This window comes from Ranitomeya variabilis, chromosome 4, assembly GCF_051348905.1.
Source record: "Ranitomeya variabilis isolate aRanVar5 chromosome 4, aRanVar5.hap1, whole genome shotgun sequence".
Taxonomy (NCBI): Eukaryota; Metazoa; Chordata; class Amphibia; order Anura; family Dendrobatidae; genus Ranitomeya; species Ranitomeya variabilis.
The window spans coordinates 317763656-317835744 of record NC_135235.1 but is presented as its reverse complement, the minus strand read 5'-3'; the positions used below and the strand labels follow the sequence as shown (position 1 = coordinate 317835744).

The window sequence follows — 72089 nt, the reverse complement described above, 5'->3', positions numbered from 1 at the left end:
ACTCCCATTTAGCACTGACGTGAAGTACAATATGTCACGAGAAAACAATCTCAGAATGGCTTGGATAGGTGAAAGCGTTCCAAAGTTATTAGCCCATGAAGTGGCACAGGTCAGATTGGCTTAGGCACTTGGGTACAAATAGGCCTAGGGCTGAAGGGGTTAATAAGCTACGTATATGTAAGGGCTATCATATCAAAAAATAAACTACAGACATGCATCTACCTAAAAATACCAAAGAGAATTAGTCACTCCGCTTGGTACCGATATCGTCAAATTTGGTTCTTGGCTCATGGACTATCAGCAGTTCCCGCAAGATGAAGGCATTGAAGCTATGGACTGACCCGCCCGTTCCCCAGACCTGAATCCGATTGAACACATCTGGAACATCATGTCTTTCACCATCCACCAACGTCACGTTGCACCACAGACTGTCCAGGAGTTGGCGGATGCTTTAGTCCAGGTCTAAGAGGAGATCCCACAGGAGACCATCCGCCGCCTCATCAGGAACATGCCCAGGCATTGTAGGGAGGTCATACAAGCACATGGAGGCAACACACACACAACTGAACATCATTTCCTTGTCTTGAGGCATTTCCACTGAAGTTGGATCCAAAAAGAAGATGGACTCCAAAAGCTAAAAAATTACAATTTTATTAAAGAACCATAAAAACAATACATACAAATAAAGTATATCAATAAAGACAAGATTTGTAATAGAGAAGAAGCGACACTAGTGCCGCATACACATATATCCTGCTAGAGTATGTGAGACCCAATTATCACATTTGTATACAACTATCCTGGCAACAGTAGCGTGACAGTTCACATAAGGGGAGCAGGTACAGGGGGACAATAGGTGTGCACATAAGTCACACAGGACAATAGAGTGCCTCTTGCATATAATGAAGGTAAATTCTAGTACCAATGTGTGAGTATAATAAGAAGAATTCCAAGCATAATGTACTTACAAATGAAGAAAAATATGCACACGTAGAGTCACCCTGCAGTAGTATGCGGAAGAGAGGAGCCTCTACGTGTGCATATTTTTCTTCATTTGTAACTCACACATTGGTACTAGAATTTACCTTCATTATATGCAAGAGGCACAAGCACAAGAGGAAGTAGAGGTGACTCTACGTGTGCATATTTTTCTTCATTTGTAAGTACATTATGCTTGGAATTCTTCTTATTATACTCACACATTGGTACTAGAATTGACCTTCATTATATGCAAGAGGCACTCTATTGTCCTGTGTGACTTATGTGCACACCTATTGTCCCCCTGAACCTGCTCCCCTTATGTGAACTGTCACGCTACTGTTGCCAGGATAGTTGTATACAAATGTGATAATTGGGTCTCACATACTCTAGCAGGATATATGTGTATGCGGCACTAGTGTCGCTTCTTCTCTATCTATTACAAATCTTGTCTTTATTGATATACTTTATTTGTATGTATTGTTTTTATGGTTCTTTAATAAAATTGTAATTTTTTAGCTTTTGGAGTCCATCTTCTTTTTGGTTTATTAGATATTTTGATGGCTGAGCATTTATCTGTAATGCCCTCTTTATAGGTTTATCTGAAGTTGGATCCGCCTGTAATTTGATTTTTCACTTTGATTTTGAGTATCACTCCAAATCCAGACCTCCATGGGATATTCATTTTGATTTACATTGATAGTTTTTATGTTTTATTGTTCTCAACACATTCCACTATGTAATGAATAAAGATTTGCAACTGAAATATTTCATTCAGTGATATCTAGGATGTGGGATTTCAGTGTTCCCTTTATTTTTTTGAGTAGTGTATATACATTAATTAGCACCTGTACTCTTTCCCCCAATTCATTACCAGTCACTGCATCCTCAAAGCCCCCCCGCTCCCCCCGATTCATTATATTTACATTCCCCTTCCACCCCAATTCATTGTCATGTCTTCTCTCTCTCCCATCCCCACCCTCTATTCATTATCAACTGCTCTCCCCCCACATTCAATACATCATTTACTCCTACCACCCTCAAAAGTCATCATTATTTGCTCTCCCCAGGTCCTCATTTGCTCTCCTCATTCCCCACCTTCAATTCAATTGCTGTCCCTCACTTTATCATTTGCAGTCCCCCTCACTTCATCATTTGCTGTCCTCCTCCTCCCTCACTTCATCATTTGCAGTCCCCCTCCCCCTAACTTCATAATTCGCAGTCCCCCTCCCTTCATCATTTGCAGTCCCCCATTCTCCCCTCACTTCATGTGCAGCAGTCCCCTTCTGTTCATGTGCAGTCCCGCTCCCCCACTTCATCATGTGCAGTCCCCTTCTGTTCATGTGTAGTCCCCTGTCCCCTCCCATCATCCTTTGCAGCCCCCTCCATCATTTGCAGCCCCCCTTTCATCATGTGCAGACCCCCTTTCATCATGTGCAGATCCCCCTTTCATCATGTGCAGATCCCTCCTTTCATCATGTGCAGCCCCCTTTCATCATGTGCAGACTCTCCCTTTCATCATGTCCAGACCCCTCCTTTCATCATGTGCAAACCCTCCCTTTCATCATGTGCAGATCCCCCTTTCATCATGTGCAGACCCCACCCTTTCATCATGTGCAGATCCCTCCTTTCATCATGTGCAGATCCCTCCTTTCATCATGTGCAGACTCCCCCTTTCATCATGTGCAGACCCACCTTCATCATGTGCAGACCCCGCTTTCATCATGTGTAGAACCCCCTTTTAATCATGTTCAGACCCCTCTTTATCATGTGCAGACCCCTCTTTATCATGTGCAGAACCCCTTTCATCATGTGCAGACTCCCCTTTCATCATGTGCAGACCCCCCTTTCATCATGTGGAGACCTCCCTTTCATCATCATTTTATAGAGAAAAAACATTTTACATACCTACCTCACAAGTGATCCCCAGCAGGCGCAGCTCCTCTTCTGGTCACAGTGTCCTCGTACATGCCGATACCTGAAGGGGGTTTCATCATGAGCAGACCTCCCTTTCATCATGAGCAGACCTCCCTTTCATCATGTGCAGACCCCCTTTCATCATGTGCAGACCCCCTTTCATCATGTGGAGACTCCCCTTTCATCATGTGCAGACCCCCTTTCATCATGTGGAGACCTCCCTTTCATCATCATTTTATAGAGAAAAAAAACATTTTACATACCTACCTCACACAAGCGATCCCCAGCAGGCGCAGCTCCTCTTCTGGTCACAGTGTCCTCGTACATGCCGATACCTGAAGGGGGTTTCATCACGAGAAGACCTCCCTTTCATCATCTGCAGACCCTCCCTTTCATCATGTGCAGACCTCCCTTTCATCATGTGCAGACCCCCTTTCATCATGTGCAGACCCCCTTTTCATCATGTGCAGACCCCCCTTTCTTCATGTGCAGGCCCCCCTTTCATCATGTGCAGACCCCCCTTTCATCATGTGCAGACCCCCATTTCTTCATGTGCAGACCCTCCTTTCATCATGTGCAGACCCCCTTTCATCATGTGCAGACCCCCCCTTTCATCATATGCAGACCCCCTCCTCATCCGTTTAATTCATTTTATAGAGAAAAAAAACATTTTACATACCTACCTCACAAGCGATCCCCAGCAGGCGCAGCTCCTCTTCTGGTCACAGTGTCCTCGTACATGCTGGCACCTGACCAGAAGTTCAGGGAGGGTGGAGGTAATCGGAGCTGCACAGCTGTCAAGGTAAATGGCCGTGCACAGCTCTGAGAAAGCTTCGGGGCCCACTGCCGACGTGTGCGCCGCAGGCCTGCAGCACACAACACATTAGTGCAGGATGGGGCCCGATGAGCAGTAGCACAAGAGGGGGACCCTGTGGGCCACTGTGTGCCATACTGCAGTAAGGGCAGTAATGCCCTGATGACAGCCCTGGCAGTGGTCCCAGGGTTCCTTCTGATGAATGACAATGCTAGGCCTCATGTGACTGAAGTATGTCAGAGGTCGTGCATGATGAAGGCATTGATGCTATGGACTGGCCTGCCCATTCCCCAGACCTGAATCCAACCAAGCACATCTCGTACATCAGAAAGCCCAGGAGCCTAATTTGTAGTCCATCTTCAGACAACCAGCCTGTCCGACAGCTTAAGCTTGCATTGAGCAGTGAGGCTTTTGATCAGTAGGGAGGACGCACATAGAGGAGTCGTCAATGAGACTAGATGGGTGAAGATTGAGTATAAACTTTAAAAAGGATTTACAGCCATTCTGACCTGGATTATTAAATTAACTTCAGAAATCTCATTAGAGCTAGAAGAGCTAATAAATATAGTTTCTATTCTGAAACCTAGTGACAGATCTGCATTAAATGCATCAGCCGCACACACCTTCCTGCTATTTTGTTACAACTAGAGATGATCAAATATATCCATGAAGAATCAACTCCAAAATTGGCAAATACCTGTGAGTTTGAACAGTTTGTGATTCGATTTGCATGGATCAGACAAAATCACGTGGTCCATGAACCATCACATGGTCTAGACCATCCAAATCAAGGGGAATTATCACAGCCACTAAAAAAGATGGCCAAGCAGCACACATCTGCTTTTATAGCGTTGCGATGGGAGTTATGAGTGTTTAAGGGGTTGCAGTGTACAGTATCTCGTCCAACCCCTTTTAACTGTGTCTCGTTGTGATACAAATGTAATTAGTATTGTACATATGTAAAATACTTTTTGCTGCTATTGTACAGTTTATACTGTAATATTATAGGGAAAAAGCAGTACCCCTTTCTTACCACTAGATGGGGGCATCATAGTTGTAAATGAGGGCTTGATCTAGTAGATGGTTAACATAGGAGGGGTCATGGTGGATAAGGCAAGAAGGACTTCCTGATAGAGTTGGGGCCAGGGCGCCCATTCAGCTCAGTTCAGCTAGCTAGCCCAGGGCAACACTGCTATGCAACGTTAACAAGAGCAAGGCTCAGCCATCTAGTATTGGTGGTCAGGACACAATCAGAGGAAGCAGCGGCAACATTGTTAGCAGTGCAGCTTTAGTTGGAACTGCAGTTGCTAGGGAAGACTAAGCAGTACGGGCAGGTCACTCACTATGTGGCAGTTTATTGCATGGGCTGATGCCCTCAGGACCGGTGCGAAATGGCTGAGGGAGACTCAAACGGGGTAAGCCTGTACAAGGAGGACGCTGAAGAATGGAAAGGTACTGTCCTTCCCGGAAGCGAGCTTCGTGATAGAGAGAGGAGGACAGGGACAGAAGAAGAGATGCATGATGTGTGTAATAGTTATAGGGGATAACTCAGGAGACTCTTTGCGTGGAACAAGACAACTACAGGACACAGTTTTATAAGTGGTAAAGTCTATATTATCACACGGTGATTCAAACAGGTGCAGAGAGAAACTCAAGTCCACAACACTTGGTGCAAATAATAAATGCAGCTTAGCAGTCTATAGGAAACTTCAGAGCAAAATGCAATCAAGCAGAAAGTCTATGAAGCAGTTATTCTTGTGGATATTTGACACAAATAAATCCTTGTCTTAGTCCAGACACAGATGGATATGCTTATAGGCAGTTCAAATCATATCTTAGCTCAACCAGGGAGGCCTGGTTAATAGTCTCAGGTTAATGCAAAGCAGCAGTAGCTTACATGTCCAGCAAATGCAGGTGGAAGTAAACACGAGCAGCAGATGAAGGAGGATTACTGGAAACTTGCGTATGCAGCAGGAACTCAGAGCAGAGTAGCAGGATCACCACACAGGTTCACAGGAGCACGTGTATAGCCAGGGAGTAATCAGAGATCAGGAGCTGGATGCAAGGCAGAATACTCTAGCACAGACTGAAGGCTGGGGTGGAGTTTTATAGCAGGAAGACACAGTGCACATGAGACCAAAGATGCCATCTTGGAAAAGGGCAGTAATGCACAAAAGGTAAAAAATGTTCAGAGTCCTGACATTACTCCCTCCTTAGAAGTGGCCTCAGGACGATCCTGGACCTGGTTTCTCAGGGAATCTCTGATGAAAACAAGAAATCTTCTGTTGGGCATTGATGTTTTCCACTGGTTCCCAAGAGTCTTCCTCAGGGGATATCCCTGCCATCTTATCAGATATTGGAGCCGATTCCTGTGAATCCTGGAATCAATAATTTCCTCCACCACAAATTGTTCTTGCCCATCAATCACCACAGGCTGCGGAGGTGGCACAACACGTCCCTGGAAGGTATTAGGAGATACAGGCTTTAGTAAAGATACATGAAAAACTGGGTGTACCTTCATTGTCCTAGGCAGCTTCAGCCGGCAGGCCACAGAGCTCACAATACCGTTGATCTTGAAAGGGCCAATGAATTTCTGTCCAAGTTTTTGTGAAGGAACGTTTAACTTCAGATTCTTAGTTGCTAACCACACGGAATCTCCTACCTTGATCATGGGTGCAGGTTTACGGAATCTATCAGCCGATCTCTTATAACGTTCTTGAGCTGTGGTCAGGGATTCCTTCAGAACCTCCAGATTTTGTCTCATCGCAGTCAGCCTTTCCTCCACTGCCGGAGCCTGAGAATTAGTTGGAGACCTAGGTAAAATACACGGATGATAACCCAGATTGGCAAAGAAAGGTGTAAATTTAGTGGAGGCGCTCTGAGAATTATTATATGAAAATTCGGCTAACGGCAACAACTCCAACCAATCATCCTGGAGATTTCTGACATAGCATCTTAGATATTGTTCCAGCGTCTGGTTGGTACGCTCAGTCTGACCATTTGTCTGGGGATGGTAAGCAGAAGAGATACAGACATTAATATTGAGTGCAGAGCAAAACCCCTACCAGAATCTTGAAGTGAACTGTACTCCACGGTCAGAGATGATCTCATCCAGAACCCCGTGCAACCAAAAGACATTCTGTATAACCAAGTTCACTGTATCTTTAGCTGAGGGGAGGCCGGTGCACGGAACAAAATGAGCAGCTTTAGTCAGGCGATCAACTACCACCATGATTGTATTCATGCCCCCTGATGTAGGCAGCTCCACAATAAAGTCCATTGATATAGACCCCCAAGGGCGGGACGGAACAGGTAATGGTTGTAGAAGACCCGTAGGTGCCACATGAGGAGTCTTGTAACGAGCACATACCTCGCAAGAGAGAACATAGTCCTTGGTATCCTTCAGGAAAGTTGGCCACCAGAAGAGTCGGCTCAGGAACTCTTGTGTCTTCTGTACCTCCCTGTGACCAGCCAACTTGGAGTCATGTACCAACTTGAGGATCTGCAGACGGACGACCTCTGGGACGTAGATACGTCGATCTCTGAACCACATGCCACCCTTAGGGCTGTCCCACACGTCCAGATAATTCCGGTACCGGCCAAATCGGTACCGGAGTTATCCGTGTCCGTGTGTCCGTGAGCTCACGTAGGCCATCCGTGTGCTGTCCGTGTGCTGTCCGTGTGTCCGTTTTTGTCGTCCGTGTGCTGTCCGTGTGCTGTCCGTGTGCTGTCCGTGTGCTGTCCGTGTGCATACGTATCACACACAAAGTTTGCAAGGCCCATATGAGGGGTTAAGGCTTTAATTAAAGGGTTTAAACTTGCAAAGCTGTGAGCCATTAATGATGATGTGTTTAAATAGTTCCTAAAAACTTTGCCACACTGACATATCATCATAGGGGTGTATGTTAGGACTCCTTAGGTGTCACAAATATGTCTACTGACAATGATGCGTTGTTGTGGCTGGCATGGCTTGTCTCACGTCGCTTTGGGGTTCGCAACCATATGCTTGAAGAGGCACCACAGCGCCAAAAGAGGCTATGGGTTCACCCTCTACTGTTGCTACGTGGGGCATATGGTCATTTTGCAAAATTATATAATGAACTGCGCAGGTACCCGGTGAAGTTTGTTGCTTTTTGTCGGCTTTCCATTCCCGGCTTTGACAACCTACTTCATGTTTTGCGGCCTTACCTTCTCAGACAAGACACCTGCATGAGACTCAGCATTTGTCCGGAGGAGCGTTTGCTTGTAACCTTGAGGTTAGTTTTTGGTTACTAAACATAATATTGCCAACAATAACGTGAAAACCATCGTAATGGGTTAAGTGTTTAGATCTCTAGTTAGTAATGTTCAAGGTCACTAGGTTATACGATGCCCATAATCCTGTCTGCAAAACATGTATTGTTTAACCCTTGACATAGAAATGATGACAAACACACACTTTGGATATGTCTTCTTACTAACAAGCCAATAGTATGGCCCCCAAACAAACTCTTAACATGGCCACTTTGGGAAATGTTCCTTATAATTGACACCTGTGTGGTGCATTAATGGGTGTGTGTTTTATTTGAGCAAACATATATTTTAGGTCTATCTGTGCTGGCTTACATTCACTATGTAATCCTTTTTAGAATTACCAACATAACCAACAATTGAGGGGAATTGTTTCACAGCCAAACTATGGTTTTGTTAACAGATTCCTGGCTACTGGACACTCATATTCATCACTTCATTTTGAGTTCCTCCTTGGCACATCAACCATAGCCGGGATTGTGCGCTCAACCTGTGATGTGATTTGGGACAAGCTCAAGAGTCGCCTCATGCCTCAGCCAAACACACAAGACTGGCTTCGGATTTCCCAGGGTTTCATGGAAGACACAGAGTTTCCAAACTGCATTGGTGCCCTGGATGGAAAACACATTCGTGTAAAAAAGCCGCCAAACTCTGGGTCACGTTTTTTTAATTATAAAAAATATTTTTCTGTTGTGCTCCTGGCTGTAGCTGACAGCAACTACTGTTTTGTTCTTGCTGACATTGGGGCATATGGGAGTGCCTCTGATGCTCGCATCTTTAGAGCTTCAAGATTAGCTCGGCGACTTGCTGAGACTAATCTAAATCTTCCACAACCATGTGTGCTTCCTGGTTCATCAGGCCCACCTGCACCATTTATCATGGTTGCTGATGAGGGTTTTGCACTCTCAAGGCACGTTATGAGACCCTTTCCACGTCGAGGTTTGGATAACCGGAGAAGAATTTTTAACACTCGACTGATGAAAGCCCGGCGATTGGTTGAGTGTGCTTTTGGAATCTTGACTTCAAGATGGCGTATATTTGAAACCCAAATCCAAATGCATCCCCAAAATGTACAGGCAGTCCTAAAGGCAACTGTTGTTTTGCATAATTTCTGCAGACAACAAGAACCGGCCTTGGATGATGTTGATGATGGGAGAGTGGTTAATGTGGCATTATCAGAGGATAGAGACCATGCTCCACGAGTATCTCAGTCTGCCCTTATAGTGAGGAATATTTTTGCAGATTATTTTTTATCACCAGAGGGTATTGTGCAATGGCAAATGGAGGAGCCCAACTAAAGTTACCCTTTTATTTTTTTTGGTTTGGTTTTTAAATAACCTTTTTTTTCTTAGTTAGGTCACAATTTGTTAGGGTCTCGCAAGGCAATGAGGACCCTTGACGTGGGTTGCGAGCTTACATTTGATGTGGGTACCTGATACATGTGTGTCTCTAAAACACATTGCTACCCATTACAAATAACTAATACCTCATTAATGTGTTTACTGGGGTTGTCCAAAATATCCCATGTCTGAAAGTCTTGATTTTTGCACATAATTGTGTCCTACAAACAAATAAATAAATAAAGGTACCGTCACACATAGCGACACTGCAGCGATCCAGACAACGATGCCAATCGCTGCAGCGTCGCTGTTTGGTCGCTGGAGAGCTGTCACACAGACCGCTCTCCAGCGAACAACGATGCCGAAGTTCCCTGGTAACCAGGGTAAACATCGGGTTGCTAAGCGCAGGGCCGCGCTTAGTAACCCGAGGTTTACCCTGGTTACCAGCGAAAAATAAACCAAAAAAAACCAGTACATACTCACCTGCGCATCCCCCGGTGTCCGCTTCCTGCACTGTGTGAGCGCCGGGCCTAACACCAGAGCGGTGACGTCACCGCTGTGCTTTCACTTTCACTTTAGGGCCGGCGCTAAGTCAGTGCAGGAAGCGGACGGCGGGGGACGCGAAGGTGAGTATGTGCTGTTTGTTTTTAAAAATTTTACACTGGTAACCAGGGTAAACATCGGGTTACTAAGCGCGGCCCTGAGCTTAGTAACCCAATATTTACCCTGGTTAACAGTGTCAAACATCGCTGGTATCGTTGCTTTTGCTGTCAAACACAACGATACACGGCGATCGGACAACCAAATAAAGTTCTGAACTTTAGTCAAGGACCAGCGACATCACAGCAGGATCCTGATCGCTGCTGCCTGGCAAACTAACCGATATCGCTAGCCAGGACGCTGCAACGTCACGGATCGCTAGCGAGATCGTTTAGTGTGACGGTACCTTAAGACCCGCCCTCATTGAGTGTGATTTTGCAGAAGAGTGTGTGACCGTTAGATCATGTTATTCAGACATACTGTAATCTAAATGTACATTTACAAAGCTACTTTGCCATGGAAAATAGATCAACGCAGTTGAGAGGCCGCATCTTTTACTAACTCACTGAGAGTCACTGTATCTGCGGGCATCACCACCATCTCATCCTTTCCCATTATTTGGAAGCCATGATGGATTCTTAATTCCAACATCCTTTATTTAAATTCTGTATTTGCAATATATGGATGAGTTACTGTGCCCTATTTTTTTGTTTTTTCTTGGTTTTGGGTTGGGAAAAATGTGTTACACCTTATGATTATGCTCATATCAATAAAGTAGTGTGCAAATTACATATACATTCTAAACTAAACAAGACATATTAACACTTGAACAATGTGTTTTATTTTTCAGCAAACACATTTAGTCAGCCAATTGTGTCGGACAAATCAAGCTAACTTTAACAACAAAAAACAAACAATACAGAGTTAGATTCCTTCTAAATCCACAAAGTCACCATGACTGGATACAGATTCATCTGTGTTATTTTCTGCGCTGACACGTTCAGGGCTGCTTGAGAGTGAGGGCATTTGTCCTGTAGTCACTGTGGGCTGGCATGTGCTTGTTTGAGGTGGTTCAGTGTGCAAAAATGATGCTGTTCCTGATGTAGATGGGGTATAAGGTTGCGTTTGGTCTGTTTCTTTCACAAATGTGGCCTCATCACTTTGTGGGTGAGGTAAAGTAGGTTGGGACTGACCAATCTGGCTCACATATGATTGTGAACTACTATAGGGCTCACCTCTTGCCATACGGTTTGGCGGAACAAATTGTGTGACCATAGGTGTCTGTTGCCTTGATGGCATATTGTAGGGATGTGGATTTGCAAACTGAGCACCACTAATATCACCCACAGACATGCTGGAGGACAGGGTTTCTGAATGTTGGCTGGAGTTGTGGCTTGCCTCAGACCTTTGCCAATATTGCTGAGTTGTGGCACGGGCATGAGGCACAGAGGAAGGCTCAGACATTTGTCCGTATTGCTGGCTACTGGCCCGTGAATAAGGCCCAGAGGTAGGATCGGACACTTGTCCGTATTGCTGGCTACTGGCCCGTGAATAAGGCACAGAGGTAGGATCGGACACTTGTCCGTATTGCTGGCTACTGGCCCGTGAATAAGGCCCAGAGGTAGGATCGGACACTTGTCCGTATTGCTGGCTACTGGCCCGTGAATAAGGCACAGAGGTAGGATCGGACACTTGTCCGTATTGCTGGCTACTGGCCCGTGAATAAGGCACAGAGGTAGGATCGGACACTTGTCCGTATTGCTGGCTACTGGCCCGTGAATAAGGCACAGAGGTAGGATCGGACACTTGTCCGTATTGCTGGCTACTGGCCCGTGAATAAGGCACAGAGGTAGGATCGGACACTTGTCCGTATTGCTGGCTACTGGCACGTGAATGGGGCACAGAGGTAGGATCGGACATTTGTCCGTATTGCTGGCTACTGGCACGTGAATGGGGCACAGAGGTAGGATCGGACACTTGTCCGTATTGCTGGCTACTGGCACGTGAATGGGGCACAGAGGTAGGATCGGACATTTGTCCGTATTGCTGGCTACTGGCACGTGAATGGGGCACAGAGGTAGGATCGGACATTTGTCCGTATTGCTGGCTACTGGCACGTGAATGGGGCACAGAGGTAGGATCGGACCTTTGTCCAGAATCATGGGTGTAGCTATGGGCAGGAGGAAACCAAACTGGAGCAGTCCTTTGGGGATAACGAGGTCTTACAGCAGGAGGTGGAAGCATGGACGAGGGTGCAGGCCTTTCCTGTGTTTGTTGTGTACCTACATTTTGGTCATTTGTTATATTGGTAGCAGATGGCATCTGTATTTGATGTTGGGCAGCTCGCCATTGTTCAATGGGCCCTAGCACCTGGTTGGGTTCCTGCTCTCCTTGGCTAGCATCAATGAGGGTCAAGATTGCAGCACGTACTCGTTCCTGCCGTCCATCAGGAACTTTGCCAAGGCAAGGAGACAGTGAGCGACAAAACCTATCTACAGCCGTTTCTGGTGTCATGGAATTGAGTATGGATAAAACTCTAGCATCAATGAGCTCGGGCAGCATACGTGGCTGTTCCTGTCGCCTACTTCGCCTATCTCGGAGACTGTGTGTTAGATACATAGGTAGGTTTGCTGTTGATGCTGCCTGTGGTGCTGGGGCTGTTTGAGAATTGCTTTGGGATGCTGTTTGTGAAGTGCTTGGGGCTGTTGTTTGAGAAGTGCTTGGGGCTGCTGTTTGTGAAGTGCTTGGAGCTGCTGTTTGTGAAGTGCTTGGAGCTGCTGTTTGTGTGCTTCCAGGACCACCATCAGTGGAGGTTTCAGCAGCATCAGACACCTGATCATCAGGCTGTGTTGTGGGTGTCGGGTCTGCTGGGGCTTCGGTCTCCGATGCCGAGGTTCCTGGCATTGATGTGGCTGTTGGCGATTCATCCGAGTCCTCAAGGTTGTCATCAGTCCTATTAGCAAAGAACATTAACAGTTTAGTTCACAATGCTACCAAACTTTAACCAACATTTGTGAAATTTAGTTTTCGAAAACACTTTTGGATAATTTTGGAACATGTTTGTATTTAGTAATGGAACATATAAATATGATGATTTTTGTAAGCACAAATGTACTTTTGACAAATAACTATGGGTAAAATCTGACCCCGAATTTTGGAACATGGTGAAGCTTTGGAAATGTGTTAAAATACCGTGTAGTTATTTGACTATAAAGAGTTGATTAATCCATTTCCCTGAAAAAGGCAAAATTTGGAAGGTAGTCAAATCCACAAACCTTTATTGAAAGGGAACCTGTCACCACGTTTTTGGAAGATGGGATAAAAATAGCGTTAAATAGGGGCAGAGGTGGGCGTTACATTAGTGTGTGTGTTAAGCGTTTATTACCCACCTAAGTTGCCGAAATAACTTTGCAAAGTCTCCGTTTTCGCCTGTCAATCAGGCTGGTCAGGTCACATGGGCGTGGTGTCTTCACCCAGATTTGGCGTAGTTTTCCGTTGGTGGCGTAGTGGTGTGCGCATGCCCAAAGTCCGGAATCCTCTTCCAGGGGATTTAAAATAGCGCGGTGTTCGTTATTGCATTGGTGATCGGTGGGCGCGGCCATCTTCCTTTGGCCGCGCGTGCGCAGAAGCGGCGCTCTGCTGGCCGCGGCTTCAGGAAAATGGCCGCGGGATGCCGCGCGTGCGCAGATGGATATCGCGGCGGCCATTTTCCTGAAGCCGCGGCCAGCAGAGCGCCGCTTCTGCGCACGCGCGGCCAAAGGAAGATGGCCGCGCCCACCGATCACCAATGCAATAACGAACACCGCGCTATTTTAAATCCCCTGGAAGAGGATTCGGGACCTTGGGCATGCGCACACCACTACGCCACCAACGGAAAACTACGCCAAATCTGGGGGAAGACAACGCCCATGCGACCTGACCAGCCTGATTGACAGGCGAAAACGGAGACTTTGCAAAGTTATTTCGGCAACTTAGGTGGGTAATAAACGCATAACACACACACTAATGTAACGCCCACCTCTGCCCCTATTTAACGCTATTTTTATCCCATCTTCCAAAAACGTGGTGACAGGTTCCCTTGAAACAAATCCCTAAAATAGTCGATACCAATAGTAGTCAGCTGAAGACTAAGAACACGTTTGTGTTTGAAACGCGTACAGCGAGGGCTGATATGTGATACTATGCCTAAGCAACTATTGGTATCGACTATTTTAGGGATTTGTTTCAATAAAGGTTTGTGGATTTTAATGCTTACTAATTTTGCCTTTTTCAGGGAAATGGATTAATCAATTCTTTGGGCTTCTACCACGTCCTGGCCTGGACGTTTTCCCTGCTCGGATGTTTGTATCACTTGTGTATCCCTGTTGTGTAATCATAAAAATTAAACCACCAAAAAAAGGTAATTTAATATGTTTGTACAATCATACTCAGTCACACTTACTGATTTAGCTCCATGATTGGGCGAAGAAAGGATAAGTTGCGGGAGAAAACATATTTCCTCTTTTTTGTGGCACCTGCTGTGGAGGGTAGAGGATTAAATTCCCGCCGAAATTGGTCCCTGGCTGAGCGCCATCGCCGTTTCACCAAATCAACTGTAGGAAAAGTAGAGACACAACAAGTCACATTCCCACAAATAAATACATATTCCTTAAACAACACAATGTGTTAATCTGTGTTATAGTTTAAAAGTATTATGCTTGTGATCATCATGCCTGGCTGGAAATTAATTTTTGAATCCAAAAACCAAAAAATTTATGAGTTAGAATTGTGTGACCATTTAGCACCATGTCGTAATGTTTACAAGTAAGATCTAAATAGCATGCGAACTGTTTGGAACGCTTGCACAAAACATAGGCTGCATGACTGTGTGTGTCTAACAACACAAACATTAACACAAGTTGCATTGGCCATTAGACATATGTAAGGGCTTGCCTTGTGTGAATAATTGCGGATGATGGCATTAATTAAGTGGAAACATTTGCTTTCAATCAGTCACACACACAAACTGTGCTGTGGCCAGCAAGACATATTAAAATCAAACACTACATTTTTAACAAAATCCTGGTTTGGTGCTGACCAAAACAGGCAGCACATGTTGATCCTTACATGTTTTACATTATCTTTTAACAGAAATTGAAAAATCTCAAAAAGGAAAAGAGACTTTGTTGGCCTAATGCATATTGATCTGTATGTATTGCAACAACTATTGTTTGTTTAATATGATGTGATTTATATATATCTGCATGCATATTGTTCACATGTCAACAAAGTTCCCCACAAAAAAAAAACCTCATTTAGAGACAGGATGCTCCTCCTCCTCCTTCCCTGTGAGCACATTTTCTTGTGTGTGGAATTGAAAGTGAAAGTAACAGCAGATCTCTCTCAGAAACCAGATTTATCCTATTCTCATGTTGAATGCTGAATGTTCTTAGTTCTTAATAAATGAACATTATCCGTTGAAAGTTGGGGACATCACGCTGATTAACCCGCTGCTACCAGACTTTAAGGGCTTGACTTTTGGCATATAGTCCAACAGTCAAGTTCAAAATCTGAACCCAGAAAACATTGTAAAGCATAAGAGCAAATAATGTTAGACATCTATGGAGATATGCTTGAATACAGTTCACTTTGCAAAATCTCATGTAGCATGTTTTGGAACAGCAGGGAAATGTGTGCCAAAAATGCAGGTTGTGAACATGCCAGACAACTATGCCTTCAGTTACCCAGGTATTCTTTAGTTTGTCCTAACATGACAAAACCAATTTTCCCATAAATGCAAAAAACCATAAAATGCTGGCAGCAACACACAAGGCATTATTGAACAATTATAAACATGCATGCTTCAGGCAAAAAGAATCAATCAAACACAGGGAACATACTGGAAAGTAGTAAGAATCTTGTAAAGTGTATATGATAAGGTCCATGTAAATATAAATATTAAGAACACATAAGCCCAATGGTTAGGATGTTAAGACATGGACCCTAACATATATAATTCACAATATGATTTTTTGGCATATTTTTCACATAAATTTCGGTTTAAGACAACAAGGAACACCTATGGGGAAACTTACCAAACTTTGCCTGCTTGGCGGGTGAATATGTGGACCAACCACGTCTGGGGTACAGCTGCGCAGCTACAGCAAACCAAGCCCGTTCAATGGCCAGCCTGTCATGATATCCTTCACAGCGTGTGTCCCACAGTTGAGGATGTTGCTCCACCAAAGTTATTAGTCGCTCTGTGTCCACCCGAGGAGGCATAATATTAGGCTGTCAGCAGAGTCTGAAGATGCCAGCACTGTGATAAGTTCACAACTTCACCTCAGAGGCTAAAATGAAGTCTAGACTGATGTTTAGCTTTGTCCCAATCAATGTCTAGACACCTGTCTGGTAATTGCTACAATTGCTTCAAATGTTAACCCTAAAATTTGGCAAACGCACACGGACCGCACACGGACGGCACACGGACGTCATCCGTGTGCGGTACGTGTTTACACGCACCCATTGACTTTAATGGGTCCGTGTGAGGTCCGTGTGATCCGTGCGCTCCCACGAACACTGACATGTCTCCGTGTTTGGCACACGGACACACGGTCCGCACACGGTCCGCACAAAATCAATGACATCTGAACAGATGCATTGATTTTTATGTGTCTACGTGTGTCAGTGTCTCCGGTACGGGAGGAAACTGTCACCTCACGTACCGGAGCCACTGACGTGTGAAACCGGCCTTAAAGACAAGATTAATATCCACAGGTGGGTTGGCCAGAAATACATCACCTTCATAGGCCTCCCTGCACTCCTTCCACAAGTCCTGATTGTGGATAACTCCGATGAAATTGGCATCAGATAGAATGGTCTTGGACAGGGCTCCAGGTACAGAATCCGCAGCATGGATTCGGGATAAAGCATCAGCCTTCCCATTACGAGAACCTGGACGGTACGAGATAAAAGTTAAATTGATTTAAAAATAAGTTCCAACGAGCCTGACGAGGAGAAAGACATCTAGCGGATCTAAGGAACTCTAGATTGCGATGGTCAGTTAGCACTATGATCTGTTGTGCAGCTCCTTGCAGATGATGCCTCCATTCCTTGAAAGCCGCAATAATAGCCAGCAATTCCTTGTCTCCCACGTTGTAATTCTTCTCTGCTGAGGTTAGTCTACGGGAAAAGAAAGCACAAGGATGTAGCAGACCCTTCTCTCCAGTTCCTTGGGAGAGAATAGCCCCCTAAGCATTATCAGAAGCATCCACCTCCACAATGAAAGGAAGTGTTGGATCTGGGTTTATCAACAACGGTGCTGATGTGAAACAGATCTTATGCCGATCAAAAGCTGGGGTGGAGTTTTATAGCAGGAAGACACAGTGCACATGAGACCAAAGACGCCATTTTGGAAAAGGGCAGTAATGCACAAAAGGTAAAAAATGTTCAGAGTCCTGACAATGTGAAAACTGATGCTGATGCTGGAACAAATATAAATGTGCTGTGTACGAAGATCAGTAAAGTCGTTCATTTGAAACTTGATATGGACTGTGGCTCATTTTGTGAAAATCCGGACCGAGGAAGCCTCCAGAAATGTGCAGAGGGTCCTGACGGTGCAGGTGATGAAGCCTCAGGTATGCAGAGCTATGGACAGTGTGTTCATGTGATTGGAGGTCAGGGCGCATTAACTCAAATGCTTTCAGCCACGACAATCGCCCTGTACCTCCCTCACAAGTGTACAGCTCATTTCATGTAGGGACAGAAAAAGGTCAAAGTGGATTGAATTGTAGTATTGCACTGAAAGTGGGAATGTTGGTCTGTCTGCAGGTACGGACTGGGGATGAAATTCAGCCCTGGCATTTGAAATCACACAGGCCCATGCTGTCATTGTCCCCAAGCGCCAGATGGGATATATTACTAATATTACCCTGGATGGAGGAAACCAAGATTGACTACAAGACCAATATTTCCAATGATACTCATGTCCTGATGGGGTAAGTGACGGAGTCAGCGACTTTGTGCTTCGTCACAGCTCTTAACAGTATGGGTGTCTTGAGAACACCAATTCTGTTAACAACATAGCAGACAAGGTGGCCCACGACCAGACAGGCCCTTCTGGCACTTGCCAGAATTGCCAGATAGCCAGTCCAGCCCTGGGTACATACGATGAACCCACGCCTTACCACCCCGCCTGGCATCTCTATTACGTCAGATTGATCACATAATAAGGTCTCCCCACTTTCACCGATGTGACCATTCCGCACCCCCTGGAGAGACGTAAGGTCAGCTTGGTAAAGCTTTACACAGGCACCCCTTGTCCACAATGGCTGAGAGAGGCATGGAGAGTAAGAGGATGTGGCCCATGCAGTCACTCACATGGCACCACACTCACTCACAACCCTGACAGGCTGAGATGCCCCTTTCACTAGCACCAGTGAAACAGAGCGCTGCCAGCCGGAATGGACTGCCACCAGTTCCTCATTAGATATAAGCCCGGTCCATTAACAAGATTATATTGGGCCCAGAAACCAGCCCCTGTAGCATGGAAAGTTAAATTGAGAAATGGACATATGGATTCATGAATCGATAGAAAAGAGCAGCCCAAGGTTAAATTATATACAGTATTTAATTGCTTTAAGGGCACACTAGACAATACACTATGGTTATATATATATATACACAATGGTCAGATATGCAAATACAATAGTGGTAGGCTAAAAGATATAAGCATATGGATCATGTCAATTACCAGGTTGATGTTCGACCATGGGTGCGCTGGGCCACAGGAGGCATGGGCTGCCAGCTTGCTCATAGGCTTCTCAGCACGTTACTCGAGAGATCTTCCTTTGAAGTGGACCGCATACACAACAGAAAGAACGCCCAAATGGCCTTACACTAGCCTATATTCCCCTTGAATCACTCCACTTCTGCCTTCTAAGCTGAACCCAAATCCTCTCCCCTTGACTCTACAAGCTAAAAGCTCTATAACCTAAGATGAGTCATAACTCTTTAATAGACGGTCCTAGGGAGGCGATTTTGGTGCTATCTGGTTCCTACTGGCCATTCTACGTATTTTCCCTCCCTGGGGTGCTAGAATGGATCGAGACCCGACCCTGGAAGGCCTTCATCATATTCTGGAGATTTTGGAAATATACACGATATACAGCTAGGACGTATAGTATCTCCATAATTCCTTATGGAATTATGTTTCTGGAATGTTCTTTGGCAGCTTCAACATGACACTATATTACAAACATGCCTTTGTCCTGCTCTGCGCTTGCTCATGGTGTGAGATCTGTCACTCACAGTGTTTGGAGTTCCTGCATATCTAGGTGCCAGCTTTCACCTTCAGGCTTTGAGAATATTGGACTTCCTGCTGAGTCCCTGCTGGACAAAGGAGAGTTTTTTGATCCCAGGCCAAATAGGATGCAAATGATTGACATGAAATTATATCTCCAATATTCTTAACAGTTCATACAATTTATTAAAAAACATTCATTAACTCTTTATGGGAAGGAATATAAACAAAACTGTAGTTCTGCCACTGTTTTTTTCACCTTAGATTTTACATTATTTGCCCTGCAGCACAAATAAAGTGTCAATTTTACTCACCATTGACGTTGACAATGACAATACCTAGTTTTTTACATAATTTATACAATCATTTGTTTTTAGGTCATCATATTCTGAAAGCCATATGTTTCCCAATTTTTCACCAGCAGAGCTATATAAAAGGCTTATTTTATTTTAGTTTTCTTTTTTTGCTTTCCATGTTGTAGGATCCTTTGGTGGAATCTGGAAGACTTAGGCTACTTTCACACTAGCGTTAACTGCATTCCGTCACAATGCGTCGTTTTGCCGAAAAAACGCATCCTGCAAAAGTGTTTGCAGGATGCGTTTTTTCGCCATTGATTAACATGAAGCGACGCATTGTGACGGATTGCTACACGTCGCACCCGTCGTGCGACGAATGCGTCGTGCAGTGGCGGACCGTCGGGAGCAAAAAACGCTACATGTAACGTTTTTTGCTCACGACGGTCCGCTTTTTCCGACCTCGCATGCGCGGCCGGAACTCCGCCGGAGCTCCGCCCCCACCTCCCCGCACTTCCCCGCACCTCACAATGGGGCAGCGGATGCGCTGGAAAAATGCATCTGCTGCCCCCGTTGTGCGGCGGGGACAACGCTAGCGTCGGGGACCTCGGCCCGACGCACAGCGACGGGCCGAGCCCGACGCTAGTGTGAAAGAAGCCTTAGCCTTACCAAGAAAAAAAAAGAGGCCATTGTTAGGACTCGGTTGTTACAGCAACCCACCAGCACCCTGTGATCGCACTGTTAATGGACAGACTAAAGGGGCGAAATCCATTTGGCTAACTGTTCACATGCCACTGTCATTATTGTGGGCGGCATCTGAGGGGCGCTGGGATCAGTGCTGTGTCCAGCCACTACACATGAGGTAGGAGCTCAGCTGTCTACAACAAACTGCTTCTGCTGTGGATGTCACAGGCACAACTTCTGAGTCCGGGCCATCCCTATTTCCTAAGGCTATGTGCACACGATGCGGATTTTGCTGCGGATCCGCAGCGTTTCCGCAGCTGCGGATCCGCAGCAGTTTCCCATGAGTTTACATTACAATGTAAACCTAGGGGAAACAGAAAACGCTGTGCCCATGCTGCGGAAAAAAAATGAGCGGAAACGCAGCGGTTTACATTCCGCAGCATGTTAATTCTTTCTGCGGATTCCGCAGCGGTTTTACACCTGCTCCAATAGAAAACCGCAGGTGTAAAACCGCAGTGGAATCTGCACAAAAACCACTGTAAATCCGCAATAAATCTGCAGCAAAAATGCAGTGTTTTTGCCCTGCAGATTTATCAAATCCGCTGCGTAAAAATCCGCAGAGGACCATTCTACGTGTGCACATAGCCTAAGATGTAATTGTATGCCCGATTGTGGGAAATAGTTTGTAATCTGGACATTCAGTTACACCCATTTGTGAGAATAGGATAAAATTGCAAAGTTGTTGTTATTTTTAGTAGAACATTCCTTATTTTTGCAAATCTTTCTAACTTTTTAGTCCTGTGGTCACTAATGGTAAGTTAGGAGAAAAGTGGAGCTAGAGAGCCACAGTAAGGTCTCATGCAGACGACTGTATTTTCTGTCTGAGTGCGATCCGACACTTGGACCACTGTTATTTTATGGGTCCTTGAACATGTCCAATTTTTTCTTCAGACACAGTCTGTCCAAGGAAAAAAAAAAATCACAGCATGCTCGATTTGCATTCGATATTCAGATTGGACTCGACCATGCAAGTCAAGGAGTCCTAGGGAAAAAAAAAAAATCGGACTGCATTTGGATGACACCTGAGTGCACTCCAATTTTCATGAACTGTAACATCCAAGAAAATCAGAGCACGCTACGATCACACTCTGATCAATTTCTGATCAAAGTGTGATTAGCACAATCAGCCCAAATCTCTCGGATGAGAGTAAATACAATGGTGTGGCCCTAGCATAATTGAGACAAATCTACTGTAAGGGTAAGTGGAGACATTCTGTAATTGGCAGCACTTTGTACACAGCACATGTCTGCTGCGTTCAAAGCGCTGCCGGCTATTGAACGCAGTTGAATCCACATGTGTTCATTGAACCGTGTGGATTCACCACGTACAATACATTGTGCGGGTGAAATTTATTTTGCGGAGGCTCGTATCTCTGCAAGATAAACAGGCATGCTGCAGTCTGGAAAGATGCGCCGCATGTCCATCTCCACAGGTGATCCACAGGTGCTTCTGGGGTCATAGTGGACATGGATTTCTTGAAATCCCACCTACCATGCTGTAACATCTGAACGCTGCAGGTTGGATGCTGCACAAGTACGCAACTACCAACCCGCAGCATTTATTGACCATGTGCACATACCCTAAGAGGTAAATATCAATTTCTAGCAGTGCCAGCATTTTTTCCCATGGCATGGGTAGATTTTTCCTTATGAAAAACCACATACATTGCTAGTGCCACATTTTGGTTTATGTGCAAAAGTATAACATTTAATTTCTTTACCAAAATATGTTTCCAGCCACACCTAACCAACCCTGGAAAACTGTGGAATCCACCACAAATGCAAGGCAAGGTTCACCTAATGGCCAAAAAGGCTTATGTGACGTTGCAGCGCCCCAGAGTCCTGGTCGTTGCAGTACTGTGGCTCCGCCACTATGGGGAGCTATGGTGCGTCTGATGGCACTGAAGGAGTTCATCTGATCAGGTATCACAGACACCAATACATTTCACAGCCGGGCCTCCGGGGGGAGCTAAGGGTTCTATTCACTAGGCCACTCCCCACCATAGTGGGTAAACTGGGGGTCAGGCAGGAAGTTAGAGGAGAAAGCTGACTGGGTTGGAACCAGGCAACACCTTGTGGCAGAGGGTGTTGTGGGGAAAGATACAGTAGGGTCTCTGTCAGGGGTGGGATCCTGACAGAGGCTTGGCAACTTGAGCGAACGTAACGGGACCGTGCCTGCTCAGCATAGCGGCGGTGCCCAAGGAAGGATTAGAAGCGAGATAGATTGTGCTGAGTGAGAAACGAGATCACGCAAAAGGAGAAATACCAGTAGGAGTCGTGCTGTAAGACCGAAGCAACATCCTACTGAGGCGCACTACCGGTGGCCGGAACGCCGAGGGAGTATCATAACATTCAGCTTCAAGCAATACTCCAAACAGCGGCAGGACAGTCAGTTTAAGGCGGGCTGTCTAACTTAAATCACCTATGCAGTCTTGGGGGGCAACTTGTGGAGAGGGGCGACTCTAGGGTCCCGGAAGAGCTCCGAGCCTACCCGTCAAACGGGTGCCGTTCCAACCAGAACATCAGGGAGGGACGGAGGATTAGCAGAACATCATCTAATCGAGTTGTGAGGGAACTTAAGAAACAGACACAACAGTTGTGGGGACTTTCTGTAAGCACAGCAGGGAAGGACCACAACACATAGCGCTAGAAGGAAGGCACCGATTTCCACCTGTGAAGAGAACTCTGGAGGTGCCATTGGACCGGCCGGACTTGCACAGCCTGGTGAACCGTGTTCTGGACTGAGGACCCAGAGACCTTCAGTAAAGAGGTAAAGAGACTGCAACCTGGTGTCCTCGTTATTTACTGCACCGCACTACTACAGCATCACCGCCGTCACCCGTCACATCTTTCATTGTGCGCCCCTCGGCAGGGTCACGGACTGGGCCTAGCCACCGTGACAACCCCAGAGCAGAGACTCACAGGCCCAGTACCGGGTACCTCTCGGCCCTGCGGCAGTGGGGGCGCCGCAACTTGGCGTCACGAACAGGATCTACTTAAGCCTGAAGAATCAGGTCATGTGTGCCTTGGGACTGTGATCTGTTGTGCTTGGACTGTACTTTATTGCAAAGACTGTGGATTGTTACTTGCCGCCAAAAGTTCGCGCCAAAAACCGCCGCCATTGCAGCGTCACAGGGAGCGCAGAGGAAGAAGAAGGGCGTGCCATGGGAGGGGACTACCAAAGCGGCGCGAGAAGTAGCGACCGCCCCCTCGAACTCCTGCTGCGAGATGACGACCTGCCCAGCAGCAGAGGAGAGCCACCTCCTGATTTGCAACGGCGGGAACGAGGTGAAAGAGGAGCCCGACCTCGGAGAAATGGCGGAGCCAGGTGCATGCGTTGCCGCCGAATGCCAGACAGCGACGATGAGCAGCAAGTGCCCGAGCAACGGCGAGGTGATCCCGGCTTGCCCTCACCCATCAGAGGCGGACCCGCGTCCACTGCCGGTGAGAGACCTGAACCCCGTGGAGCCGCCAGTGGAGGAGCCGAGCCTACCTATCCCAGCCACGGAACCCTGGAGGGCGGAGCTACCTCAAGAGGTGACTCCGGAAGAGCCGCGGTCCGGGCTGCAGCCGATTCCAGTGCCCTTGTCAATGGACCGGAGCGACATCGGTGGAATCACATCAGGCGCAGGTATGGACGGCATCCCTACTCCCCTGGCCGATTCTGCTCTCCTGACCGATCCAGCTCCCCTGACCGATCCTGCTCCTGTGACCGCTCCTCACCCCAGCAATGATCGTTCCTTCTTGGTGGAGTGGGTCATCCTCACCTCTAACGCGATGGGAAAGCTAGTGCCTCCGCTACCAACCAAGATGGGAGAACCCATAGATGTGGGCCTAGACGGGGTGATCCTCCGGTGGGACACTCCCTGGACCGGGCCGGATGGGACCCGGGAGGATGGCCTCACCCTTGCGGTACTTACCTGGGAACAGTATAAGCAATGTCTAATACAACACTGGAAAGATCAAGACGAGACTGAACAACATGATACACGGCGTAAGAAGTCTGCGCCCGGCAGGAAAGACGTGGTAAAGCGGGGAACTGTGCTGGCCTACCACCCGAAGAGGGGATGGGGCTCCATACAGGAACTGGGGCTACCAACTGATGTCTTTGTTACTAGCTATAACGTGAAAACCCCCTGCTGCAGTCGAGATGGTGACCCTTTGCAAAGGGGGGATCAGGTGACCTACACCCGTCATCGGAATGCACAAGGATGGTGTGCCCGGAACGTTCGACGGTGTGAACCTGAGAGGGCGCCCCCTGTTGCCCCGATCATGAATGATCCCGATTTGCTAGACCTTGTTCCTATCACCACTGTACGCCTTGTAGCGGCTACCGAACTTGCAAGCAGGATTAGCCTTCAAATCCAGACACCGGCTGATCTGATGGCATCTGAGAGACCAACTACCAGTACGGGTGCTGCGTCGGCCGTGGAACAAAGATCACCCCCCGACTTAGAAGGCTAAACCTCGATACCATGAATATGTAAATAGTTACTGTTCTCTTATGTTGCTGCTAAAACCCAGTCCAGGGTTAACTCTTAAGGGGATCCTTTTTGTTGACCTGGGATCCCTATTGTTTTGTTTGTTTTTCAAGTTTTTGCACAAAGTTTCCAGAACTGCCGCAATCATGAACAGTGCATGATACAAACTTTTTGTACATAGTTTGCACCTTATTAAAGGTGCTCCCTACTGGTTTTACTTTAAAGAAGGACTCTTTGTGAAGATACCACACTGGAACCTTTGCTGAGTATGGACTGGTAGCTTGAGAAGGCGTGCTACCTCATAGAGACTTGGTCCCCTCTTAAAGGGGATGTTCATTTGTCGCACTTAAACGGTGATATTGCTTTAAGACAGGTAGCAATAATGTTTTGACGAAAGAAAGTGATGATAATGTTTACATGAGAAAGTTATATGTATTCAACTAGTTAATTGTGAAAAAATGCTGATGATGTTCCCTGAAAGAAAGTGAAAGATGGAAGAGAGTTTAATGTTCTATAGGAAATGCTAGATAATGTTGATAGACAACGGGGATAGAAGGTGAACCCTGAGTCCTCCTAGGAGCCATATAGAAATGGCTCGGTGCTCTTAAACTGAAAGTAATGTTATGTTCTATACCGTGTATAGTAGTTGAAAAGGCAGTAGGCCCGGGCTGAACGGGGCGGTTCTGTAATAGAAAGGAGAGGCAGTAGGTCTGGTGCCGTTAGGACAGGCGGTCCTGCAGATTTAAAGAAGGAGAATGAAAAAGTTAAATTGCCTTATAATGTGATTATAAGAAGGTCTTTAGTGGATTCAGAGTGTATGTCCTTAAAGGCAATGTTAAATTATTGTTCCACAATTTTGCACTTAGTAGAATACCCGGTTGGGTAAGAAAAGTTAATTGTAGCATGTTGCTATGATATCTAACCATGTTTGTAACGTTCAAGTGTCCTCACCTCCCATAAAGGGAAGCTCTGTTTAAATATGCTTATTGTTATTGCACTCAACAAAACTGTATGTCTTTTTGCTAACTTGTATTGTTGTTTTCTTCCCAGTCCCGGAGTACTGTGTTTAACCAGGGGGGAGTGCAGCGCCCCAGAGTCCTGGTCGTTGCAGTACTGTGGCTCCGCCACTATGGGGAGCTATGGTGCGTCTGATGGCACTGAAGGAGTTCATCTGATCAGGTATCACAGACACCAATACATTTCACAGCCGGGCCTCCGGGGGGAGCTAAGGGTTCTATTCACTAGGCCACTCCCCACCATAGTGGGTAAACTGGGGGTCAGGCAGGAAGTTAGAGGAGAAAGCTGACTGGGTTGGAACCAGGCAACACCTTGTGGCAGAGGGTGTTGTGGGGGAAGATACAGTAGGGTCTCTGTCAGGGGTGGGATCCTGACAGAGGCTTGGAAACTTGAGCGAACGTAACGGGACCGTGCCTGCTCAGCATAGCGGCGGTGCCCAAGGAAGGATTAGAAGCGAGATAGATTGTGCTGAGTGAGAAACGAGATCACGCAAAAGGAGAAATACCAGTAGGAGTCGTGCCGTAAGACCGAAGCAACATCCTACTGAGGCGCATTACCGGTGGCCGGAACGCCGAGGGAGTATCATAACATTCAGCTTCAAGCAATACTCCAAACAGCGGCAGGACAGTCAGTTTAAGGCGGGCTGTCTAACTTAAATCACCTATGTAGTCTTGGGGGGCAACTTGTGGAGAGGGGCGACTCTAGGGTCCCGGAAGAGCTCCGAGCCTACCCGTCAAACGGGTGCCGTTCCAACCAGAACATCAGGGAGGGACGGAGGATTAGCAGAACATCATCTAATCGAGTTGTGAGGGAACTTAAGAAACAGACACAACAGTTGTGGGGACTTTCTGTAAGCACAGCAGGGAAGGACCACAACACATAGCGCTAGAAGGAAGGCACCGATTTCCACCTGTGAAGAGAACTCTGGAGGTGCCATTGGACCGGCCGGACTTGCGCAGCCTGGTGAACCGTGTTCTGGACTGAGGACCCAGAGACCTTCAGTAAAGATGTAAAGAGACTGCAACCTGGTGTCCTCGTTATTTACTGCACCGCACTACTACAGCATTACCGCCGTCACCCGTCACATCTTTCATTGTGCGCCCCTCGGCAGGGTCACGGACCGGGCCTAGCCACCGTGACAACCCCAGAGCAGAGACTCACAGGCCCGGTACTGGGTACCTCTCGGCCCTACGGCAGTGGGGGCGCCGCAACTTGGCGTCATGAACAGGATCTACTTAAGCCTGAAGAATCAGGTCATGTGTGCCTTGGGACTGTGATCTGTTGTGCTTGGACTGTACTTTATTGCAAAGACTGTGGATTGTTACTTGCCGCCAAAAGTTTGCGCCAAAAACCGCCGCCATTGCAGCGTCACAGGGAGCGCAGATGAAGAAGAAGGGCGTGCCATGGGAGGGGACTACCAAAGCGGCGCGAGAAGTAGCGACCGCCCCCTCGAACTCCTGCTGCGAGATGACGACCTGCCCAGCAGCAGAGGAGAGCCACCTCCTGATTTGCAACGGCGGGAACGAGGTGAAAGAGGAGCCCGACCTCGGAGAAATGGCAGAGCCAGGTGCATGCGTTGCCGCCGAATGCCAGACAGCGACGATGAGCAGCAAGTGCCCGAGCAACGGCGAGGTGATCCCGGCTTGCCCTCACCCATCAGAGGCGGACCCGCGTCCACCGCCGGTGAGAGACCTGAACCCCGTGGAGCCGCCAGTGGAGGAGCCGAGCCTACCTATCCCAGCCACGGAACCCTGGAGGGCAGAGCTACCTCAAGAGGTGACTCCGGAAGAGCCGCGGTCCGGGCTGCAGCCGATTCCAGTGCCCTTGTCAATGGACCGGAGTGACATCGGTGGAATCACATCAGGCGCAGGTATGGACGGCATCCCTACTCCCCTGGCCGATTCTGCTCTCCTGACCGATCCGGCTCCCCTGACCGATCCTGCTCCTGTGACCGCTCCTCACCCCAGCAATGATCGTTCCTTCTTGGTGGAGCGGGTCATCCTGACCTCTAACGCGATGGGAAAGCTAGTGCCTCCGCTACCAACCAAGATGGTAGAGCCCATAGATGTGGGCCTAGACGGGGTGATCCTCCGGTGGGACACTCCCTGGACCGGGCCGGATGGGACCCGGGAGGATGGCCTCACCCTTGCGGTACTTACCTGGGAACAGTATAAGCAATGTCTAATACAACACTGGAAAGATCGAGACGAGACCGAACAACATGATACACGGCGTAAGAAGTCTGCGCCCGGCAGGAAAGACGTGGTAAAGCGGGGAACTGTGCTGGCCTACCACCCGAAGAGGGGATGGGGCTCCATACAGGAACCGGGGCTACCAACTGATGTCTTTGTTACTAGCTATAACGTGAAAACCCCCTGCTGCAGTTGAGATGGTGACCCTTTGCAAAGGGGGGATCAGGTGACCTACACCCGTCATCGGAATGCACAAGGATGGTGTGCCCGGAACGTTCGACGGTGTGAACCTGAGAGGGCGCCCCCTGTTGCCCCGATCATGAATGATCCCGATTTGCCAGACCTTGTTCCTATCACCACTGTACACCTTGTAGCGGCTACCGAACTTGCAAGCAGGATTAGCCTTCAAATCCAGACACCGGCTGATCTGATGGCATCTGAGAGACCAACTACCAGTACGGGTGCTGCGTCGGCCGTGGAACAAAGATCATCCCCCGACTTAGAAGGCTAAACCTCGATACCATGAATATGTAAATAGTTACTGTTCTCTTATGTTGCTGCTAAAACCCATCCAGGGTTAACTCTTAAGGGGATCCTTTTTGTTGACCCGGGATCCCTATTGTTTTGTTTGTTTTTCAAGTTTTTGCACAAAGTTTCCAGAACTGCCGCAATCATGAACAGTGCATGATACAAACTTTTTGTACATAGTTTGCACCTTATTAAAGGTGCTCCCTACTGGTTTTACTTTAAAGAAGGACTCTTTGTGAAGATACCACACTGGAACCTTTGCTGAGTATGGACTGGTAGCTTGAGAAGGCGTGCTACCTCATAGAGACTTGGTCCCCTCTTAAAGGGGATGTTCATTTGTCGCACTTAAACGGTGATATTGCTTTAAGACAGGTAGCAATAATGTTTTGACGAAAGAAAGTGATGATAATGTTTACATGAGAAAGTTATATGTATTCAACTAGTTAATTGTGAAAAAATGCTGATGATGTTCCCTGAAAGAAAGTGAAAGATGGAAGAGAGTTTAATGTTCTATAGGAAATGCTAGATAATGTTGATAGACAACGGGGATAGAAGGTGAACCCTGAGTCCTCCTAGGAGCCATATAGAAATGGCTCGGTGCTCTTAAACTGAAAGTAATGTTATGTTCTATACCGTGTATAGTAGTTGAAAAGGCAGTAGGCCCGGGCTGAACGGGGCGGTCCTGTAATAGAAAGGAGAGGCAGTAGGTCTGGTGCCGTTAGGACAGGCGGTCCTGCAGATTTAAAGAAGGAGAATGAAAAAGTTAAATTGCCTTATAATGTGATTATAAGAAGGTCTTTAGTGGATTCAGAGTGTATGTCCTTAAAGGCAATGTTAAATTATTGTTCCACAATTTTGCACTTAGTAGAATACCCGGTTGGGTAAGAAAAGTTAATTGTAGCATGTTGCTATGATATCTAACCATGTTTGTAACGTTCAAGTGTCCTCACCTCCCATAAAGGGAAGCTCTGTTTAAATATGCTTATTGTTATTGCACTCAACAAAACTGTATGTCTTTTTGCTAACTTGTATTGTTGTTTTCTTCCCAGTCCCGGAGTACTGTGTTTAACCAGGGGGGAGTGCAGCGCCCCAGAGTCCTGGTCGTTGCAGTACTGTGGCTCCGCCACTATGGGGAGCTATGGTGCGTCTGATGGCACTGAAGGAGTTCATCTGATCAGGTATCACAGACACCAATACATTTCACAGCCGGGCCTCCGGGGGGAGCTAAGGGTTCTATTCACTAGGCCACTCCCCACCATAGTGGGTAAACTGGGGGTCAGGCAGGAAGTTAGAGGAGAAAGCTGACTGGGTTGGAACCAGGCAACACCTTGTGGCAGAGGGTGTTGTGGGGGAAGATACAGTAGGGTCTCTGTCAGGGGTGGGATCCTGACAGAGGCTTGGAAACTTGAGCGAACGTAACGGGACCGTGCCTGCTCAGCATAGCGGCGGTGCCCAAGGAAGGATTAGAAGCAAGATAGATTGTGCTGAGTGAGAAACGAGATCACGCAAAAGGAGAAATACCAGTAGGAGTCGTGCTGTAAGACCGAAGCAACATCCTACTGAGGCGCACTACCGGTGGCCGGAACGCCGAGGGAGTATCATAACATTCAGCTTCAAGCAATACTCCAAACAGCGGCAGGACAGTCAGTTTAAGGCGGGCTGTCTAACTTAAATCACCTATGCAGTCTTGGGGGGCAACTTGTGGAGAGGGGCGACTCTAGGGTCCCGGAAGAGCTCCGAGCCTACCCGTCAAACGGGTGCCGTTCCAACCAGAACATCAGGGAGGGACGGAGGATTAGCAGAACATCATCTAATCGAGTTGTGAGGGAACTTAAGAAACAGACACAACAGTTGTGGGGACTTTCTGTAAGCACAGCAGGGAAGGACCACAACACATAGCGCTAAAAGGAAGGCACCGATTTCCACCTGTGAAGAGAACTCTGGAGGTGCCATTGGACCGGCCGGACTTGCGCAGCCTGGTGAACCGTGTTCTGGACTGAGGACCCAGAGACCTTCAGTAAAGAGGTAAAGAGACTGCAACCTGGTGTCCTCGTTATTTACTGCACCGCACTACTACAGCATCACCGCCGTCACCCGTCACATCTTTCATTGTGCGCCCCTCGGCAGGGTCACGGACCGGGCCTAGCCACCATGACAACCCCAGAGCAGAGACTCACAGGCCCGGTACCGGGTACCTCTCGGCCCTGCGGCAGTGGGGGCGCCGCAACGTGACTCCAATTTCACAATTTACATAGGTATGCAAAAACAGACCAGCACTTTAAAATATCTCAATTTACTCTATTAATTTGTATGCAAATATATGGATAAAGAAAGCCAAGAGGTAGGCACACCATCTCACAATCCAGCAACAGCCCACAGCATAGTTGTGGGGCACACGGGTGCCAAATTGGAATAGTCAAACAAGTATGTAGTAGTTCATGTCTGGAAGCAAATTTGCGGCAACAGCGTACAATATGAATTTCGAGTGCGTGGTTCATAAATTGGACTATTAAAGCAAGTATTCAAATAATTAAATAATGTATCTGTTATAGAAAAGATTTTAAAAAGTTGCATCAATTGTACTTCCGAAAAACAAACAGGACAGGAAAAGCTTGTTAGTTTTGCATCTCAGAAGCAAGCGCCACAAGAGTGAACATAGTCCACGGCAATGTAAAAATGACATTTAGGCCGGGGACACACACAACGTATAAAAATACGGTCCGTTTTACACGGACGAGAATCGCACAAATGTTTACAAAACAGTGATCCGTGTGCAGAGCGAGGATGCGATTTCCCCGCATCAAATTATCCGTGTGACATCCGTACGGCGAGATTTTCTCGCTGCCTTGCAAAACGGACATAGAATGGATCCATGGCCTCAAATATTAGTAAAAACATATATACAGTCTAAATATATACAGTTATATGAAAAAGTTTGGGCACCCCTATTAATCTTAAGCTTAATGTTTTTTAAAATTGTTTTTTTTGCAACAGCTATTTCAGTTTCATATATCTAATAACTGTTGGACACAGTAATGTTTCTGCCTTGAAATGAGGTTTATTGTACTAAGAGAAAATGTGCAATCTGCATTCAAACAAAATTTGACAGGTGCATAAGTATGGGCACTAGTGTTGAGCGATACCGTCCGATACTTGAAAGTATCGGTATCGGAAAGTATCGGCCGATACCGGCAAAGTATCGGATCTAATCCGATACCGATACCCGATACCAATACAAGTCAATGGGACTCAAGTATCGGACGGTATCCCTGATGGTTCCCAGGGTCTGAAGGAGAGGAAACTCTCCTTCAGGCCCTGGGATCCATATTAATGTGTAAAATAAAGAATTAAAATAAAAAATATTGCTATACTCACCTCTCCGACGCAGCCTGGACCTCACCGAGGGAACCGGCAGCGTTCTTTGCTTAAAATGCGCGTGTTTACTTCCTTCCGTGACGTCACGGCTTGTGATTGGTCGCGTGCCGCCCATGTGGCCGCGACGCGACCAATCACAGCAAGCCGTGACGTAATTTTCAGGTCCTCAATGCCTAATTCTAGGCATTCAGTATTTTAAAATTACGTTCCGGCTTGTGATTGGTTGCGTCGCGGTCACATGGGCGACGCGACCAATCACAAGCCGTGACGTCACGGGAGGCAGGAAACGCGCACATTTTAAAATTACGTCACGGCTTGTGATTGGTCGCGTCGCGGTCACATGGGCGGCACGCAACCAATCACAGCAAGCCGTGACGTAATTTCAGGTCCTGAATGCAGAATTAGGCATACAGGACCTGAAATTACGTCATAGCTTGCTGTGATTGGTCGCGTCGCGGTCACATGGGCGGCACGCAACCAATCACAAGCCGTGACGTAATTTTAAAATGCGCGCAGCACCGCAAGTCTAGGTAGTTACGTTCCCCTGCTTCCCATTCATTCCCCAGTTTTTACAGGCAGGGGCAGCTGCATTAGCAGGCTCCTGCTTGTAAAATTATTTAACCCCTTCTGATGGATTTACATCGTGGGACATGACTGAGCTCCGGAAAGGTATGGGATATTGTTGTTTTTTTTATTTTAACTTTGTTTCAGGTGACAAGGGTCTTCAATTGGATTGAGAGTATAATAAACATATTACAACACCCTGTGTCTTTATTTCATTAAAATACTTTTTTCCTAATGTGTGTGTGTGTTTTATTAACCATTTACTACTGTTGGATTAATAATGGATAGGTGTCTTATTGACGCTTCTCCATTATTAATCTGGCTTAATGTCACCTTACAATAGCAAGGTGACATTAACCCTTTATTACCCCATATCCCACTGCTACTCGGGAGTGGGAAGAGAGTGACCAAGTGCCAGAATAGGCGCATCTTCCAGATGTGCCTTTTCTGGGGTGGCTGGGGGCAGATGTTTTTAGCCAGGGGGGTCCTATAGCCATGGTCCCTCTCTAGGCCATTAACCCCTTCATGACCGTGGGATTTTTCGTTTTTCCGTGTTCGTTTTTCACTCCCCTCCTTCCCAGAGCCATAACTTTTTTATTTTTCCATCAAATTGGCCATGTGGGGGCTTATTTTTTGCGGGACGAGTTGTACTTTTGAACAACATGATTGGTTTTACCATGTCGTGTACTAGAAAACGGGAAAAAAATTCCAAGTGCGGTGAAATTGCAAAAAAAGTGCAATCCCACACTTGTTTTTTGCTTGGCTTTTTTGGTAGGTTCACTAAATGCTAAAACTGACCTGCCATTATGATTCTCCAGGTCATTACGAGTTCATAGACACCTAACATGACTAGGTTATTTTTTACCTAAGTGGTGAAAAAAAATTCCAAACTTTGCTAAAAAAAAATAAAAAAAATTGCGCCATTTTCCGATACTCGTAGCGTCCCCATTTTTCATGATCTGGGGTCGGGTGAGGGATTATTTTTTGCGTGCCGAGCTGGCGTTTTTAATGATTCCAATTCGGTGCAGATACGTTATTTTGATCGCCCGTTATTGCATTTTAATGCAATGTCACGGCGACCAAAAAAACGTAATTCTGGTGTTTGGATTTTTTTTCTCGTTACGCCGTTTAGCGATCAGGTTAATGCCTTTTTTTATTGATAGATCGGGCGATTCTGAACGCGGCGATACCACATATGTGTAGATTTGATTTTTTTTTAATTGATTTATTTTGATTGGGGCTTAAGGTGGGTGATTTAAACTTTTATATTTCTTTTATTTTTTTCACATTTTTTTTTACTTTTTTTTAAACTTTTGCCATGCTTCAATAGCCTCCATGGGAGGCTAGAAGCAGGCACAGCACGATCGCCTCTGCTACATAGCAGCGATCTGCTGTTCGCTGCTATGTAGTAGAAAATCAGGTGTGCTTTGAGCGCCGACCACAGGGTGGCGCTCACAGCTGCCGGGGATCAGTAACCATAGAGGTCTCAAGGACCTCTATGGTTATTATTCTGAAGCATCGCCGACCTCCGAACATGTGACGGGGGTCGGCGATGTCGTCCTTTCTGGCCGCCCGGCCGGATGCGGTAGTTAAATGCCGCTGTCTGCGTTTGACAGCGGCATTTAACTAGTTAATAGCGGCAGGTGAATCGCGATTTCACCCGCCGCTATTGCGGGCACATGTCAGCTGTTCAAAACAGCTGACATGTCCCGGCTTTGATGCGGGCTCACCGCGGAGCCCTGCATCAAAGCAGGGGAGCTGACATCGGACGTACTATCCCGTCCGATGTCAGTAAGGGGTTAATATCTGCCCTCAGTCACTGGCTTTACCACTCTGGCGGAGAAAATTGCGCGGGAGCCCACGCCAGTTTTTTTCCGCGTTTTAACCCTTTAATTTAACAGCTAGAGCCCCAAAATGTTGCACACAGACACTTCTAACATTAGTAGTGAGGGATATGTAAAAAAAATAAGGGATATGAAAAGGTTTACTGTATGTAAACCATGTCTTATATCCTGTCGGGTTTGGGAAGGAGATAGCAAAAGCCGGCAATTGAATTACCGGCTTTTCTGCTATCTAGCGCTGTATGAAATATAAATATATATATATATATATATATATATATATATATATATATATATACAGTATATGTCTCACTGACATAAATATATACTGTATACCTACACTATGTGTAGACATTAATTTTATTTGTTCTATTCAAACATGTCAGTGTGATTTTACTGTACACTGCGCTGAATTGCCGGCTTTTCTATAGAACACCGGTGCGTATTTCTCTCAAGTCACACTGATGGTCCGTGTGTATTCCGATTTTTTCTCACCCCATAGACTTTCATTGGCGATTCTCGGCCGAGATACGCTGATAATCGCAGCATGCTGCGATTCTACTCGGATCCTGAATACGGCCGAGAAAACAACGGATAATAGGAGCTGCCCCATAGATTAACATTGAGCCGAGTGCTATGCGATTTTTTATCGCATTGCACTCGGCCGTATTACGGTCTAGTGTGACTCCGGCCTTATGCATGTGTTCAGTCTTATGCATGTGTTCAGTCTTTTGCTATTTCTTTTAACCGCTTCAGGAAGAGGAATCCATGAAGCTGTTAAACATTACTGTTATTAAAGCGTTGTGTTGTCACTAGAACATATCACAGATCAATGAATTCACACTGACTATACAGTTATAGCACCTCCCTATCTCACTGGAATCTGTGTATTATTATTCACAGTCACGCTGACTATACAGTTACAGCACCTTCCTATCTCACTGGAATCTTTGTGTCATTAGTCACAGACAGGATGTACCCCAAAATAAAATCACTGGCAAACATAACTCATGCCCCAAAAACCAAATTCTCATATAACTATGTCCCTAAAAAATACACACTTCGGACGAGCTTTGCAATTGTGCCTGTCAGTCTTAAGGAGCACACCATTCCCTGTACAAGAAATTCGGAGGCAGAGGACGGGTGAGTTCCTGAAGACTACATCTGAGGCAGGTTACTTTTCAGAATATCTCTCTGGGGACCCCGCTCTTAGGGTTAGGGTTGTTTTATTTTAATATTAATATTTATGTTATTCTTCTTGTTTTTATATTTGAATAAAGTGATTTCTTCTGGTTATTTTCTGGATTACATTTTTCCTACTGTAGAAGCTGTGTGCAAAAATAAAGGGCTTTATATAATTTGTCAATGAGCAGACAATATGATCACATAATAAATAGCTATGGCTCCTTTAAACTTCCTTGAAGTTCCAGAGTTGCTGCTTCATGTCTTCTCCTGCCCATTCCTTTTTTTATTGTTGTTTAGTCCTGATGAAGAGGTTAGAAACCTTGAAACGCATTGAACCTTGGTTTTGTGCAGCATATCCTTTATGTGACCAGTGCAGCCAATCAGTGACTTCCGCAGTCATATACTTTATCACAGCTTGGCTACAAAGGTGATGCAACCATCTCCAGGACTGGTGGAAACCACTGAAATTGCAAGGGCTTTACAAGGTAAGCTATGGTTATTTATCATGTCATGTCCATCGTCTGCTGCTGCATAAATGTCATAAAATGTAAATCAAATGGTGAAACTGAAGAGGCAAAGCACAAATAGGGTTTATGTGATAACCAAGTGATGTAAAATATAATAGGTACATTCAACTGATAGGGTTGTGACAGTCGCGACTCCTATAGATGCATGTAAAGGCTGCAGCAGGACCAACAAGGAGATATGTTGCAATTAATGAGGAATATGGTGGTTGAGAGTCTGCGCTGCCCATGGTTCAAAGATACGATCGCACACGAAGGTGACTCATGAATGGGGTTTATTGTCAGCGCGTTTCAAGGTTTCCAAACTTGTTCATCATGACCAAACCACAAATGATAGCTTTTGTTGTTTTTTTCATTGTTGTTTGGTCCTGATGAAGAGGTTTGAAAACCTTGAAACACGTTGAACCTTGGACAGCGTGGACTCTGAACCACCAGATTCTTCATTCATTGCAAAATAAAGTCTTATGTAAAAGCTGCTCATCAAAGTAAGAAATTTGGGCCACATGGCACCTTATTGATTTTAACCACCAGAAGGCAACAGAAAGGACTCGTATTCAGATGGAATTCTGTTTTAATGTCACATAAGTAGGACATAGTAGGGTTCATGTAGTCAGGCCATTCGATGTACAATGGCTGAACCAAACTCGCTGTAATCCATGGCTGTGATCCACATCTCCTTAAAAGACTCTAAGCAGGTCAGGACTGATCCTCCGATCCACACAGAAAATTTCCTGTCACTCGGTGCAATAACTTTCACCTCAATAGTCTTTGGTGCCAGGGTTCTGATTTCATTATAAATTCTATCCTGAAGACCTGGGAAGAGGGTAGATGCACCAGACAACAAGATGTTATTGAAAAGAGACCTTCGGACATCTATAGCACATCCATAAATACTTTCATGGATCATTTTATGTAGACCTTGGGCATCTATCCCAATGATAGATGGAGAAAATAAACTCTCTGGTGCAGAGGCGTAGCTAGGGTTTTGGTCCAGGGGGGGCAAAGCTTCTGAGTGGGCCCCTAACCAGGTAACCTTGAGTACAACTTGATGACGCCCCCTAATAGTGGAGGAGAACCTCAGCAAACTGCGCTGTTACTGAAGATAATCTCTATATAACGACCAAGATGGATATTACCGCCATATGGTCAGTGGTAGATACCAGCCCTGCAGAACATGTAAGAGATCACAGCACAGTTACAGATAATGACTTACCGTTGACATTCTTTATGATGGAATCGTCACTTTTCCCGTCTTTTCCATCTGGCCCAGACCGACATGACAACTTCTTCCAGCAACAACTCGTCTGCAGAAAAAAAAACAAGGACACGTTTCACTTCTCATATTCCAGCCATCACCATCTATTCCCAACCTGCACAAACCCCTCATCCTGCTGCTACCCCAATACTGAGCCCCTGCTGCCGTATGTGTCCCTATTACTGCCCCTGATACCCCAATACTGAGCCGCTGCTGCCGTATGTGTCCTTATTACTGCACCTGATACCCCAATACTGAGCCTCTGCTGCCGTATGTGTCCCTATTACTGCCCCTGATACCCCAATACTGAGCCTCTGCTGCCGTATGTGTCCCTATTACTGCCCCTGATACCCCAATACTGAGCCGCTGCTGCCGTATGTGTCCCTATTACTGCCCCTGATACCCCAATACTGAGCCTCTGCTGCCGTATGTGTCCCTATTACTGCCCCTGATACCCCAATACTGAGCCACTGCTGCCGTATGTGTCCCTATTACTGCACCTGATAACCCAATACTGAGCCTCTGCTGCCGTATGTGACCCTATTACTGCACCTACTCTGTGGTTCTCTGTACCCTCTAAATTCTAAAGCACCCCTCTACAATATAGTAATGATGGGTGCAAGTGCCCTAGAAAACAGAGCCCACATTTTGCCCCCTAGAAAGTAACAATGCCCTCTGTGTGCCCCTTTGATAGTCACAGTAACCTGAGTCATCCTATTACAATAAGTGCCCACTTTACATTTAATAATGTCCCGAGTCTTCCCCCCCCTATACACAGTATAATGCCCCCTAACTGTATAGGACCACCCACACATTATACTGACCCCTTAGTAGCCTTCAAACTGTTTGATGGCTCCAACTCTGTAATCCCCACACTGTATGATGGCCCCATAGATAACCTCCATTAGTATAATGTGCCAGATAGTCCTCAATATAGCACATAGCACAAGGCAGCACCCCTATAGGCAGACTCTGTAGTATAAGGCAGCACCCCCCCATAGGCAGATCCTGTAGATAAGGCAGCACTCCCCCCCATAGGCAGATACTGTAGATAAGGCAGCCCTCCCCCCCTATAGGCAGATACTGAAGATAAGGCAGCACTCCCCCCCCTATAGGCAGATACTGAAGATAAGGCAGCACTCCCCCCCTATAGGAAGATCCTGTAGATAAAGCAGCACTCCCCCCCATAGGCAGATACTGTAGATAAGGCAGCACTCCCCCCCTATAGGCAGATACTGAAGATAAGGCAGCACTCCCCCCATAGGCAGATCCTGTATATAAGGCAGCACTCCCCCCCTATAGGCAGATACTGAAGATAAGGCAGCACTCCCCCACTATAGGCAGATAATGAAGATAAGGCAGCACTCCCCCACTATAGGCAGATACTGAAGATAAGGCAGCACTCCTCTCCCTATAGGCAGATACTGAAGATAAGGCAGCACTCCCCCACTATAGGCAGATACTGAAGATAAGGCAGCACTCCCCTCCCTATAGGCAGATACTGAAGATAAGGCAGCCCCCATAAAAACACAGTAAATAAATACTCACCTCTCTTCCTCCTTGTTCCAGCGGCACTCCCTGCTCCCGCTCATCTGACAGCGGGCGCTGGGTGGTGACGTCATTGCGCCCGCTGTCAGACAGTGTGGGGGATGATGGGAGGAGCGCAGCGCAGCGCTCCTTCCCTCATCACTGCGGTGAGCTGTATCGGCCGCCGATACAGCTCACCATGTGATGACGGGCGGGGGGCCCACTGCTGGCACCGGGCCCCCCCCCCCCGCCTGCTCAGGGGCCCCATAGCGGCAGAGCAGGGGATCGATTCTCCCTGCTCTGCCGCAGAATGTAACTGCATCGGGTCGCAGCGCACGCCGATGCAGTTACAGTAGCGTAGCTCCCGGTGGGCCCCCTCAGAGCGCGGGGCCCGGGGCGATGGCCCCCTCTGCCCCCCTGGTAGCTACGCTACTGCTCTGGTGCTAGAAACCTCTGGGTGCCAATGGTAACGACGTTCCCATCCGGAGGAATGTTTTCCTCTGAACCTTCTGAAGGACACTTTTCCGCTTCCTCCTTTGGATCTAAAGCCACATAGCAAAGTTTCTCCTTTATTTCTCTAGCAATGTCCCTTTCTGCGCTGCTGACAAAGGAAAGTCTGGTCTCCATAAGAAGCCTCATTAAATAATCTGTGATGTCCCGACCAGCGAAGTTAAGACGATTTCCTGCATCAACAACCAAAAGTGTTCTTAGAATCAGTGTAGGATAACAATGACATTATTTACAAATTGCCAAAGGCAAATAATTCTTAACTAAAGATTCCTAAATATAAAATATAACTTTTATTAGTTCTTTTACTCTGTAAGGTTAAAAGTGCACTAGTAAAATTACATACACTGTGGTGGCCAATATTTAAAGAAAACTTTCCAATAGTACAGGAGATACAAATGTAGCGCCCCCACTGCCGCAGGGCCGAGGGGTACCCGGTACCGGGCCTCTGAGTCTCTGCTCTGGGGTTGTCACGGTGGCTAGACCCGGTCCGTGACCCTGCTAAGGGGCGTACAATAATAGATGTGGATGATGGTGTTGGTGCAGTGCAGTAAATAACGAGGACACCAGGTTGCAGTCTCTTTACCTCTTTATTGAAGGCTTCTGAGTCCTCAATCCAGAATACGGTTAACAGGGCTGCGCAAGTCCGGCCGGTCCGATGGCACCTCCAGAGTTCCCTTTGCAGGTGGAAATCTGTGCCTACCTTCCTGCGCTTGTGTTGTGGTCCTCCCCTGCTGTGCTTACGGGATAGTACCCCACAACTGTTGTGTCTGTTTCTCGTGTTCCCTCACAACTCGTTCCTGATGTTCTCCCTCTACGTCCCCCTGATCTTACGGTTAGGACGCACCCGTATGATGGGGAGGCTCGGAGCTCTTCCGGGACTCCAGCGTCACCCAACTCCTGTTGTTACCCCCCTGTGTCTTCCTGGGTCTGGGTGAGACAGCCCGCCTGTAACTGACTGTCCTGCCGTAGGTTTGAAGTTTGGCTTGGAGCTCTATACTTCCTCGGCGTTCCGGCCACCGGTTATGCGCCTCAATAGGATGTTGCCTCGTCTTACAGCACGACTCCTACTGGTATTCTCCTTTTTGCGTTGATCTCGTTTCTCACTCAGCACAATAAATCTCGCTTCTTATCCTTTCTTGGGATACTGCCGCTTTATCGTGCAGGCGCGGTCCCGTAACGTTCTCTCTGGTAGCTAGGCCTCTGTCAGGATCCCACCCCTGACAGGGACCCCTCTGAATCTTCCCCCACAACACCCTCTGCCACAAGGTGTTGCCTGGTTCCAACCCAGTCAGCTTTCTCCCTAACTTCCTGCCTAACCCCCAGTTTTACCAGATTGTGAGGAGTGGCCTAATAAATAGAACCCTTAGCTCCCCCTGGAGGCCAGACTGTGAAATGTATTGGTGTCTGTGATACCTGGTCAGATGAACTCCTTCAGTGCCATCAGACGCACCATAGCCCCCCTTAGCGGCAGAGCTACAGTACTGCAATGACCAGGACTCTGGGGCGCTGCACTCCCCCCCGGTTAAATCCAGTACTCCTGGACTGGGAAGAAAACAACAATACATGTCAGCAAAAAGACATACAATTTTTGAAAATGCAAGTACAAGTAAACTTTTTAACAGAGCTTCCCTTTATGGGAGGTGAGGACACTTGAACGTTACAAACATGGTTAAATACTTTAAATAACAGACTATAAGTAACTTTGCTTACCCAACCGGGTATTCTACTGAGTGCAAATTCTGAACAATAATTTAACATCGCCTTTAAGGACGTACTCGCTAAATCCACTAAAGACCTTCTTATAATCACATTATAAGGCTACTCAACATTTTTGCATTCTCCTACTTTACGTCTGCAGGACCGCCTGTCCTAACTGCTCCAGACCTACTGCCTCTCCTTTCTGTACAGGACCGCCCCTTTCCGCCCGAGCCTACTGTCCTTCCACTACTATACACAGTATAGAACATATCATTTTTCTTTCAGTTCAAGATCACTGAGCCATCCCTATATGGCTCCTAAGAGGACTCACCACTAACCCCGACGGGTTCACTTCCTGTCCTCATTCTTCTATTAACATTATTAAACATTTCTTACAATCAACTAGTTAAGGTACCTTCACACGAAACGACTTTACAACGAGAACGACAACGATCCGTGACGTTGCAGCGTCCTGGATAGCGATATCGTTGTGTTTGACACGCAGCAGCGATCTGGAACCTGCTGTGATAGCGCTGGTCGTTGAATAAAGTTCAGAACTTTATTTGGTCGTCAGACCGGCGTGTATCGTCAGGTTTGACACCAAAAGCAACGATACTAGCGATGTTTTACGCTGGTAACCAGGGTAAATATCGGGTTACTAAGCGCAGGGCCGCGCTTAGTAACCCGATGTTTACCCTGGTTACCAGCGTAAAAGTAAAAAAAACAAACAGTACATACTCACCTGCGCATCCCCTGCCGTCCGCTTCCTGCTCTGACTGAGCGCCGGCCCTAAAGTGAAAGTAAAAGCACAGCGGTGACGTCACCGCTCTGCTGTTAGGGGCCGGCGCTCACACAGTACAGGAAGCGGATGCCGGGGGATGCGCAGGTGAGCATGTACTGTTTGTTATTTTTACTTTTACGCTGGTAACCAGGGTAAACATCGGGTTACTAAGCGCGGCCCTGCGCTTAGCAACCCGATGTTTACCCTGGTTACCCGGGGACCTCGGCATCATTGGTCGCTGGAGAGCGGTCTGTGTGACAGCTCTCCAGCAACCAAACAGCGACGCTGCAGCGATCGGCATCGTTGTCGCTATCGCTGCAGCGTCGCTTCGTGTGAAGGTACCTTAAGTTACATTTAACTTTCGCATATCAGCATCATCAGTACTTTCTTTTCAAGACATTATTGCCATTCAACCATCTTAAGGCAACACTGTTCATAAGTGCAATACGTGAACATCCCCTTTAAGAGGGGACCAAGTCTCTATGAGGTAGTGCAACTTCTCAAGCTGCAAGTCTGTTTGCAGCAAGGACTCCAATGCTGGTTCTGCGACCAGTGTCTTCGCAAAGAGTCCTTCCGTTTATAAAACCAGTAGAGAGCACCTTTAAGAAGGTGCAAACTATTTACAAGATCAGTTTTTGAATCATTCACCGTCCATGATTCGGCAGTCTCTTGATAACTGAGGCAACAAGTAGAAAACAAACAAAAGGCAATAGGGATCCCGGGTCAACAAAGGGATCCCTTTAAGAGTTAACCCTGGACGGGTTTTAGCAGCAAAACAACAGAAAAACAAACAGTTAACTATGTACAATCAATAAAGCATTTTTGCTTACTCAGTCTTCTTGCAATATAGGGGGTGGTCTCCTTCCAGGCCTCACCCGGCCAACGGGTCGCCGTGGTGTAGCAAGGGTCGGTCCCGGCTCCAGCAACGACAGGATCCCTCTGCGGGATGCCCTCCTTACTCATACTCATGGGCAAGCACAACCCATGGGCACATGGTGAGCCCGGACTTCCGGGGGTTCCTCGGAGACAGGTTCCATCACTTTCTCTGCAGGAGGCTCGTCCTCAGATGTCCCGGTAGCAGCCTGGAGTGCGACACACCGCTGGACGCCCCGAGCCATCCAGCCAGTTTCACCAGCTTCCCTCCTCCACCGGGTGTAGGTCACTGCGTCACCAGGCTCCAGGTCGGATTCGTACCTTCCCCCGCAGGGCTCCACTTCTTCCCGATCCACACGGACCTGCAGTGGCTCCCCGATCTCCTGGATAACTCCCCTTCCTTTCCGGGAGTTAAAGGATATTACTACACCCCAGTGTGACGGTGGAACCTCCTCAACGCTCCTCAGATCGACCTGGGCTGCCGGTTGGGGTCTGTTCCGCCACGCGGTCATCAGGCGCTGCAGGTGCTCCGCCTCCGGCAGGATCCTCAGGCCCTGTGCCTGCAGCTCACACTCCGCCGCGGTCGGGTTGAAAGAAGCGGGGGACACCGGAGACAGGCGGACCTCCGTAGGTTGGCCCAGCTGAGCGATCACACGGGCATCGGCTTCCAGGCGGTAGGCTATCTGCCGGGCCTCGGCTGCAGCCACACACTCCTCGGACATCGGCCATGGGGGTCGGCCTATCGGTAGCTCTGCAAGGGTCAATTCCCGCAACGATGGCGTGTCCGGGGCTGTGTCGGGTTGTGCAGCCTCTCGCTAAGTCGGGTCATTCCCACGCGGTGCTCCCGGCGTCGCCATTTTCGCTTCTTCTCTGGTGTCCTCTTCCCGTGATCTCTTTCGTGGGCGGCCCCGTCTCCATGGTCTCCATCCTCCAAAGAGAATGAGGAGGCGGACCTCGGCTGCTGACAGACACGTCCTCAGGACACAGAAATATTTAGACTGGGCGGCCATTGTCGTTTGCGCTCTCCAGCTTGTCTATGCCCACTCCACACCCCTCTTCTTCTCCTGCGCTCTCCTCAGCGCTGTAATGACGGATTTTGGCAGCAAGTGGCGCGGCACAGTCTTTGCAATAAGTCACAGTCCAAGTGTAATAAATCACAGTTCCAAGGCACACATGACCTGATTCTTCAGGCTTAAGTAGATCCTGTTCGTGATGCCAAGTTGTAGCGCCCCCACTGCCGCAGGGCCGAGAGGTACCCGGTACCGGGCCTCTGAGTCTCTGCTCTGGGGTTGTCACGGTGGCTAGACCCGGTCCGTGACCCTGCTGAGGGGCGTACAATAATAGATGTGGATGATGGTGGTGGTGCGGTGCAGTAAATAACGAGGACACCAGGTTGCAGTCTCTTTACCTCTTTACTGAAGGCTTCTGAGTCCTCAATCCGGAATACGGTTAACAGGGCTGCGCAAGTCCGGCCGGTCCGATGGCACCTCCAGAGTTCCCTTTGCAGGTGGAAATCTGTGCCTACCTTCCTGCGCTTGTGTTGTGGTCCTCCCCTGCTGTGCTTACGGGATAGTACCCCACAACTGTTGTGTCTGTTTCTCGTGTTCCCTCACAACTCGTTCCTGATGTTCTCCCTCTACGTCCCCCTGATCTTACGGTTAGGATGCACCCGTATGACGGGGAGGCTCGGAGCTCTTCCGGGACTCCAGCGTCGCCCCACTCCTGTTGTTACCCCCCTGTGTCTTCCTGGGTCTGGGTGAGACAGCCCGCCTGTAACTGACTGTCCTGCCGTAGGTTTGAAGTTTGGCTTGGAGCTCTATACTTCCTCGGCGTTCCGGCCATCGGTTATGCGCCTCAATAGGATGTTGCCTCGTCTTACAGCACGACTCCTACTGGTATTCTCCTTTTTGCGTTGATCTCGTTTCTCACTCAGCACAATAAATCTCGCTTCTTATCCTTTCTTGGGATACTGCCGCTTTATCGTGCAGGCGCGGTCCCGTAACGTTCTCTCTGGTAGCTAGGCCTCTGTCAGGATCCCACCCCTGACAGGGACCCCTCTGAATCTTCCCCCACAACACCCTCTGCCACAAGGTGTTGCCTGGTTCCAACCCAGTCAGCTTTCTCCCTAACTTCCTGCCTAACCCCCAGTTTTACCAGATTGTGAGGAGTGGCCTAATAAATAGAACCCTTAGCTCCACCTGGAGGCCAGACTGTGAAATGTATTGGTGTCTGTGATACCTGGTCAGATGAACTCCTTCAGTGCCATCAGACGTACCATAGCCCCCCTTAGCGGCGGAGCTACAGTACTGCAACGACCAGGACTCTGGGGCGCTGCACAAAACAATTGGTTATTTAGTAAATTATGTAACTAGTAGATATAGTGGTCTTTGTTAAGATGTTATAGGTAAGTATCTGGAGGAAGAGTGGTAGCTGACCCTTTTTGAGATGCTGTGTATATTATCTCATAGAACTCTGAGATTGTACTGCACAGAGTAAATATATATCTATATACAAGTTAGCCATTAGATGTAAAAATACTAAAATTTGAGCGTATTTGAGAGTATTTAGTCTATGTCTGATGAAGAGACCTGAATAGTCTCAGTATCGGGACTGTATATCATCTATCAGTGCATAGTGTGCCCGCAGATTATTGCTTAGTATTCATTGACCAACATGTTTCACCATTACCTGCATGGGGCAGTGGAGAACCTTCATATATGGGAAACGTACTGGTGACACCATCTCCAATGTCCACGACTAAGCCTGTTGTATGACCACTGGCATATAGAGACAGGGCAGCTTGTAAAGCCACATACATGGCAGGGACATTGAAGCTTTCAAACATCACTTCTGCAATCATCTAACGGTTGCTTCTTGGATTGAACGGAGCTTCAGATAGCAAGACGGGATTTTCATTGGATTGCATGCGAAGCTCACAATCATACACATGTTTCCAGATCTTCTCCATGTCCGGCCATGATTTCACGATGCCGTGCTCTATGGGATATGTCAATGCCAAGATTCCTCTTAAGGTCTGAGCTTCTTCGCCAACATAGTAAGCTTTTCTTTTGGCTTGCAGCATACTGTATCCAGTTCTAGCGTGACCAATTACTGAGCTAATGATTGATCTTGGAGTATTATCACCGGATAGTCCGGCTTTACATATGCCAGATCCATTGTCAAAAATAACAACTGGAGCGTCTTGATGATTGGACATTTTTCTGTCTTGGCCAGATCTTCACTGAGAGATGAGCACGTTCTGGTGTGGAATGTGCAGCAACAATCAGTGATGTCACGACATTCTAAGAGTATTTAAAGTGATAGTAAAGCTATTCATGCGTAAAACTTCACTGTATTCAGTGACAATAGATCTCCCCATTTGGCTCGGGTAACACAAGCGTATAAAAAAAAATCAGTCCGATTTTCATCCAGAAAAGTGGAATGATTTTTTTTCTCACTTGTTATCTGTGTGCTGTCCTTGTGAAATCCGTTTTTTACTCAGCAGCAATCAATCATTTACAGTTTCCTAGGTTATAGAATTATAATGCATTCATAAAAATCTGATGGTTCGTATGGCATCTGATACTTTCTGGCACTGAACCGATTTCGGAGTCAAATCGGAGCATGCTGCAAATTTTTGCTCATGCCGAATACAACTGAGAAAAAATACGCAGATCTGCACGGCCTCATTAAATAACATTGGTCTGAGGGCAATCCCCTTTTTTATCAGATTGTACTCATCTGAGTTATACACTCTTGTGAGTGAACCCTCAGTCTGGAGACACACTAGCGTTTCTAAAATTGGTCTGATTTTGATGCAGGGGAGTCAAACGAGTTTCATGCGAATTTGTATCCGATTCCTCTGAGTGTGTAATGCGATTGTGCATTTTTTTTCGGGTCCGAGAGTATGTGATACGAATGTCATCCGTCTGTCATGCGTTTTTTTTTAACATGTGTTTTAAATAAAAAGCATAAGCAATCCTTGGGTAGAACCTTATAAAAAGCCTCTTTCCCATGTTTCAAACTGGGAACACTTATATCTTGTGTGAATATTCCCTCATAATACCCCTGTTGGCTGGTTTTGTTGTATTTGTTGGCAACAACATGACCTTCAATCTGACCTTTAACACTACCAAATGGATACTTTTCCACTAGGTCTTATCTCGGCGCTAGGGGCAGCCCTTCCAAATTGTAGAGAATCCGAGGAGGCGTTGTCGATACTGGATCCATCAACTACTGACAAAAAGGGCTACAAAGGGTCACTTTAATAGACTGTATGATGAGCTATGCAAAAGTTTTATGACTACTGTAGCATGAGCGTATCTACACTTGACCTTCTTTTGGAGATGCTGATGCCGGGAATATCATACCAGAAAACCACCATGTGGCACAGTATTTCTGCTGAGGAGCGACTTCTTCTGACACTAATGTAATTTGAGTGAGGCTTTTTTTTGTTATCTTATTTTTTCCTTCATGTGTTTCACATGTTGACAGACACTTTGTGGTTAGTGATGAGCGAGTGTACTCGTTGCTCGGATTTTCCCGAGCACGGTCGGGTGGTCTCCGAGTATTTGTTAGTGTTCAGAGATTTAGTTTTTCTTGCCTCAGCTGAATGATTTACAGCTAATAGCCAGGCTGAGTACATGTGGGGGTTGCCTGGTTGCTAGGAATCCCCATACGTAATCAAGCTGGCTAATAGCTGTAAATCATTCAGCTGCCGCAATAAAAACTAAATCTCCAAGCAGTTACAAATACTCGGAGACCACCCGAGCATGCTTGGGAAAACCCAAGCAACGAGTACACTCGCTCATCACCATTTGTGGTATATTTAACCCTGTCACCCCATTGCCCGTTTTCACCTTCCTGACCAGGCCACATTTTTCAATTCTGACCAATGTCAATTTATTTGGTTATAACTCTGGAACGCTTTAACAGATCCCACTGATTCTGAGAATGTTTTCTCGTGAGATATCATGATTCATAATAGTGGTAAAATTTGTTCAATATAACTTGCATTTATTTGAGAAAATATCAGAGATTTGGAGAAAATGTAGAAAATTTCGCAATTTTCAAATTTTAATTTTTATGTCTTTAAATCGGAGTTATGTCATACAAAATAGTTAATGAATAACATTTTCCACATATTTACTTGACATCAGCACAATTTTTGAAACATAATTTTTTTGTTAGGGAGTTATAAGGGTTAAAAGTTGACCCTCGATTTCTCATGTTTCCAACAAAATTTGCAAAACCATTTTTTTAGGGACCACCTCACATTTGAAGTGACTTTTTACGGGCCTATATGACTGAAAATACCCAAAAGTAACGCCATTATAAAAACTGCACTCCTCAAGGTTTTTGAACCCACATTCAAAAAGTTAATTAACCCCTCAGGTACTTCACAGGAATTAATGGAATGTGAAAGGAAAAAATGAACATTTAACTTTTTTCACAAACATTTTACTTTAGACCCCAATTTTTTTATTTTCGCAAGGGTAATAGGAAAAAATGGACCCCTACATTTACATAGTAACATAGCTATTAGGCCGGCGTCACACTGGCGAGTTTTACGGACGTAAGAGCGCAGAAACTACGTCCGTAAAACTCGCATTACATACGGCACAATTATTCTCAATGGGGCTGCTCCTATTAGCCGTATATTACGGATCCGTAATATACGGCTTTCTACGGCCGTACAAAATCGCAGCATGCTGCGTTTGTCAGCGTATTGCGCAAATAATACGCCAATGAAAGTCTATGGGGGCGAGAAAAATACGGATTCCACACGGACCTGCAGTGTGACTTGCGAGAAATACGCAGCGGTGTTAGTGAAAAGTCGGTAATTCAATTGCCGGCTTTTTCCTTCTCCTTCACAAACCCGACATGATATGAGACATGGTTTACATACAGTAAACCATCTCATATCCCCATTTTTTTTGCATATTCCACACTACTAATGTTAGTAGTGTGTATGTGCAAAATTTGTGCACTGTAGCTTGTAAAATAAAGGGTTAAATGGCGGTAAAAATTGGCGTGGGCTCCCGCGCAATTTTCTCCGCCAGAATGGTAAAGCCAGTGACTGAGGGCAGATATTAATAGCCAGGAGAGGGTCCATGGTTATTGGCCCCCCCGTGGCTAAAAACATCTGCCCCCAGCCACCCCAGAAAAGGCACATCTGGAAGATGCGCCTATTCTGGCACTTGGCCACTCTCTTCCCACTCCCTGTAGCGGTGGGATATGGGGTAATGAAGGGTTAATGCCACCTTGCTATTGGAAGGTGACATTAAGCCAGATTAATAATGGAGAGGCGTCAATTATGACACCTATCCATTATTAATCCAATTGTTGGTAAGGGTTAAAAAACACACACACACATGATTAAAAAGTAGTTTAATGAAATAAACACAGCGGTTGTTGTAATAATTTATTGTTCTCGCAATCCATCAGGAACACCCTCGCTTGGAAAAATAATAAACGCACAAGATACATACCCTCAGCTGACCCGTCACGTCCCACGAAGTAATCCATCTGAAGGGGTTAACTATTATTACAGGCAGGAGCCCTGCAAATGCAGCTGTGCTCCGTGCCTGTAATCCCCGGCGAATGAATGAAATGTAGGTCATTGACCTACATTTCCTTCAGTCGCGGTGATGCGCCCCCTGGTGGATGTCCTCATACGACCTGGAGCGTGGGAAAAAGTTCCCAGGCTGCAGTTCATGAGAACATCCACCAGAGGGCGCATCACCGCGACTCAATGTAAGTACAGATCCTGCTTTCCTTTCAGCACCCAGGGATTACAGGCACCAGCGAGTGGTTTATCGCAGCTCCTGCCTGTAATATTAGTTAACCCCTTCAGATGGATTACTTCGTGGGACGAGACGGTTCACCAGAAGGTATGTATCTTGTGCGTTTATTATTTGGCCAAGCGAGGGTTTGCAAATGGATTGCGAGAACAATAAATTATTACAACAACCGCTGTGTTTATTTCATTAAACTACTTTTTAATCATGTGTGTGTGTTTTTTAACCCTTACCAACAATTGGATTAATAATGGATAGGTGTCATAATTGACGCCTCTCCATTATTAATCTGGCTTAATGTCACCTTCCAATAGCAAGGTGGCATTAACCCTTCATTACCCCATATCCCACCGCTACAGGGAGTGGGAAGAGAGTGGCCAAGTGCCAGAATAGGCGCATCTTCCAGATGTGCCTTTTCTGGGGTGGCTGGGGGCAGATGTTTTTAGCCACGGGGGGGGGGCCAATAACCATGGACCCTCTCCTGGCTATTAATATCTGCCCTCAGTCACTGGCTTTACCATTCTGGCGGAGAAAATTGCGCGGGAGCCCACGCCAATTTTTTCCGCCATTTAACCCTTTATTTCAGCAGCTACAGCGCTGAAATTTTGCACATACACACTACTAACATTAGTAGTGTGGAATATGCAAAAAAAAGGGGATATGAGATGGTTTACTGTGTGTAAACCATGTCTCATATCATGTCGGGTTTGTGCAGGAGAAATGAAAAGCCGGCAATTGAATTACCGGCTGTTCACAGATATCGCGCTGAATGAAATCTAAATACAGAATATATATATATGTGTCTCAATGACATATATATATATATATATATATATATATATATATATATATATATATATATATATATATACTGTATATATGTTTTCCCTAACATTTGAGCACATAAATCCATTAGATGTCGGTTTTGCAAGCCTGCGCGAAAATCTCGCAGTACGGATGCCATACGGATTACATACGGAGGATGCCATGCGCAAAATACGCTGACACACCCTGACTACGGATCACTATTTTGGGAACATTTCACCGTATTTTGGCCGTATTACGCCGTAAAATACGGACCGTATTGTCTTACGCCGAGTGTGACGCCGGCCTTAAGGTTGAAGGAAGACTTTAAGTCGATCTAGTTCAAATTTTTTGTGCAATTTCTCCTGAGTTAGCCAATACCCCATATGAGGGGGAAACCATTGTTTGGGTACACAGCAGAGCAATGACTTCACTTGATTAAATATAGGAAATCTTCCACCAGGGATTCCACCTGAATCATGTTTTTCAGAGATTTACATGGAAACGTAGAGTGTGGGATAAATGTGAGTCCAGCCATACTGTGATCTTTGGGAGGCAGAATGAAAAAAAATCGACACCAGGTGAATTGACTTTATTTTCTACGCTGTTCCTCGTGGTATAAGTGATTAGACAACTTTATTCTTTGGGTCGGTGCGATTACAGCGATACCAGATTTATATCGGGTTTTTATGTTTGGCTGCTGTCACACTAAAAAAAATGCTTTTCATTGCAAAAAGTTTCTGCATCGCCATATTTTGATAGCTATATTTTTTCCAGATTTTGGCCTACAGAGTCATGTGATGACTTGTTTTTTGTGGGACAAGTTGATGTTTTTGTTGTTACCATTTTTGCTCTCTTTCTATTCTGATTTTCATAGGTAGACCACAACTATGAGAGTCAAAATTAGGAAACAAATCCAGAAAATCACCTTGTCTGATTTTGCAAGATTTTTTTGCAAAATATGGTGGAAAATAAGTATTTGGTCATTAACAAAAGTTCATCTCAATATTTTGTTATAAATCCCTTGTTGGTAATGACAGTGGTCAAACATTTTCTGTACGTCTTCACAAGGCTGGCTCACACTGTTGGTGGTATGATGGCCCATTCCTCCATGCAGATCTCCTCTAGAGCAGTGATGTTTTGGACCTTTCACTAGGTAACACGGACTTTCAACTCCCTCCAAAGGTTTTCTATGGGGTTGAGATCTGAAGACTTGCTAGGCTACACCAGGACCTTCATATGCTTCTTATGAAGTCACTCCTTCTTTGGCCTGTCGGTGTGCTTGGGATCATTATCATGCTGAAAAACCCATCCACGTTTCATCTTCAATGCCCTTGCTGATGGAAGGAGGTTTGCACTCAAAATCTCACGATACATGGCCTTATTCATTCTTTCATGTACACGGATCAGACGTCTTGGACCCTTTGCATAGAAATTGCCCCAAAACATGATGTTGCCACCCCCATGCTACACAGTAGGTACAGTGTTCTTTGGATGCAGCTCAGCATTCTGTCTACTACAAACACTTCAGATGGGCCCAGACATATACTGGCTTAAGCAGGGGACAAACCTGGCAATGCAGGACCTGAGTCCCTGGCGGCGTAGTGTGTTACTGATGGAAAAATGCTCCGAAACACAAAATTGGATCAATGAGAAAGTGACAGGGAATAATTATAACAAAATTAATTTTTATTTGGTGACAATAGTGACAAGCATAAAAATGTACGTCTTTTTAAAAAAAATATATATATCATAAATAAAATACAATACAGAATGTGCACAAATTAAGCCGCTTATAATAAGGCAAGCCAATTCATATCTAGTTATAAGGTAATCTATAACATATATTATCCAGAGACTAAAGGAAAATCTATATAAAAAATATGCATATATATATATATATATATATATATATATATATATATATATATATATATATTAATGAATGAAAATATATTTGTGTATAAATGTGCATATAAACACTCAAATCAATATAAAAATATATCAAGAAAAATGTGTGGAAAAATTAAAAAAGTGCTATAGGACAAATATAGTGTAAAAAAGTGCTGTGGCAGATTACTACCACAAGGTGGTGCAATCGACCAACTTGGATGCAATAATGTCTCAGGAAGAATATGAGGAAGACTATACAAAGGTGCTATGTGCAATGACCGATTACCACCACAAGGGGCATCTTAGTGCAAAAAACCTAGTAAAGTGCTCAGTGCAATAGCAATAGATATGCCAACTTACTTGCAATTTATCAGGGGACTATTCCCAGGCTGCCAGCGGCTAAATTGTGTGCACCCCGACGCGCGTTTCGGACGCACTGTCCTTCGTCAGGGGGTATACCCTATATAAATTGCAAGTAAGTTGGCATAAAATACGTTTATATATGTATAAAAAAAAAGTACACATATTTGGTATCACTGTGTCCAAAATGACTGAACCAATTAAACTTTCACATTAGTTAACCCCTTCAGTAAACACTGTTAAAAAAATAAAAAAAGACTAGGCAAAAAACTATGCTTTATTATCATACTGACACGGATTCAGCAATGTCTTCACTGGTAACCAGGGTAAACATCGGGTTACTAAGCGCAGGGCCGCGCTTAGTAACCCGATGTTTACCCTGGTTACCAGCGTAAAAGTAAAAAAAAACAAACAGTACATACTTACATTCCGGTGTCTGTCCCCCGGCGCTGTGCTTCTCTGCACTGTGAGCGCCGGCCGGAAAACACAGCACAGCGGTGACGTCACCGCTCTGCTTTCCGGCCGCTGTGCTTACACAGTGCAGAGACAGAAAAAGAAGTCTCGCACTCAACTTAAGTATATTTGCAGATTTATTTGGTGCTGAAGTAGCACTGGAGAAACGTTTCAGCCTTAACTAGGCTTTCGTCAGTCACTACAACATTCAGAATGAAAACAAAATGTAATACAGTGTATAAATAACAACCAGGTGCAAAAAATAAAACAAAGTATATACAATTTATCAAGAGAGCCATACTTGTAAGATAATACAAAAATTCATGGCAGAGTATAACAATGTGCAATATTCTCGCTCAATATGGCGATCAAGGATGGAAGAAATACATCTTGGGAGAAAGATGGTCTTTCACGATGTATGGACAATTTTTATAGTCAAGATGCAGGTCATACGTGTTGCCTAAAGTGGCGTGACAGAAGAGGGCAATGGTTCACAACTGTGTATACGGAGATGATATGAATAGTAGTGCACTGAAAAAAGATGGTGGTACTTACACTAGGTGGTCGCCTTGTGAAAACATACAGTGATTAAGTAACCAGGATGCTGAGGGAACTGTAGATTAATGGTAGTAGAAGAAGAAACAAGAGGAAGGAATGTGGGTATATGCCAGCAGTGTATTATAATATACGTTATATGAACAAAACCTCCCCTGTTTACATGATTACCTCAGACGGACTGGCCCGGGTTAAGGATAATGTGTGCCAAGGACGACCTGATGTGGGATCCGTTGGCTAAAAAATGGAATATGGGGACTGAGTATCGCACAGGGTGGATTATCTGATTATATGTCTCTAAATACGGAGAGGTTCTAACGTACCTGGAGGGAAGCCGCTGTGGAATAGATGTGATCCTCACAGACGCGGTGTCCACCGCTTGTCTGGGATCATTATGTGAGCGGCGCTATTTAAATCCCTCGGTGTGCGTCCGACCGGAAATGACGCCGTACTGCAGTGGCCGGACCGGAAGTCCATAGCCGTGCATGTTAAAAGGAATGTATGCGTTCCATGGTGTCAGTGATAATGCGTTCCACAGTGTAAGCGGTACTGTACCTAGCAAAAGAGCTAGATATTGCCTGTTTAGCAGGTTACATGATATAATGCCCAGTGTATGGGCGTGTAAAATGTAGTATTAGTATTAGGTCAGCTACTTAATGCTGTGATACTGGGTGGGCGGACCTGAAAGGAGGGGGCGAGATCTAGTCAGTGCTGGCTATTGGATACTGTGATACTGAATGGGCGTAACAAAAGGGGGAACCTGAAGGGAGGAAGGAGTGAGTGGGGGCGTGACCTAGTAGATGCAGTTAGTGCCGGAAAAAAGGAGCAACGCATATGCAGCGTCACGGAGAACCGTACCACACGAATGGGCATACTGTCTATGAGGATTGATATATATATATATAGGTGTATACCACGGGGCGCAATATGTGGGCCGTGGGTGATACATGGTGATACATTTAAGTGAATATAGTTGCACCTACACAACACGAGTGCCAACAGACAGGATGGATCTCAGGGTGGTCCGTGGTGCATAGTGGCACAGTGAACAGTGATTGATCCGGTGGAGATTCGTGCTGTGTCAGACATCATTAATACAGACGATTCTACAAAATGAGAAAAAATATATCAGTTCAACATATCATATCACATATGCAATTTAAAATATAGAATATACTGTAATAGTACCAAAAGTAACAATGCCCTTAAATAAATGCAGATAACTCGTACTCCCTGTTGAGTCCCTTTGGAGATAGTGTATCCAAAGAGTGAATCCAATATGCCTCACGTTTTTTAAGCATAAGTACTCTGTTGCCCCCCCTGCGTTGTATGGGGACATGTTCAAGAACCTGAAATTTCAACTGTGAGATACTGTGTCCTGATATGTGGAAGTGATGAGGTAATGGTAGTAGGAGATTATTACAGCGTATCGTGGATTTGTGCTTGGACACACGGTCCCTAATAGGTTGTGTCGTTTCACCTACATACAACAAACCACAAGGACACTTGATTACATAGACTACGTAGGCTGAACTGCATGTAAAATACCCTCGGATTTTAAACTCCTTGCCGGAGTATGGATGCCTGACAACATTACCTTTTAATACATTATTACATTGGACACAGTTTAGGCAGGGGAAGGTGCCTTCCCTCGGAGTGCCCAGGAAACTCTGTCTCATAACGGTCTTAGTGCCAATATCTGCTTTGACTAGATTATCTCTCAGACTTGGAGCCCTTTTGAAGCATGGGAGGAACGGTTGTTGGAACTCCTTCACTTTGGGAAAGGCATTGGAGAGGATTGCCCAGTTGCTTCGTATTGCCCTGTGTAGTTTGTACATGTAGGGATGGAACGAGTGTACAAAGGGGATACGTGAGGAGGTGTCCATCCTTGGTCTACTTGTAGTAGTTCTAGAGGTTTCTAATAGAGATGAGGGATAACCTCTGGCCCTGAATTTTTTTGTCATTTCTTGTGTACGTAATTCTCTGGTGTCACTGTTGGAAACTATGCGCTCTACCCTTTGGTATTGTGCTTTGGGTATGGATTTCTTGGTCGATGGGGGATGAAGGCTTTGAAAATGTAGGAGACTATTCTGGTCTGTACTTTTGGAGTATAAATCCGTACTAAGAAGACCGTTCGTGTCTTTAACCACCAAAGTGTCCAAGAAATTCATTTTCCACATGTGACAATTCATGGTGAATGTGATGCCTGGCCAGGAGGTGTTCAAGAATGATAAAAAAGTATGGAGGGTCTCTTCAGAGCACTACTATTCATATCATCTCCATATACACAGTTGTGAACCATTGCCCTCTTCTGTCACGCCACTTTAGGCAACACGTATGACCTGCATCCTGACTATAAAAATTGTCCATACATCGTGAAAGACACAGCACGGTATGTGTTTCTCCCAAGATGTATTTCTTCCATCCTTGATCGCCATTTTGAGCGAGAATATTGCACATTGTTATACTCTGCCATGAATTTTTGTATTATCTTACAAGTATGGCTCTCTTGATAAATTGTATATACTTTGTTTTATTTTTTGCACCTGGTTGTTATTTATACACTGTATTACATTTTGTTTTCATTCTGAATGTTGTAGTGACTGACGAAAGCCTAGTTAAGGCTGAAACGTTTCTCCAGTGCTACTTCAGCACCAAATAAATCTGCAAATATACTTAAGTTGAGTGCGAGACTTCTTTTTCTGTCTACTGAAGGATTTGGGTACCTAGTCTCTGCACCGGAAATAGCTGTGCACACGGTGTTCTCTATATAGACTCTACCTGTACGTGGTTGCACGCTATAGAGCCATGTCCAATCTTCCTACATTTTCCTACAACGCAGAGGAAACCGCCAATATCCTCGCCCAATCTAAAATATCCAGTGAGTTTCTACTGATTCCACCACGTGAGATTCGTGGACGTGATTTCCAAACGATGACATTATCCCTAAAGAGAGGGTTTAGGTAGATACTACTCTCCTCAAAATGGACAATATATGCATTTGCGTACGGAGGTGCTGCGTGTGACCCCATCGCGGTCCCCCGTTTTTGTAAATAGAACGTGTCCTCAAAAAGGAAGAAATTGGAGGTAAGTATAGTTCTTAGGAGGTCGATGCATAGAGATGTCTGGTCTGTTTCCCTATTGGTACTTTCCAGTAAATGGCGAACAGAGAGGATGCCCTCCTCGTGAGGGATTGAAGTATACAGGTCCCTAACGTCAAGGGTCACCAAGAGGGCATCTACTGGAATGATGTTGATTTCTCTAATCAATCGTAGGAAAGAACCTGTGTCAAGTAGAAAAGATTTTGACTCCTGTATAAGAGGGGTGAGTATCCGTTCAACATACCTTGCCAAGGGAGATAGTATCGAGTCTGTGGAGGCCACTATGGGTCTCCCAGGTGGATTATTGAGATTTTTATGAACCTTAGGCACTGTGTAAAAGACAGGTATAATCGGGTTAGGGTTCATGAGAAAACTACAAGTCTTCTGGTCTAAAACTCCTAGGTCTGTGTATTTGTGGAGGATAGTTTCGATGGTATGGCGAATCTAATGTGAGGGATCCCTCTCCAATACCTGGTAGATGGAATTGTCAGTCAGTTGTCTCATTATTTCTGCTAGGTACTTAACCTTGTCCATGATCACTAGTGCCCCTCCCTTGTCTGCCGGTTTCATTATAATGGACTTGTCTCCCTGAAGGTTTTTTAGCAAGTGTCTCTCTTCCACCGTTAAATTCGGTGGGTAAAACAGGTTACCCCTCTCAATGTCACCCCTAAGGGATGTGAATGCGTCCTGTACAAAATTAACAAAGGTTTCGACCGCGTGGGAGCATTGTGGGGGTCTAAAGTGACTTTTATTTCTCAGGCCCAAGCTAGATGAAGATAGCAGTTTAGAGTCACTGCCAATAGGGATAGTATCTGTGACCAGAGGAATAGTGGAAAAATGTGCCTTTAATCTAATGGATCGAAAAAATCTCTGAAGGTCCATGTCCAGCTCGAAAGTACGACACCGATACGATGGACAGAATGACAGTCCCTTCTGTAGAAGCGAGTGTTCAGCCACACTCAAGGTACGAGATGAAATGTTTATCACTAAATTGTCCATACCTTCGGTCGAGTAGTCCTGTAGGTTTCTTGATTCCTTCTTGTGTTTCTGTCCCCGTCTTGTCTTCTTGTGGGGTATCGCCGTTGTCCTAAAAAAGGAAAGGTGGAAACTGAAGTAGATGGTGCAGATTCGTGATCCGACCCTGAGGTTGAGAGGTCTGAGGATGTTGGCTGATTTGGACGGGTAGTTATGCGCCTTGAGTTGTCCTGCCACCTATAGACGTGGTTGTTTTTATAGTCCTCTGCGTCCCTCGCAAATTTATTGCGTTTCCTGGCTTCGATGTCCCTTTTGTGTTTGGTGATCCGGTCCTGGATTTCAGCATTGAGTGAAGACAACTCCTCAGGTGAACCTGTGGCAGACAACTGAATTTCAATAGATTTAATGTTCTCAGCACTATCTGCAATAGCACGTTGGAGATGCTCCACTGTGAGGGTAATCAGATCTAGGGAACACTTATTGAGAATGTGCTCAAATCTAGTGCAGAAGTCGGGTGAATCTTTAAACAGTGTGGGGCGTAGAGGAACCCGTAATCCCCTCGGGATCCGTTGTACATGTATATACTCTGACAGAGTGGCACAATGGAGCTCAAGGTTCGTCTGGGATCTAAGTTCTCGTTCTAAATCACGTCCACGAATCTCACGTGGTGGAATCAGTAGAAACTCACTGGATATTTTAGATTGGGCGAGGATATTGGCGGTTTCCTCTGCGTTGTAGGAAAATGTAGGAAGATTGGACATGGCTCTATAGCGTGCAACCACGTACAGGTAGAGTCTATATAGAGAACACCGTGTGCACAGCTATTTCCGGTGCAGAGACTAGGTACCCAAATCCTACAGTAGACAGAAAAAGAAGTCTCGCACTCAACTTAAGTATATTTGCAGATTTATTTGGTGCTGAAGTAGCACTGGAGAAACGTTTCAGCCTTAACTAGGCTTTCGTCAGTCACTACAACATTCAGAATGAAAACAAAATGTAATACAGTGTATAAATAACAACCAGGTGCAAAAAATAAAACAAAGTATATACAATTTATCAAGAGAGCCATACTTGTAAGATAATACAAAAATTCATGGCAGAGTATAACAATGTGCAATATTCTCGCTCAAAATGGCGATCAAGGATGGAAGAAATACATCTTGGGAGAAACACATACCGTGCTGTGTCTTTCACGATGTATGGACAATTTTTATAGTCAGGATGCAGGTCATACGTGTTGCCTAAAGTGGCGTGACAGAAGAGGGCAATGGTTCACAACTGTGTATACGGAGATGATATGAATAGTAGTGCTCTGAAGAGACCCTCCATACTTTTTTATCATTCTTGAACACCTCCTGGCCAAGCATCACATTCACCATGAATTGTCACATGTGGAAAATGAATTTCTTGGACACTTTGGTGGTTAAAGACACGAACGGTCTTCTTAGTACGGATTTATACTCCAAAAGTACAGACCGGAATAGTCTCCTACATTTTCAAAGCCTTCATCCCCCATCGACCAAGAAATCCATACCCAAAGCACAATACCAAAGGGTAGAGCGCATAGTTTCCAACAGTGACACCAGAGAATTACGTACACAAGAAATGACAAAAAAATTCAGGGCCAGAGGTTATCCCTCATCTCTATTAGAAACCTCTAGAACTACTACAAGTAGACCAAGGATGGACACCTCCTCACGTATCCCCTTTGTACACTCGTTCCATCCCTACATGTACAAACTACACAGGGCAATACGAAGCAACTGGGCAATCCTCTCCAATGCCTTTCCCAAAGTGAAGGAGTTCCAACAACCGTTCCTCCCATGCTTCAAAAGGGCTCCAAGTCTGAGAGATAATCTAGTCAAAGCAGATATTGGCACTAAGACCGTTATGAGACAGAGTTTCCTGGGCACTCCGAGGGAAGGCACCTTCCCCTGCCTAAACTGTGTCCAATGTAATAATGTATTAAAAGGTAATGTTGTCAGGCATCCATACTCCGGCAAGGAGTTTAAAATCCGAGGGTATTTTACATGCAATTCAGCCTACGTAGTCTATGTAATCAAGTGCCCTTGTGGTTTGTTGTATGTAGGTGAAACGACACAACCTATTAGGGACCGTGTGTCCAAGCACAAATCCACGATACGCTGTAATAATCTCCTACTACCATTACCTCATCACTTCCACATATCAGGACACAGTATCTCACAGTTGAAATTTCAGGTTCTTGAACATGTCCCCATACAACGCAGGGGGGGCAACAGAGTACTTATGCTTAAAAAACGTGAGGCATATTGGATTCACTCTTTGGATACACTATCTCCAAAGGGACTCAACAGGGAGTACGAGTTATCTGCATTTATTTAAGGGCATTGTTACTTTTGGTACTATTACAGTATATTCTATATTTTAAATTGCATATGTGATATGATATGTTGAACTGATATATTTTTTCTCATTTTGTAGAATCGTCTGTATTAATGATGTCTGACACAGCACGAATCTCCACCGGATCAATCACTGTTCACTGTGCCACTATGCACCACGGACCACCCTGAGATCCATCCTGTCTGTTGGCACTCGTGTTGTGTAGGTGCAACTATATTCACTTAAATGTATCACCATGTATCACCCACGGCCCACATATTGCGCCCCGTGGTATACACCTATATATATATATATCAATCCTCATAGACAGTATGCCCATTCGTGTGGTACGGTTCTCCGTGACGCTGCATATGCGTTACTCCTTTTTTCCGGCACTAACTGCATCTACTAGGTCACGCCCCCACTCACTCCTTCCTCCCTTCAGGTTCCCCCTTTTGTTACGCCCATTCAGTATCACAGTATCCAATAGCCAGCACTGACTAGATCTCGCCCCCTCCTTTCAGGTCCGCCCACCCAGTATCACAGCATTAAGTAGCTGACCTAATACTAATACTACATTTTACACGCCCATACACTGGGCATTATATCATGTAACCTGCTAAACAGGCAATATCTAGCTCTTTTGCTAGGTACAGTACCGCTTACACTGTGGAACGCATTATCACTGACACCATGGAACGCATACATTCCTTTTAACATGCACGGCTATGGACTTCCGGTCCGGCCACTGCAGTACGGCGTCATTTCCGGTCGGACGCACACCGAGGGATTTAAATAGCGCCGCTCACATAATGATCCCAGACAAGCGGTGGACACCGCGTCTGTGAGGATCACATCTATTCCACAGCGGCTTCCCTCCAGGTACGTTAGAACCTCTCCGTATTTAGAGACATATAATCAGATAATCCACCCTGTGCGATACTCAGTCCCCATATTCCATTTTTTAGCCAACGGATCCCACATCAGGTCGTCCTTGGCACACATTATCCTTAACCCGGGCCAGTCCGTCTGAGGTAATCATGTAAACAGGGGAGGTTTTGTTCATATAACGTATATTATAATACACTGCTGGCATATACCCACATTCCTTCCTCTTGTTTCTTCTTCTACTACCATTAATCTACAGTTCCCTCAGCATCCTGGTTACTTAATCACTGTATGTTTTCACAAGGCGACCACCTAGTGTAAGTACCACCATCTTTTTTCAGTGCACTACTATTCATATCATCTCCGTATACACAGTTGTGAACCATTGCCCTCTTCTGTCACGCCAATTTAGGCAACACGTATGACCTGCATCTTGACTATAAAAATTGTCCATACATCGTGAAAGACCATCTTTCTCCCAAGATGTATTTCTTCCATCCTTGATCGCCATATTGAGCGAGAATATTGCACATTGTTATACTCTGCCATGAATTTTTGTATTATCTTACAAGTATGGCTCTCTTGATAAATTGTATATACTTTGTTTTATTTTTTGCACCTGGTTGTTATTATACACTGTATTACATTTTGTTTTCATTCTGAATGTTGTAGTGACTGACGAAAGCCTAGTTAAGGCTGAAACGTTTCTCCAGTGCTACTTCAGCACCAAATAAATCTGCAAATATACTTAAGTTGAGTGCGAGACTTCTTTTTCTGTCTACTGAAGGATTTGGGTACCTAGTCTCTGTACCGGAAATAGCTGTGCACATGGTGTTTTCTCTATATACACAGTGCAGAGAAGCACAGCGTCGGGGGACAGACACCGGAATGTGAGTATGTACTGTTTTTTTTTTTTAACTTTTACGCTGGTAACCACGGTAAACATCGGGTTACTAAGCGCAGCCCTGCGCTTAGTAACCCGATGTTTACCCTGGTTACCCGGGGACCTCGGCATCGTTGGTGGCTGGAGAGCGGTCTGTGTGACAGCTCTCCAGCGACCACACAGCGACAAAACAGCGACGCTGCAGCGATCAGCATCGTTGTCTGTATCGCTGCAGCGTCGCTGTGTGTGACGGGGCCTTTAGGGGTTCAGATCGGGAGACCTTGGTGGCCTGGAAAGTGGATTGGTTGTCGTGGGGCAGTTGAATGGCCACCAAGGTCTCCTGATCCGACCCCCTTAGACTTTAAAAAGTGCCGGTTCAAGTTTGCAAACAGGTACGAAAAGTGGACAGTAGAAGATTGGAAACAGGTGGTTTGGAGCGATGAGATGAAAGTCAATAGACTAGGCTCTGATGGGTGCAAATGAGTCTGAAGGGAAAAAGGGGCTAATGTTCGTTGGAGGAAGCCTGATGATATAGGGTTGTTTCACAGCTAAAGGTGGTGGATACTTGACCAGGATCGATGGTGGTCTCAATGCTGAGCTATTTGTGAGTATCCTACAAGAGGAGTTACTTCGTACACTTGAGTACTATGGGTTTGAAAACGACGACATAGTGTTCCAGCAGGACAAAGACCCAAAGCACACATTGAGATTGGTGAAGAAATGGGTCAATGACAATGAAGTAGAGGTGCTGGATTGGCCCCCAGAGTACCCCGACATCAACCCAATTGAACCCTTGTGGGTAGAGATGAAGAAAAACCTGTTTACATACCCAATTGAGTTGACCAGTATGCACCAACTCTGAGAACATGTAGAAGAGATCTGGGATCAGATTTTGGTTGAGACATGCTTGAAACTGATTGCGAGCCTGCTCAGAAAGATTCAATATGCAAATTGCCTCTTCTGAGAAAAAGAGGACTTAACTCTATAGTGCCACCTGTTGGAAGTAGCGATCCTACAAGTCACAATCAACCCTTTAACGAGTCGTGCAATATGACTTAGGATAAAAGCAGCAAAACGAACAGACATATCTAAGAGAGACAGACAAAGGATAATTAGAATGATGAGTGAGTATAAGCTAGCTGATGTGTGGAGGGAGACGAATGGCCCCACAAAAGGATATACCTTTATGTCTTCTGTACATAAAACGTACTCAAGAATAGACTTACACTTAGCCACAGCAAGCACATAGCCGGGGGTTCTGTTCTCCCATCATGTTCCGTCTTCCTGGTTGGACCATGATGCAGTCCTCTCGGTTTTCAAATTTAACACTAGCACATCTAAACTGTTCAGGTGGCGACTAAATAACTCCCTTTTGACAGACCCAGAAATAGTGGCGGCCGTCAGCAAAGATCTTAAACTCTACTTTCAAACGAACGTTAATGAAGAGACATCCCCAGGAAACATATGGTTAGCCCACAAGAAATTTATCACGGGCACTATAATTAAGTTGGCAACAGCTAGGAAAAAAACTAGAACAGAATTGCAAATTAAACTAGAAAACAAATTACATAATCTTGAACAAGCAAATCAGCAATCCTCTTCACGGTATCTAATCAAACAAATACAAGACGTTAAAATTCAGTTAAATACCGTTCTCACACATAGAACAGAACGTGCCCTAACATGGACGAAGGCCTCTTTTTATAGAATGGCAAACAAACCAAGCAAATTATTAGCAAGACAATTACGTCAAAAAGAATTTTGAAACACTATCCACTCAATTAAAAAAAGCGACGGAAATGTCTCAGCTCATCCAGAAGATATTTATACTGAGTTCCATAACTTCTATCAAAATTTATACTCTTCACCTACGCCCCCTCCCCAGCACTCTCTGCAAACTTTTCTCCAGCATCTGACACTTCCCAAGCTCAGCGATTCCTCCTCCCATTTGTTGCAGGCTGAGATAACAGACGAAGATGTGGAGCTAATAATCCAAAAACTAAAGACTGATAAAGCCCCTGGGCCCGATGGCCTTACAGCACCATATTATAAAAAATTCAAAGAAACTCTCACGCCACACATTACAAAGTTCTGCAATGCACTATTAAACGGTACTCAAATGCCCCCAGAATTCTATATAGCACATGTAGCTGTTATTCCCAAGCCCAAAAAAGATCACCTACTAACTAAAAATTACAGACCGATCTCATTACTTAATGTAGATTTAAAGATATTCACATCCATTATTACAGATAGAATTAACAAAGTACTCCCCTCTCTGGTACATGGAGACCAAGTGGGCTTTATACCACGGAGGCAGGGGCCAGATAATATAAGACGTAATCTAAATATAATACACTCAGCAACCAATTCTCAGCGGCCTACTATGCTTCTAGCCTTAGACATAGAAAAGGCTTTTGACTCTGTGTCATGGCCATACCTCTTCAAGGTACTATCTTTGTTCGGCCTACCCCGCAAACTAGTCAATTGCCTAACTCTATTATACTATAAACCATCTGCGTATCTTAAACTCCCGTCGCTGCAACCCACCCCAATAAATATAATGAGAGGAACAAGACAAGGCTGTCCTCTCTCGCCAGCTCTGTTTGCCTTAGTAATGGAGCCTCTCGCCGAGGCCATAAGAAAAAATCCTAACATCTTAGGACCTGCAGATCTGGGCGACCAATATAAAGTCAGTCTGTTTGCTGACGATCTGCTTCTAACCCTTTCTAACCCCCACACCACCCTCCCAAATTTATTCTCATTACTTCGTGATTTTGAGTTGGTATCAGGGCTTAAAATAAACATAGATAAATCAGAGGCCCTCTTCCTGAACATACCTGAAAAAGATCAAGCATACTTGGTGTCACAGTTCGGGTTTGAAAAAAAAGAGCACTTCCTAACCTATTTGGGGATTAACTTGACGTCTGACAGATCCACCCTGTATAAATGGAACTATACTCCCCTTATAAAGAACTTTCAACGAGATCTGGCTAGATGGTCGTCACTGACACTTTCATGGTTAGGCAGAATAAATGCCATAAAAATGGTCTCCCTCCCAAGGTTTCTATACCTGTTCCGCTCCCTCCCCATCCCAGTTCCCTCGAGAATATTACGAGATATACATTCTATGGTCTCCAAATTTATTTGGCAGGGGAAAAAACCTAGGATCAAACAACAGATCATGTTTGTTCACCGGAAGAAGGGAGGATTCTCCTTACCTAACTTTATAAATTATTTTAAGGCTGCTCAAATTGCACAGTTATCTAGAATATGCTCAACAGTGGACAAACCTAGATGGGTACAATTGGAGTCATTTAAATTGAAACCTTGCTCTCTGATGGGCCTGCTATGGTCTGAAGCTAAGCTCCCTAAACATATCACTAATATCTCACCTTTCGCAGCTCAGTCTTTGCTCCTTTGGAGGAAGGAGAGGTTTAAGAGTGAGCTGCAAACCAAGAATATGCCACTAAATTCACTATTTTGCAATCCGGTCTTCCCTCCGGATCTTGACCCACAACCCTTTTCCTGGTAGATACTAAGAGGAATAACCTCAATAAAACATCTTTGTTCCCCGTTTAACATAGTCCTGTCTAAACAAGAGTTTATTCAAAAATATGACCCGCCAGTACGAGAAATATTCCGTATTAATCAAATCTTTGATTTTGTCAGAAAGAATGTACCGGGTGGGAGGCCTTTTCAAATCACTGGTTTTGAACAAAAATGTATAGATGATCCACTGGGTGGGGGGGGACTATCTCTTATTTATATTCTTCCTTTACTAGTGTACAAGAGGAGAAAAAGTTTAGATTTATGCGACAGTGGGAGGAGGACTTGGGGTTTGACATCTCGCTGAAGGAGTGGCAGAGCTGTTGTGATACCTTATAAACAGGCTCCCACCAGGTGTCTCTAGTTGAGTCTTCCCTTAAAGTGTTACATAGAACATACCTAGTCCCTACGAGGCTGCATTCCATATACCCACAGGTTTCTGACAAATGCTTTAGAGGTTGTGACGCACCAGGAGATATGGGTCATATATGGTGGTCCTGTCCGGTGGTGTCTGGTCTGTGGCGGGAGGTAAAGCTCCTAATGGATAGGATGCTTGGAAAAGAGATACCAATGAATCCACTGACCCTCCTCCTGGGATTAAAACCACAGGGATTATCTAAAAAATTACACAGAATGGTGGTCTTATTGGGAATGGCGGCCAAAATACACATTGCGTCAAAATGGAAGTCTCCTTCACTTTCAATATCTCTTGTCAAAGATAGAATGAACACTATCATGATATATGAGCGCATCCAGGCGACGAGAACCGATAGCTGGAACTCCTTTTTCCAAACCTGGTCGCCATGGCTGGAACTACACCCGGATGGTCAAATGAAGATGGCTCTCACCTTGTCTCCCTGAGATGTTACTTTCCTTTTTTCTCATCGGTGGAGTGGGATTTCTGAGCTGGACAATGTTGTCGACCGATTGATATTTGCTGATATGTGAGAAATTTATTGTAAAATTGTAGAGTGGTTTTATAATGTCTTTGGTATTGAGCTCATCCCCTCTTGTTTCTGTCTTGTTTTTGTCTTGTCTTTAATTAATCAACATTAATACTTCCCCCATACAATACAATGCTAGTGTTGATACTTATGTAATTGTTGTATTTTCAACACTCCCACGTTGGGAGATTATGGTGAAATTTTTCAAATAAAATTATTGAAACAAAAAAAAAAAAGCCAAATCAGTATCTCAATTTGGCTTTTATCCTAAGTCATATTGCACGACTCGTTAAAGGGTTGATTGTGACTTGTAGGATCGCTACTTCCAACAGGTGGCGCTATAGAGTTAAGTCCTCTTTTTCTCAGAAGAGGCAATTTGCATATTTAATTTCCCAGAGGAGCATTGCACGGCGAATAAGCCTCCTTACCTTGACAAGCCAGCTGGTATGTCACTCTCCATAAGGAGAAACGTTACCCCTTAGACCCCAGAAAGATTCAGGCAGTGTTAAAAGCCAAAGGTGGATTTAGAAAATAATAAAAATTAAAATTTAGATTTTTAGAAGCACAACAGTAGCAATGCAGTTATATGACAAGAATCTGCATAACTAATCATATGCTAAATGGTTGGAAGTCAAATTTATGTATCAGATAGTCAAGATGATTATCTATAAAATGATGGCAGTCTCACCTTAGAAGCAGTAGTGTATGGTGAGATATGAAGCCCGAAAGTCAGAAGCTCAAAACATTGTTACCCTTTTGCTTGTCAGTGTATATTAAAGAATTGCAATGTATCCAAAAAAATCGGATGCTATACAGATTATCTGTATGGGATCTGATTTTTTGTGTACCCATATACTTTAGTAGTTGAGATTCAGATAAAATACGAAAGAGACTGGTGCAAGCTGCTATTTATTTTAAAGCCAACATTTGGTACGTGTGCAAAAATGGTTATCTAAACAGCCCTATGGTATAATATTGGTCCGAGTGCTGTAAGTTGTTTTGATGACAGCACTCAGTCCACAAAGTACAGTTTTTTTCTGCTTTCCAATTACGGTAATTGATTTAAAATCCAGAAATCAGTTGTGAAAAAATGTATTCCAAAAGGTTTAGTATAATTCCATTAAAAATAGTGAAGGCATATGTATATTTTGATCCAACTCTTAATCTTAGATGTGTAAGATTAACACACAAATCTTTAAAGACCCTCAACAAAGTTATTTAAATTTGATTGATAAAGAAGCCAATTCTGGGGGCGTGGAAGAAGCCAGTGGTGAAACGCGCGTCGGGGTGGGGAGTCGCCATTCATACCTTCAGGTAGCTACAGTATATTATATACACCCTATTTTCTGACTGCAGCTTTTTTCCCCCTTCGTTGCAAAGTTTATTTCTGCTCAGTACTAGTTGAGGATTGTACTGTGTCTTGTGGGTTTTACTATTTATATAGCAATAGCACTGATGCTTATTGGCTGGTATACCTGACTATATTCAGATACTCAAATTGATGTACTGTTAATTCGTTTGAGGGATTTTGTGGCATCTCTCATGGTGAGACATTTCTGCTTTTTTATTCCCCTTGATGATATTGTTTTAATCTATCATTAATAAAAATTGGGTATTTTATACACTGGATCTCTTCATATTTCTGGTGTTTATCGTCATCAGAATGCTGGTTATAATATTGTTTTGAAGTGCCAGCTTCATATGTATTTTGGACAGTTTATGCCAATCTATTTCCCAGAATTGTCAGATGGCCAGTCTGGCCCAAATAATTACCCAATATAAACTCGAAAAGCACAAACTATGGACATAAATGTGCACTACAGAAAATGATGCTCCTATTTCTCAGAGACCGAGAATTATTATATACGTTAATGCAAATAAAATCACAGGGCATGAGAACCCAAAGCTGCTCACATGTGTTTTTTGCCTAATCAATTTTTATGAGTGTATGTTTTGGTCTTTTAACATCTTTTAGTTTTTACATGTTCTCTCAGGGAATTGCACGTTCAATTGTAGATATACTTGCTTGCCTGTGATGTTTGACCCGGTATACAAACAATTTACACAATAAAATATATATATATTTATATACACACACACACACATATATACATACACACACTGTATGTATGCACACGCACTGTCATATGTGTCGTTTCCATAACATTGCCTGTGTCTTAAATTACCATGAAGTGTGACCGCTGAATTACCTTGCAAAGTAGAGTATGCATAAATACAATGCCTGCTATTTGATTTTTGTGATCACATCCACGCGGTTCTCTTTGTGATCTGAACGGTGGTAAGGTGAATTGATTAAAATTCTTATTTAATTGCATCCTATAGAGTTAAAAGTCGATTAATTAGACTGCATCTAGTACAATTAGAGATCACAATTCATGTTTGCCTACTAGTATTAATCACCAACAAGCTGGAATGATTTTTGCACAAAAAGGGGTTAAATTATATCTAACCTTTATTTTTTATGCTGTTTTTTTATGCCTGAAAATAAGAATACCAAGGCACTGTAAAAATTGAAAAAAAATAAAATAAAAAAATCAGGAGATGGACATATTTTCTAGGCCAAAGTAAAATATTTGAAAATGTAAAACATGTTATTTAGTAGCTTATACAAGAAGTAATATATTTATTTATAATATTTTATTGTAAAACACATAGAAAGTGATGAACAGACAGACCTGTCATTTGTTGTGATAATTTTTTTATTTGTAGTTTTCACGCTGTAAGTCGGCTGGATCACATTTCTTGTTAATTTTTGTTATATTTTTAGCTACATATTTTTCGCTTCTAGGAGGTCCTTTTCCTGGAACATCTCCATATGGGTCACATTGGTTTCAGAATTTATTTAGCCTTTAGTGGTCAGCTAAGTGTTATTATCACTTTGTTGTATGCAAACTGCCTCTCCACATGGAGAAACATTACCATTTAGATCTCACTTTGTTGTACAGATTTGTTTTTCTCTTTCTTTTTCTTTTCATTTTTCACTGTCAGTGTGTTTTTGGATTCAAATTTCTTTCTTTGAGTTTGAATATTTTTCGCATTGCTCCCTTGACTTCATTATTCTTTAAACTGTAAATGATGGGATTGAGTAATGGGGTCAGCAAGGTATAGAACACTGACAGCAGTCTGTCCACATGCAAGGAATAGCTGGAAGTGGGACGAAAGTAGACAAACATGGTTGCCCCATAGAAGAGACTTACTACTGCCAAGTGGGATCCACAAGTTGAAAATGCCTTACTCCTGCCCTCTGATGATGAGATTTGAAAAATGGCCTCTAGGATTAGGGTGTAAGATACAAAAGTCAACAGGAATGGACTCAAGCTGAAGAGTCCCCCAACACAGAACAGTACAATCTCGTTAAGATATGTTGCTGAACATGATAACTTTAAAAGAGAGGGAACATCACAGTAAAAGCTGTTGATGTTTCTAGGTTGGCAGAAGAACAATTGAAAGGTAAAAAGGGTGTGAATAGATGACTGGACGAAACCAGTTAAACATGGGGCAGATGCCAGGGCCATGCATACCCAACTACCCATAATTTCCATGTATCGTAGGGGGTTACAGATGGCCAAGTATCGGTCGTATGCCATAACACCAAAAGGGGCACACTCTGCTGTACCAAGAGAAGAGAAGATGAAAAGTTGGCTGACACAACCAGCAAAATAAATAGATTTCTCTTTGGTTATGATGTTGATCAGCATTTTAGGGATGGTCACACATGTATTGCAGATATGCAAGAACGAGAGTTGGCTAATGAAGAGATACATAGGTGTGTGAAGATTAAGGTCTATGCAGATAATCAAGATGGTGATAGTGTTACCAAGTAGGGTGAGAAGGTAGAGAAGAAAGAAGACCAAGAACAGTATAACCCTCTGGTTCTGAAGGTAGGAAAATCCAATCAGATTGAAACTAAAGTCTGAAGTCTCATTTTGCTTTATCATCTCACCAGCGATGATCTAAAAGAAAGGTTTCAACAAAATATGAAGTGAATTGTAGGGATTACATGTAGCTACCCACACAGGGTCTGAATAATTATGACCATGTGATATTTCAGTTTTCCTTTTTTAATAAATTTGCAAAAAAATTCTACATTTCTGTTTTTTTTTCCAGTCAAGATGGGGTGCAGAGTGTACATTATTAATGAGAAAAAAAAATGAACTTTTTTTGAACTTACCAAATGGCTGCCATGAAACAAAGAGTGAAACATTTAAAGGGGTCTGCATACTTTCTGTACCCACTGTAATTCAAAGGACAGTAGTAAGACCTATGATTATTCCCATATAGTAGACATGACCCACAAGTCATCCCATCCCCTGCACAACTGCACGAGTGTCCCACATGGTATGTCTGCTCCTGGATTGCAGAAATGAACTGAGGAGAGTTAGATATACAAAAACAGAAACAGATCAAACTATCTATTTATCTGTATATCTACAGTGGTATGTAAATGTTTGGGCATTTTGCTTTTTGTAATTTTTAACATGTAAAAAAGACAACAAATATTGTTTGCCTAAAATAAAAAGTAAATGTGTCATGTTTAACTTTAGGCCTTTTAGAAATCATTTTATCTTCGATTGCTTAACTCTTGACAACAATAACAGTGATTTTGGCCAGGGGTTCCCAAACTTTTTGCCACTGTACCTATATATGTATCTAGCTAAAATATCTAACAAAAAATATTATAATAACAAAAAAACATAGAAAGAAAACTTTTCACTTTCTATAAGGCCTAAGTTTTAATTTTTGTCTTAATTATCTAAAACCTCTTATTTTTCAATTTCCCTTCCCAAACTGTTTTGTGTGTGTAAAGTCTTGGCATAGATGAGGCAAATACTATATGGAAATTGATTACCTCTTTTGTTTAAATCCTGGGACTGATGATTGTGATGACGAAGCTGAGCCACCAGCCAAAGACGAAAGCTTTCAGTTTACTGATTTTATAATTTTTGTGATCTCTGAGGCAACTTGTCCCCTTAGGCTACTTTCACACTAGCGTGAACTGTAAACCGTCTCAAAACGTCTTTTTTGCCGAAAAAACGGATGCGTCAAAAAAGTGAAAAACGGTGACAAACATATGCCACGCATACAGCATTTCGACGGATACGTCGCAAATCCGCTAAACGTTTCCGTCGAAAATACTGGATGCGTTGCATACGTTGCATACGTTTTTACCATCCGTTGCATCCGTTTTTACGACGGATCCGTTTTTAAAATGGGAGGCTCCCAAATTTGATTGGCTACTGGAAAATATGGAAAACTATATAGTTACTGTTTTTACAGCCCATCTTTGAGGGTTTTAGTTTTGTGGCAGCGATGGAAGGTGTTCTTGGGAGGATTGCGAGTTTGGTTACCGACGTTATCTTTGAGACGAATCGCCTGGATATCATAGTGCGGGAGAAGGAGGCGGCAGCGGAAAGGCGTCGGATGCTTCTGCAGCAACGGAGACGGAGGCGACTCTGGATACATCCGATTAATGAACTACGGATGACCCGGGGTGTCCAGTCCACTCTGTACCTGGAGTTGCGGCACAATCCACACAAATTCTACAACTACGTGCGGATGAGGATGGAAAATTTTGATTTTTTGCTTGCAAAAATGGAGGATGTCATCCGAAGGCAGGACACAAGGATGAGGCTTGCCATCACACCGGCGGAGCGGCTGATGGTGACCCTGCGGTAAGCCTCTTTTAAATGTCATTGCTCATATTGAATGTTATAAATAACAGACTGCAGAAAATACTGCACTGAAATGCGTTGCATTTTCTGCATTTTTTTTTTTTTTTTGGGTTTGATGACATGCAACATGCAACTGCTTTTTTTTCTGTCATTGGTCATTTTTAACCCCTTCCCGACATGTGACGGTATAGTACGTCACATGTCGGGACCCCCGCTTTGATGTGCGCTCCGGCGGTGAGCGCACATCAAAGTCGCGACATGTCAGCTGTTTTTTACAGCT

General features: G+C 44.9%; 2 protein-coding genes across 3 annotated transcripts; both read right to left on the bottom strand.

Annotated features, from left to right (window-relative positions):
• Positions 1-8531: 8531 nt before the first annotated feature.
• Positions 8532-16140, bottom strand: LOC143767865 (uncharacterized). The gene is made up of 4 exons (XM_077256388.1): positions 15954-16140; positions 14321-14471; positions 11969-12832; positions 8532-8610 (listed from the first exon to the last, which is right to left on the bottom strand). Exons 1-4 carry the CDS (start codon positions 16138-16140, stop codon positions 8532-8534), a joined length of 1281 nt encoding a protein of 426 aa, XP_077112503.1.
• Positions 16141-36462: 20322 nt separating this feature from the next.
• On the bottom strand, positions 36463-45770 carry LOC143768895 (actin, cytoplasmic-like). Of its 2 annotated transcripts, none has more exons than XM_077257511.1 (4): positions 45485-45770; positions 45236-45394; positions 39119-39368; positions 36463-36859 (listed from the first exon to the last, which is right to left on the bottom strand). In XM_077257511.1, exons 1-4 carry the CDS (start codon positions 45762-45764, stop codon positions 36514-36516), a joined length of 1035 nt encoding a protein of 344 aa, XP_077113626.1. In that variant the 5' UTR covers positions 45765-45770; the 3' UTR covers positions 36463-36513. The 2 variants fall into 2 exon arrangements, with proteins under 2 accessions (XP_077113626.1, XP_077113627.1); XM_077257512.1 differs by lacking the exon at positions 45485-45770 and having other exon boundaries at positions 45236-45310; positions 45364-45376.
• Between the last annotated feature and the right edge of the window lie 26319 nt (positions 45771-72089).

Coding starts and splice junctions, on each gene's coding strand:
- LOC143767865 (XM_077256388.1), bottom strand. CDS start 16,140: ATGCCTCCTCGGGTGGACACAGAGCGACTAATAACTTTGGTGGAGCAA. Junction 12,833..14,320: donor CCAATCATGGAGCTAAATCA/GTAAGTGTGACT, acceptor CTTTGCTAATAG/GACTGATGACAACCTTGAGG. Junction 8,611..11,968: donor AGCCAGCAATACGGACAAAT/GTCCGATCCTAC, acceptor TTTTCCATCCAG/GGCACCAATGCAGTTTGGAA.
- LOC143768895 (XM_077257511.1), bottom strand. CDS start 45,764: ATGTCCAATCATCAAGACGCTCCAGTTGTTATTTTTGACAATGGATCT. Junction 45,395..45,484: donor CTGGAAACATGTGTATGATT/GTGAGCTTCGCA, acceptor TGATTGCAGAAG/TGATGTTTGAAAGCTTCAAT. Junction 39,369..45,235: donor TTCTCCACTGCCCCATGCAG/GTAATGGTGAAA, acceptor TTGTTGATGCAG/GAAATCGTCTTAACTTCGCT.